The 72,089-nt window shown below is 34.9% G+C and overlaps 1 protein-coding gene across 1 annotated transcript; it reads right to left on the reverse strand.

Moving 5' to 3' along the window:
* Positions 1 to 8,370: 8,370 nt before the first annotated feature.
* LOC114330104 (uncharacterized) lies at positions 8,371 to 35,136 on the reverse strand. Its single transcript, XM_028279422.2, has 3 exons — positions 34,977 to 35,136; positions 19,298 to 19,546; positions 8,371 to 8,557 (listed from the first exon to the last, which is right to left on the reverse strand). The coding sequence occupies exons 1-3, from the start codon at positions 35,028 to 35,030 to the stop codon at positions 8,459 to 8,461; spliced, it is 402 nt and encodes a 133-aa protein (XP_028135223.1). The 5' UTR covers positions 35,031 to 35,136; the 3' UTR covers positions 8,371 to 8,458.
* Between the last annotated feature and the right edge of the window lie 36,953 nt (positions 35,137 to 72,089).

Raw genomic sequence — 72,089 nt, forward strand, 5'->3', positions numbered from 1 at the left:
TCTTTCAAACCACAAAACTGTCAAAACTTTTGTTGTAATTCATTGCTCACATATTATCACCATGACAACGCGAAAGTTAAGGATATTTGTAAAAAGTAAATCCCATTTAAAATACATTGTTACTTCACGCACACTTTAAATCATTCGCGCACTGCTATCTATAATGACAGTTTTCACAAACTAAAAACTTATACATACAATATGAGATAGAGTAGATAAAAATATTTCTCATTTGAAAGCTGTATAATTATTTAAACAAAATCTGCAAAATAGGAAAAATATTATGTGGTTTTATTTTTTTGTTATAAACAAATTAATTTATTATGACAAAACTAAAACATCTTTGGGACATAATAATGAATTGTTCAGGTGCCTTTACATGGTGTAACAAAAATTCAGGTCATAAATTAAATCACATACTCTGGGACCAAAAATAATATGATTAAACCCCACTTACCTTAGTACAAATGTGCACATAAAAAAAGTTAGAGCCTTTTGAAGTTATAAGATGAAAATAGTTTTTTTTTTCAATATATCGAAAACTATTAGAGATTTTTTATTGAAAATAGACACGTGGCATTTTTATGGCAGGAACATCTTAAAAAAAGTAAAGTCAAATTTGTAGACTCCATAAAAATTTTATGGGATTTTGTTCCCTTAAACCCCCCCCCCAAACTTTTGTGTACGTTCCAATTAAATTATTATTGCCGTACCGTTAGTTAAACACAATGTTTTCGACAAGCCAGTTTTTATCGAGATGCGGCTTCTTTGTTAATATGATTACATAAAAAAATTATGCGGGTTTTGTTACTTTAAACCCCCCAAATTCGTGTGTACGTTCTAATTAAACTATTATTGAGGTACAGTGGAACCTCGTTATCTCGGAATAATCGGGACCACGGCTGATCCGGGTTATCTAAAATCCAGGTTAGCCGGAGAAAATGGTAAAAATTAATAAAATACGGTATACTTGACAAAGATCTAAATAAAATATAAAATACAGATAGTTGGCGTAATCCATGACGTTTTTTCCACCTGAAGCGTCTAATGTCTTCTGATTGATGAGTAATGGTCGCTGGGTTTAATTAGTTAGGTAGTAGAGACAATGGACTGTTTAGATTTGTAGAGATAAGATATATATGGGCATTTAGTATAGCAAAAATGAATAAATGTGTGTGTTTGTACGCAAATGTGAAAAAGTTGACCTGGCTATATGTTCATAAATTTTATCAATGTTAGAGAAAATATCGCACCTACCTTTAAAATGGGTGTAATTGGCCGGTATCTCCAGGATTGGGCAGCATCTCCATGACGGAACGGCCACCCGGGTGGTAAACTAGGCAAATGTGTCTCGTTCGACGTAGAATTTCGTACTGACTTGAGTTTTGTCTTCCTTGTTCCTTGGTAAGGTTCAGGTACCGCCCTTTCGGGGTAAAGAAAACACATGTGGTTCCTTGAAACACTTTCTAGCCTGATACATGTGCCAAGCAAACTTTGATCCCCTTTTGTCAAAGTGAGTGCGTTCTCTCTTTCAACAAGAAAATATTTATGAACAGCCAGTGGTGTAACAAAGAAGGATTTAACTATGAAATCTATTATATAAAATGGAGTTAAACTATGTATATATTTATTATAAGAAAACTAAGAGGGTATTTGCTATTACATAATTAAGTAGTCATATGCCTAACTATAAAAAACTAATAAACTAAAATACTAAAATACGTTGCATACTTTCCCAAACATTCTCCCCCTCCAAAAACGAATGTTTTTAAGAACGATTGGAAGTATAAGTATAAAGATGAACATGAAGAGATAGAATATAACGCAGTAAAGAGATAGAATACAAAAATGGTAAAAGATATAGAATAGTAAAAATAGTAAAAGAGTTAGAATAGTAAAAGTAATAAAATAATAGTAATAAAAGAAAAGTAATGAAAGAGGTAGTATAGTATAGGAATGCACTGAACACGAAATATGACTCCGTAAGCATACCTTGACCACCGAACGTCTGAGGTTGCCATGCATGGATGAACAAGCGCGTCGGACGCCGTTAACCGAAAAAGATATCTGATCCAATCGATTGTCAGGATAATACCGTAAGGACGAAATATTGATTGCCAGATAAGCTGTGGGCGTATTTTGACCACCGAACGTCTGAGCTTGCCATACATGGATGAACAAGCGCGTCGGACGCCGTTAACCGAAAAAGATATCTGATCCAATCGATTGTCAAAATAAGACCATTTTTTCCTATATAAATTTCTATTGATTGACAGATAACCGTGGGATGCGAAAGAAAGAAGAAGAACCGCGTCGAAAGCTCTACGAGGGGTCGTAGGAATTAGAAAGAAAGTGTTCGACGATAGCCGATAAGTAATAATAAAGTGATATTTCGACGTGGACCACGGTAGAAAACTGCCAATTGTAGGGAAAACCTGTAACAGTTGTGCCGGTGACCAACCACGACTAACACAATCTGCGAGGTTTTGATGAGATGGCATTTAATGCCGAGAAAAACATGAGATCAGTCCTTGTATGTGGCTTATGATTGACAAGAAAATAATTAAGCTAAATAAACAATTGTGAAATTTGACCAAACGTGAAGATTGGACGAAAAACTCGTTGACAAAATGTGACATGGACATTATGAGTGCCAAGAGCTCCAACCCTGCTATTGGTGATCATGTAAAAGAAGACACTAGAAATTTGGCACATACAAGTACAATCTGACATGTTAATCTAGATAATATTGTTGTAGCAGACATTTGGCCAGTAAAAGACACTGAGAAATAAGCCAAGAGGATAAAAAAAGAAAAGACGTCAGTCGTAAGGCTCCATTCCAGGAAAGTACCTTGATAATGGACGAATTCCTCCTTGGCAAACGAAAAGAGAAAAGTGTCAAATTATCTGAACCAAAGTCGCTGAGTACCCCGGGGTAGATTTAGATGGTTGCTTGCTGCGAATCATCGAGCTTTAGAAGCTGAATAAGCTCTAACTGTAGAGAGCGAGTAGATGAAAGAGAATCACTTCCTAGCAAACCGTCATGAATGTAGAAAGTAGCGATAGTGTTAGTGACGGCGTAGGAGAATGTGATCCTGTAGTAAACGAAAACTCTTTGAGTTTTGTAAAGTAAGAAAATATGAAGACGTGACTTGATGCAGACACGTGGAGAATATTCTCTGTAGTAAACGAAAACTCTTGGAGTTTGGTAAAGTAAGAAGATATGAAGACGTGACTTGATGCAGACACGTGGAGAATATTCTTGGAGCGGTTTACAAGGAGCCGATCTCCAGAGAACTTTCGAATAGTTCCAAAATTCCTTGTTAACGTTAATTTATCGATACCTTTGATTTATGTTGTAGATGAAGAAGTAATGAAAATATCGAAAATTAAGTAACAGAGGAAATGCCCTTTGAGGACTAGTATAAAAGTGGTATGAAGAGACACACCTCGAACGTCATATTACGTAGATGAACGTCGAAGCGAGAACGAATTTTGGATGTAAGTAACGAATTTAATAATTTGTTGTATAAAAAGCTGCGCAAGGAGCTGTGTAAATAAGTAATTAAGTAACTAAGTAAGTGGACACCTTAAAATCATATTCAGGAAACGGTGTCATATGCAGGGAAGAACTAAAATGATTCTTAGACCCGACATGTTTCTCTATGAGATTTCCTGAAAGGGTTTCCTAGCATACAAAACGAATGCCGGAAAGTAAGTGAGTATGTATCGAAAAGAAAATAAGGAGAATTATGTTGTCGAAATTATAGAGTACCATAAAAACCTTCGTGTTGTCTATTGTAAATAAAGTAAATAAATAGCTTAGAGAATATCCTCATAAACTTGATTGTGCTGGGACAAAACTGCAGATTTAGATATGTTTTCGACTTTCTGAAACCTTTGTAGAAGAAAAGTGAAAAAGCAAGTGTAAATTGAAGTAAAAAAAAAATTGAAAGAGCCGTAGAGACTGGCTCCTATAGAACATTACCGAAAATTGTTTCTAAGGCCACAAGTTGATTTGGTTCGCAAAGAATTCGATCAACAACAGAAGAAGAACCAATTCAGCACCTATAAGATTGCTTATAGGATGTGGTTGTATGAAGAAGAAGAGTTTATTAGAAAAGTCTGAGCTAACTGAACTGAGCGGTTTGAGACATATCTAATACAAAGTTGTGGTTCTCACTTGATATAACGTTTGAAGAAGCGGTTAACTAAGAAGCAAAATTCATTTGCAGGTTGGTTAAAACGAAGAGAAGTGTGAGACGATGATTTGCAACCCTTACTGTGAAATGAATGAATGCATGAATGAATGAGTAAGGTGAAATCAAGCAGTCTACATAGAAATTATGTTGTTTAACCAACGCGAAATGATCTTAAGGCCTTTTAGTCAAACAAAAGACGAACCTGTATATAAAATTGTGAAAACCAAAACAAAAGAAACATTATTTAACACCTTGTATAGTAACCCTAGGGTGCTATGTGGCACCAAAGGCTAGAGTTAACGAGATTACGAAGAACGTAGAAAGTAGAAGTAATGAGAAAAAGGATTGAGTACGAATAGAATGAGTGGAACAAAACTGAACGAATTAAATTGAGATGAAGCGGTGCGATGTGTGAAAATTTCAATAAAAATGGTTTCGAATTTATCTGCCCGTCTACGAATAATAGTTCAAAAATATTGACTTGCTGCTTGAATGTGAGTGTCTGTTTCAATCTAGGGTGTGCTGCTTGGAGCGAACAATTGGAGGTGTTTATTCTGCTCAACATTGCGAGATAAGAAGTAAGAACGTACGTAAAGCGACAATGCAGTCAAAATTAAACAACGCAAACCAACGAAAAATGAATAAATGCTCTAGAATTGAATGAGACAAATTAAACTATTTGATGTGAGACACAAATAATCGCAAATTAGTAATAATATTATTGCCAATAATACAAGACAGCAGAAATAGCAACAAATAGATAAGTACAGTAAGGATAACGAAACAGGTACAGATAGAATCCAAATAATTTAAGAAGAAGAACGTGTAAGAAAAAGTATGCCTATAATACCAGATTGAATAAAAAATAATCACTTAAAATCATATAGCACAATAAATAATAACCAATGTTGTATTATTAAACAATGAATGATAAATATAATAATAGAAAAATCAAAATGCTTATATAATCAAATAATTATATTATGTAATGTAATCAAATAAAATTGTTAAACAGTATGAACACACTTAATTATGTAAATTAATTAGATGAAATTGAAATATGAATAGATTTTTCGAAGGACCGTTTAATTGATATTAAGATATTGATGAAGTAAAACAAAGGATGAAATAACTATATTAATTAATTAAAAATGAAAATCCGGCTCGAAGGACCAAAATGAAGCGTCTAATGTCTTCTGATTGATGAGTAATGGTCGCTGGGTTTAATTAGTTAGGTAGTAGAGACAATGGACTGTTTAGATTTGTAGAGATAAGATATATATGGGCATTTAGTATAGCAAAAATGAATAAATGTGTGTGTTTGTACGCAAATGTGAAAAAGTTGACCTGGCTATATGTTCATAAATTGTATCAATGTTAGAGAAAATATCGCACCTACCTTTAAAATGGGTGTAATTGGCCGATATCTCCAGGATTGGGCAGCATCTCCATGACGGAACGGCCACCCGGGTGGTAAACTAGGCAAATGTGTCTCGTTCGACGTAGAATTTCGTACTGACTTGAGTTTTGTCTTCCTTGTTCCTTGGTAAGGTTCAGGTACCGCCCTTTCGGGGTAAAGAAAACACATGTGGTTCCTTGAAACACTTTCTAGCCTGATACATGTGCCAAGCAAACTTTGATCCCCTTTTGTCAAAGTGAGTGCGTTCTCTCTTTCAACAAGAAAATATTTATGAACAGCCAGTGGTGTAACAAAGAAGGATTTAACTATGAAATCTATTATATAAAATGGAGTTAAACTATGTATATATTTATTATAAGAAAACTAAGAGGGTATTTGCTATTACATAATTAAGTAGTCATATGCCTAACTATAAAAAACTAATAAACTAAAATACTAAAATACGTTGCATACTTTCCCAAACACCACCTATGCAGCCAACCTTGACTCGCAGTGAAATTTGGTTCACAATCAGGCAACATTTTATTCAGCATGAGTGCTGATTCTTGAATAATTAGTCCAGACAACGGTAAACCAAGTTCGCGTTCCGCACAAAACCACAGATACAAAGCGTCGTCGCGAGTCTCATTTTTAGCTTTATTAGCTTTGCACCGATTGTCCAAACTGTCTTTTGTTATCATTTTGAAACAAAATTCTTGGATTTTAGTTCTATTTTTCTTCCAATCCGATACTGAGGATGTACCGACACCATATGATGCTGCAATAGTTTTTAAAGATTCGCTTTTATCAATTCTACCTAATGCTTCTAGTTCCTTTTCTATTGTCACTACAACATTTTTACGTTTTGTTGCCATTACTTAGACAAAAAACCACGCAAACACAAAGTCTGAATATATTTACGAACGATTACAGAACGGAAGCGAACAATACGACTGTACTACACACAATACGGTCTCAATCAATCGCAACGATGTTATGTTATTTAATAACAATGAAGACTAAGACCATTGTTTAAAAAAGAACTTTTTAATAGTTAGTCTTTTAGTCTTTTTTAAACAATGCTAAGACAGTTTGAAATAGATAAAGGAATACTACAGGTGTCTGTTGTTTCTGATAACACGAAAATGAACGTCGTGTGCCATGAGCCATTTTTACTATCGTATATGTAGTTCAAATTACACAAATACCCATTATCTCTCAAATATTATATTACATTCATTTTTATTGTTGAAATGTTTTTTCTGATAAAAATCGGTCCGGGTTATCAAGGGCCGACTTATCGGGGTTCCACTGTACCATTAGTTAAACAAAGTGTTTCTAAAACTTTTTTGCCTCCTAGTATTTTTTCGATACGCCACCTTTTATCGAGATGTGGCTTATTTTTTAATATGTTTTAAAATATACCCAAATATGTAAATTATAAACAAATTTTCAGATTATTAAAAGGTCTGTATAATCTTACTTAACCATATACATACAAATATGTGGTGGATTCGACAAAATTTATTCAAAATACCTCGATGAACACTGGCTCATCGAAAAAGTACTAGAAGGCAAAAAGTTTTAAAAATATTTTGTTTAACTAACGGTACCACAATAATAATTTAATTGGAACGTGCACAAAAGTTTGGGGGAGTTTAAGGGAACAAAATCCCCATAAAATTTTTATGGGGTGCATACATTTCACTATAATTTTTTTCAAAGATGTTCCTGCCATAAAAATGCCACATGTCTATTTTCAATAAAATATCTTTAATAGTTTTCGGTATATTCGAAAAAATTGATTTTATTTTGTAATTTCAAAGGGCTAAGTATAACTTTTTTTATCTGCATATCTGTACTAAGGTAAGTTAGGTTTAATCAAACTATTTTTGGTCCCAGAATATGTGACTTAATTTATGACCTGCATTTTTGTTAAGTGTATTTGATTTAGGTCTTTAAATAAAATTAAGGAAATTGCTCTATTAGAAGCCGAAAAAATACATTTTTTACTTATATGTATGTACTGAGTTTGAACTTTGATATTCAATTTTCTTCAGTCTAGTTTTTATTTATTTTTATTCTTTTTTGCTCTGATTACAACAATATGCCTGGATCCCGCGTACCAAAAAGAAGTTGATTAATAGCATGCTGAAAATTAGTTAATGGCTTAACGGTGTCTAGTCGGACAAACTTAGATGTATGGGAATACTGGAGCAGGGGTAGTTTTAATTGTGGAACAGTTTAAAAATTTGGAACGTCAGATTACAAAAACGTCCCATGTATTTTGTCGGACCAAACATCCAATTGATTTGTTACCCTTTCATTAAACTCTCATGCAAAAATCAGACTGCTATTACTAACCAACATGATTCCTGTCATTTGACATGTTCTTCGTGTTCCACTCATTAAAATGCCCAGTTGGTGATAAACACCAGTCTGATTTTTGCATGAGAGTTTAATGAAATGGTAAGAAATCAATTAAAAGTTCTGTCCGACAAAATACATGGAACGTTTTCATAGTCTGACGTTCCAAATATTTAACCTGTTCCATAATTAAAACTTCCCCTGTTCCAGTGTTACCATACATCAAAGTTTGTCCGACTAGACACCGTTAAGCTATTAACAAATTTTCAGCTTGCTATTAATCAACTTTTTTTTGGTACGCGGGATCTAGGTCTACAAGATGTTTTCGTAGATTGCTCAGTAGTGATTATAATCTTTTACGTGTATTTTTTTATACTTCTAGTCCGTAATAAAACAAAAGTATAACTATTTTTACTTTAAATTTATTATTTTTCAAAAAAATGTAACAGAAACAATATAAAAGCAAACACCACAGTTTTTCAGGTTACAGTTATCCTAAAGCTCCACCTGCTTGGTTGTATAAACAACGATCCATATCAAGGGCTGTAGCTCCTGGGCTACCTTTTTGAACTGCGCAAACATTGATGACCTGCAAAAAAAAACAAAAATATGTTACAGATATATTTGTAATACGTATATGTTGCATTAAAAATTCTTTACAAATTTAAATGTCTTAAGCCGGATCCACATCAATACAAATTTACGTTGTACGTTGTATTTGACACAAATTTGCTCGTGTGCGTTGAACTTTTTGTTAATGTGCACTGTGCGCCGCATGGCTTTCTGCAAAAATATTTTCGTGACATACAACGCACGCTATATGTCGTGCCGTCGGTCTTTCCGTCGACTTCAAAGAAATTTTCGCCGCACGTTAGTGTTAACCTTTAACTACCCGCGCATCAAGTTATAACATAACTACACGCGTGGCGTACTTTATACGCCATAAGAAAATACACTTAAAAACAGCGGATTTGTTTATTTTTTTTTTTTGAAAAAATACATTTAGTTGTTTGTTATAAACGTTATTCGGCCTCAGTGAATACTTGGAGTTCCTTCTCAGTAAGCCAATTGGGATTTATAACTGGAATCATGGAATAACTGGATTCCATGATAAATAAAATTACTAATAAAAAATTTTTTGAAATGTGATTTTTTAAAAGAGAAAAATTATTGTTTATAAAGAAAAATATATTTTGTGCCATAATGACTAAAAAACAATTGAAATATGTACTTATATTACTACTTATATTAATATAATCGTTGCGTCTATTTTCCACCACCGGAAACAACAAATAATAAACTGCAAACTATGATCTTCCCAGAACGCCGATTATAACGAAACTAAAACCAAATTGTAAAGCACATTCAAGTGATAAGTAAGAGAGATAAACAAGGTCAAAAATTAAATTTTTGAATATATTTGCAGTAGAATTCTTATATCTGGCGTACAAAATACGCCAGCGCGTGTAGTTAAAGGTGTGGACAGGGTAATAAGGTTTTTTCCATGACACTTGAACAGCCAGGGTACTGAAGCGTTTTTTCGACAGGTAATACCTATAAGAGCAAATTGTAACTATTTCCTGCGTAGGATCTGGCGGCCATTTTTATTTATAAACAATTAACTGTCAAAAAATGGCATTTTTCACTTTTTTTCAAATCAATGGAAAACAGGGAAACTTACGGTTTTTTTAGTACAAATATCTTCGAGACTATGGGAAAAGCTTTAAAATGACGTATTACAAAGTTTGATATACTCATTTATTGTTAATATAATTGCGGAAAAAGATCGGAATTGCAAAAATAATTTCGCAATAACTGTTGTAAAAATTAGTGTACAGCTTTAAAATTTTTGTCAAATAAGGGTTCTTTGGTGATTAATATGTGATAAAAATGTCAAAGCGATTCATTCAATTGTTTAAATTTTATTCAAATTGTTTATCCCAGAGAGCATTTTTTTTGCAATAATATAAGTCAGAAGAAAATGACGTTAGAACCATTCCGCAGATGTCAAATGAAAGAGCATGAGCCATACTTTCGACTTGGTTTAAAAAAAGTGAACAAAAAATGCATTTATTAGTAGGTAATAAATAATTATGCAAGAGTATCGTAAATCTTTCCTTATAAACTTGTTATTTTGTTATATAAGAAATTATACATATTTATTACAATTTTTTATCAATTATTATATAGATAACATTACTTGGTAGTTGTGCACTTAAAACAGGGTAAAAAAATTAATTTTTTTGGAAAAAGTTATTCAAAAAGTTTATAAAGAAAAATGACGATTCTTTTGAATAATTATTTATTACTAATAAATGCATTTTTTATTCACTTTTTTAAACCATGTTGAAAATGTAGCTCATGCTCTTTCATTTGACACCGGTGGAATGGTTCTAAGGTCATTTTTTTTCTGACTTATGTTATTGCAAAAAAATGCTCTCTATGATAAACAATTGAATGAATCGCTTTACAATTTTTATCGCATATTAAGCACCAAAGAACCCTTATTTGACAAAAAAATCAAATCTGTACACTAGTTTTTACAACAGTTATTGAGAAATAATTTTTTTTGCAATTCCGACCTTTTTTCGCAATTACATTAACAATGGATGAGTATATCAAACATTGTAATACGTCATTTTAAAGCTTTTTCCATAATCTCGAAGATATTTGTACTAAAAAAATCATAAGTTTCACTGTATTCCGTTGATTTGAAAAAAATGGGGAAAGTGCCATTTTTTGATAGTTATTGTTTATAAATAAAAATGGCCGCCAGATCCTACGTAGGAAATAGTTATAATTTGTTCCTATAGATATTACCTGTCAAAAAACGCTTCAGTACCCTGGCTGCTCAAGTGTCACGAACAGGGTATATTTTTGTCTTATTACCCTGGCCTATATTCACTTGTTGCTAAGTGGATTCGGCGGTACAAGACACAAAATAAATACGTACGTCGTAAAAATATTTGACCAGATTTAAATTTGTGCCGCAAATATTTTTTCTGTATTTTAAAATACAACACACACAAATTGATATTGATCTGGATCCGGTAGAGTGCTTAGAATTTTACAACATACCTATACGAAAACTGATAAATGCAGTTGAGAACATAGAGATGGGTTTATTTGATATTTTTTATTGCCGAAAATGTATAGTTTCTGCAATGTCGACGAATAAAATTAGTGAAATAGCAAACGGCTCATCATCATTATCTTGGCCTTTATCCCTATGCAAAGTCAGTTGCCCTAATTACATTTATTGATAAGATTCTCTCTTGAGTCATCAAAAGTTATCATTTTATTGGTAATAATTCCATCTTTAAATGAGCATTCCAAATATTCTGTTTTTAACCTACTAAGCTTTAAACTTTTTTGTAAGAGCTTGTCTTCACTGTTCCAGTATTTGATCTGTATCCACTGTTTCAGTCTTTGAACTTCCTTCATACATTTAGCACCAGAAAATATTATCATGTAGTTTCGCTGTTACATGATTTACACCATTGATTATTATAAATAAGGACTAAATACTGAGTCCTGGTGCAATCCACCTTTCACATGAAATTTTTCCGTCTCTCACTCCAGTCCTAAAACTAGTTATTACTCACACATGTCTCTCCCAATCTTCACATATTGAAGGTAAGCTCCTTTCTTATTGAGTAACCACTACGAAACTCTCGTGTAACTCTATCATAATATACTTTCTCATGATCAATAAATGCTTTATAATTAAAATTGTTATTGATCTGAAGTAACTAAATAGTTTCATGGCCCTGTAGTTTGTGCGTTGTTGTATATCTCCTTTGTGTTTGTAAACAGTAGTGGTAGTGCCATGGCCAGTTAACTTGGCGAGACGCACAAACCCAAAATTGCAGAGTGGCTTAGGGGATGGTCATCAGTCTCTGTGACGTTGTGCGTATTCTGTCGCCAAGTTAACTGGCGATGTTGCTCTCCCGCAAAATAGAATTATATTTTGCTGACGTCACAAAACGAATTTAACAATGCGAGAATCTACGGTTGCTGGGCAACGTGACGTCACTAAAATAGAATCCTATTTTGCGTGTTCCCACTATAGTTACTAATATATTGCTTCTCCATTCGTCTGGCGTTTGTTCCGCCTATATTAAACAAACTTGCTAGCCAACCTTTTTAATGTTTCTCCTATGTAGCTGTCTACACTTTCTCAGAAATATCATCTGGTCCAACTAATTTACCTTTCTTAATTTTTTGAAGCGCTTGAAGACCTTCCTGGTTTGTTATTTTGGTGGCCGTAGCTGCCACTATCTCATTTAGTAAACTATCAAGTACATTTTTTACATCCTTTTTGACATCCTTTTCGTGAATTAGTATTTTACTATTTTTTTTTCTCGGATACACGTAATCTGATTAAAATCTTTTGCAATCTTTGCTCTGTATAAATCATCCCACTAGATGGAACTCCTGGTGAGAGTATATATCTTGGAATAATTTTGAAACTCGATTTGTTAAATTTACATGAAGCACAAGCAGAGAGAGAAGGCTCCCCATTTTATTGATAAGGAACAATCTAGCGATGAATCTGATTCATTGGTAAATGATAAAATTATACTGGCAGTTAGTTGGCCGGACACTAAAGGAGTTCTATTTTTATCGAACTGCCACTCACTATCTATATCACAGAGATACAATATATATTTTAATTGCCCTGAAGTTTTAATAAGCTAATAAGATGTTTCTGTTGTTCTCAAAAGAAAAAGGAAAGCTGTGCAAAAACTTCATAAGTATGTTGGATGCAATTTAGCTTTAGGCAAAAAGTATTTTTAAGATTCAACTCATATTGTAATTATGCCTTATTTTTTAATAAATATTTACTTTACAAGTGTTCTTTTTGAAGTTATACTTCTTTAGGCGCGATTGGGAGTGAATTTTTTATTATGCCACGCGCATGCGCACACATATAGTATGGAATTATTAGTTGCTAAATCTCTCAAGTTATGTATGTATCAGTTCAAAAAAGGTGTGAAAAGAATATATTAGTAAATATATTTATTTTAATGTTTGTGTCTTTGGATTTGTTTTCCTCGGGAGTTAGATAATAAGTATTATTAAAACATTTTAATATTTATACGTCAGTTCGTCTATGTGTTACCGTGATTTGTCATTATGTCCGAGAAATCATGTAAATAGAGCGATTGTGGGTCATTGGTAGAGCATTCGACTACAGATCGAGGGGCCCCCGGATCAAATCCGGACGATTCCTATTCTTTTTTATTTAAATAAAATAAAAATAAACTGTTTAAAGTATATTTTCATCGTTAAAATCATATAATAGAAGTATAACTTCTTACGTGCGTACAAAGTACAGACACATTCTTTTATTATTGATGGGACGTTAGTCAATGGTCTCCAATATACGCTGCACGCAGCCTACGGCGTTTATTGGAGATAACCGGCTAAGTCGGTGGTCACTTGAATTCACCTCGTAATTTGAATTTGTTTTAGAATTACCCTGTTTTAACTATTTTCGGTTGTAAGATAGTTGTTTTCCTTTAATAGTTATTTATGATATAAGTGCTAAAAGTACACGTTTAAGGCACGCATGTGAAAGTTTGCAGAATGAGCGATAGCGAGTTCTGCAATTCACATGAGTGCCTTAAAAATGTAGTTTTTAACACGCATATCATACAATATTTTTTCTACAAACGTAACTACAGGACAATATCTACAAAAACTTTTACTTGAACTTGACTGACATTCCATTTTTATATTTTTTTGTCATTACATCGAAATTGCCTATACGGTCAATACAAACTGCAGTGCCTTAAAATTTTTAAAGCACTAGTGCCTTAAAGTAGCATTTTTAACCCTCGTATGGAGTGCTAAAAATTGCATTTTTAACACGGCTGTAGAAAAAGTTTATTAAAAGTAACGAAACTGTAGGCAGCATACAGCGTCTATTGGAGACCACCGCTTTAGAATCCCAGTAAAGTATACAGTTGTAGCCAAAAGTTCCCACCTCCTTATAATGGATAAAGGAGAATTTTACAACTTATTACATACATAATGTGTCTAAATCAATTATTTTGATTACAAAATTAAACAGTTTCAGTCTTTAGTGAATATACCGTGTGGTGAATTGTCAAACGGGCCCTACGAAACTCAATGGAAAATTCCAAATTGTTGAATTCCTGCTACCCTAATTATATACATCAAAAGTCATGAGACACTATGTAAAAAGGACTGAAGCTTAAAATTGTTTTACGAACTAAACACATTCCCAAATTTGGCAACAATATACATAATACATTTGCCAGAGTATTGTTAGTTCAGTCACAGAATAAATATTCACACAGAAGCGAAACTCCTGCCGAAAACGGTAACACAATTTTCCTGCTCATGTGTCAACGCAACTGGTGCAGCCTCACTTTTGCAACTGATGTGACAGTTGTTTATAGTTAAATTTTATATTTATATATGTTTTGTTTTGTATTTTATTTATATTTTATAGTTAAATTTTATATGAAGTAAAAGTCAGACTTACTCTCAATCTTTATTATAACTTCCGACGACCGGTTTCGCTCTTTAAAATTTGTAGAGCATCTTCAGGTCAAAGGTAACAAGTTACAAAATGCTACAAATAAAAACCAGAATTAACACATTGTCTGGTTGTAAAAGATGCTAAAGATCCATATGATCAAGCCAATGTTGAATAACATACATAAAAGTAGCGAAATAGCATACCAATGCACATGCAAGCATTCATGGGGGTGGTGGTACAAAACTTCCCTCAAACGCAACAACATGCGCAGAAGTATGCTATATATAATCATGCAATCATAACGTGTCGTACTTACATTCGGAATTCGGATTCCGAATGTAAGTACGACACGTTATGATTGCATGATTATATATAGCATACTTCTGCGCATGTTGTTGCGTTTGAGGGAAGTTTTGTACCACCACCCCCATGAATGCTTGCATGTGCATTGGTATGCTATTTCGCTACTTTTATGTATGTTATTCAACATTGGCTTGATCATATGGATCTTTAGCATCTTTTACAACCAGACAATGTGCTAGTTCTGGTTTTTATTTGTAGCATTTTGTAACTTGTTACCTTTGACCTGAAGATGCTCTACAAATTTTAAAGAGCGAAACCGGTCGTCGGAAGTTATAATAAAGATTGAGAGTAAGTCTGACTTTTACTTCATTTAAAATGAACTCTCACATGCAACCCATTCAAGATTTAAATTTTATATTTCATATTTAATTAATAACTATTTGTCAAAAATATTACATCATTTGGAATGGCCTATTCCTTAGAACATCAAGTTCTATTCTGTAACTGGTAACTGGTGCACAAGGTCAAATATTTCAGTCCCTAAAAAATCAATGGAAACGACAGTCAGATTCGCTTCTGTATTGTTATTTATTCTGTGGTTCAGTTGATCTATAAAAGTCAGATTTGACCTTATACGAATAAGCTGAATTTTGCTGAGAAAATATCAATTTTGGGATCTCAAAAAGAGTGCAAATAGTATGCCACCCCTACCCCTGGGCGACGTCCCTGTAACCACTTAAATGTCGACTTATCACTAACAAAAATCAACATGCTTTTGTTTTAATGGTGAAGAATGCAGCTTTCCTGTCCAATTTTTGCATTTTGTCACAAATGAAGTCAGTATTTATAAAGCTGTTAAATAAATTGACGTTACGCGATTTGCTATTTTTTACGATCATGATGTGAATAAAAACTATTATTTTCATTCACTGGTCACTGGTCACTATGTAGATTCCATTATTAGATCATGTACTTCAAAACCTATCACATTTTTCGATTTTAAGTTTTGGCAATAAATATGAGCCATTTGAAATATGCCTAAAAACTCTGAATTTAAACTTTCATCCTACAAATTCTTGTAGAATAAAACTAAAATAAATAACAAAGTAAATATAAAAAAATGAAAACAGGTACTTGTGTTTCTATTCCAGTGTTTCCCAAACTTATCTAGAGCGCGACCCCTTTTTGTTAAAAAAATTGTTCACGACCCCCTACTCATCACCCAAACCAAAATAGCGACAAAAATAGCGTGTATCTATATTACTTTTCTCCAACGCTCATTATGCTGTTAGTTTCTATTGTATCAAATGTTTTGCGAAAGTCTATGAAAGCCAGGACCAAGGGTCGGTTGTATTCGATGGATCTTTCTATAATCCCTTTTACGCATTGGAGGTGGTCGTTAGTGCCAAAGTTTTTCCTAAACCCTACCTGTTCTCTAGGATGGTAAAAATCAATTTTTTTAGTCTATTTGTTGTTATTCTTATGAATAACTTGTAGAGGTGGTTTAATAGGCTTATGGGTCGGTAATTATTGAGGTCTGTTGGAGAGCCCTTTTTGTGTAATAAGATGGTAAGTGCACTGTGCCATCTTGTAGGTCAGTGTTTCCCAAACTTATCTAAAGCGCGACCCCTTTTTGTTAAAAAAATTGTTTAAAAACGACCCCCTACTCATCACCCAAACCAAAATAGCGACAAAAATAGCGTGCCTAATTTACAACTGATGGTTCCTCAAAATTTTATTTTACTTTACTGTTTAAATTCAAACTAAATACATTTAAAAAATTCAACAATTATTTTAATAATTGCGATCTGTCCCACCAGTACACTAGTAGTACTTCTACCAGACTAGCATTTACAATAAAAATAAATAATAAAAAGTCGACTGCACATTGTACACCGCGACATCTTTGTGTCTACATCGCAATACTTTTCCATGATATTCGCGAATGCTCTACTCCTTACTTCGCTACTAGATGGCACTGTGGAACGTTCTCGTAGCCTCGTTTTGGCTTTATATAAGCGGCGATGTGCAATGAGACCTCAGTTCGAAACAGCACGTTGTGGCGAATGCAGCGGTATTAAGTAATGAGTAAATATTTTGCGACTTACGTATTCCCGTTTACGTATTTACGTCTACGATAAATTACAAATTATGGATAAGTTTTTAAAAAGAAGTGCAGAACCATCTACGTCTGAAAGTGGCAGTAATAAAAAGAAAAACAGATTTTACAGTGATGAATATCTTAAATATGGTTTTACCATTATTTCCAATAAACCACAATGTGTTATTTGTGGAGAAGTATTGTCAAACGAAAGCATGAAGCCATCAAAGTTACTTCGACGTTTAAATAGCAAACATCCAGATAAAAAAGACAAACCCGTAGAATTCTTTGAAAGAAAGCTGAACGTCCTTCACAAACAGCAAGATACTTTTCAATTGGCAACCACTACTAACGAGAAAGCATTATTAGCAAGTTATAAAGTTGCTTATCGCGTTGCCAAAACTAGTAATCCGCACACAATTGCTGAAAATCTGATTTTGCCAGCAGCTGTTGAAATGGTACATATAATGATTGGTGAAAAAGAGTCTTTAAAGTTAAAAACAATACCTCTGTCAAATAATACTATCCAAAGAAGAATTAGTGATATGACAGAAGATATTCAAGCGCAAGTTGTGGAAAATCTTAATAAATGCACGTACTTCTCTCTTCAAATGGACGAATCCACGGATATATCTAACTGTGCCCAATTTATTACGTTTGTAAGATATGATACAAATAATGGCATTCAAGAAGATATTTTATTTTGTTTCCCATTGGAGACCAATACCACTGGAAAATGTTGATTCGACAGTTTTGTGAAACGCACAAGTAAATATGTTATTGACTGGGGAAAATGTATTGCTATATACACAGATAGCGCTAAAGCTATGACAGGACATCAATCTGGTCTTGTCGTCAGATTACAAGAAATAATGCCTAATGCCACATGGAGACATTGTTTTTTACATCGAGAAGCTCTGGCGTCAAAAGCTTTACCTCCTGAAATGGACTGTGTTATGAAATCCATCATTAAAGTTGTAAATTCCATTAAAGGAAAAGCTTTACAGACCCGTATTTTTCGAAAAATCTGCGAAGACATGGGTGCTATATTTCAAAATCTTCTTTATCACACCGAAGTAAGGTGGCTTTCAAGGGGCAACGTCTTAAAAAGAGTATTTGACTTAAGAGCAGAGCTTTTAATGTATTTGAAAGATGAGAAGTCCCCATATGAAAATCAATTTTCCGATCCTATTTGGCTTTTGAAACTAGGTTTCCTTGCTGATATATTCGAACAATTAAATATTTTGAACAGTAATTTGCAAGGTCGCGACATTAATATAATTACAGCCACAGATAAAATTAAGGGGTTTATAAGAAAAATCGATTTATGGTCAACTTCGCTTGGCAAAAAGCAGCTCGATTCATTCCAGTGCGTTCAGGAAATTATAGAAAATGTATGTTACAGTGCTACAAATTCTGAACAAGTTTATGCAGGCATGCAAGTTACTTTGCTTAATTTAAAACAACAGCTCTGTGATTATTTCCCCGAAGAAATTCAAAACAGTTACGACAGTTGCAGATGGATACTGAATCCGTTTTTAGCCGATTCCTTTCAACATGCTGAAATACCAATAAACATGAAAGAACAACTTATTGAAATATCAAGTGATGGAATGTTGAAGCTCCAATTTTTTTCCCAGAACCCGGACGAATTTTGGACCAAAAAGATGTAGGAATACCCTCAGTTGGCGAATGAAGCTGTAAAATGTTTGGTTCCATTTGTAACATCATATTTATGTGAGTTAAGTTTCTCGTCTATGACTGCCATTAAAACAAAAGTGAGAAATCGTCTCGTACTTGAAAACGATATAATTGTGTGTGTCTCAAATACACAGCCTAGATTTGAAAGACTAGTTTCAAAAAAACAGGCGCATGGGTCTCATTAACATTGTAATATTTGACTTTATTTTTTTCTTTTACTTTTAAGGACTTTTAATATTTAGTTTTATGTTTCGCTTGATAATTAATTGTTAATTTTTATTTACGGCTTTATTAAAATAAAAATACATGATTTAACAAAGTAGTGTTTTTGTCTTATTTTGGAAATTTCCGGCGACCCCCCTAGTACCTCATTGCGACCCACACTTTGGGAAACACTGATATATAGGATCTTATAATTCGATTCCAGCAATAAAATTGCTGGTAAATAACTTTTCCATGAATTTGGCTAATTAGCCCAGAGTATAAGGCTATAACATTCTAAAACAGGTTTAGGAAATTCGAGACATTTAGCATGTCCCATTTTAAGGTATTTCGTTAATTTTGCAGCTTAGTGTATTTTCTCTTGACTTTTGATGTAAAATATTTAGGGAAGCAGGAATTCAACAGTTTAGAATTTCTCTTTAAGTTTCCAGTGGTCCGTTTGACGATACCCGGTATACAAAATTTGTATTTAAAAATACTTATTATACCTCTTGGATCCTTTCTGGTGATGCATTTGGAGCGATTATTCCTGCCAGTTGTCCAATTCGGTTTGTATTTATTGATCCATCAGAGTCTTGGATCCCAAGTCGTTTATGTATACAAAACAAATGGTCTGCTAAAGCCGGATTATTCGGAAATCTCCCTTGTAACATTCCACTGACTAAGTCGGGTTGTATCCCGGTCCTTGATGCACATGCTTGATGGGCAGCTATGAGTGGAGTAAACTGAGCGATATTCTAAACAGAAAGTAATAAAGGTATAGAACATGAAAAAAATATATATTATGCAGGATGTGGCAATAATGTTATGAAGTACGATATTATGTCTGATATTGGAGATATCAAGAAAGTTAATTATGCAAATCATAGGTTAGGTAATATTAATTTTAAATTAATACATACATTAATATTAAGGAAAAATCCAAGGACGAAGAAATCCAGGCCGTAGAAGAATGTCCTGGATGAGAAATTTGAGAGAGTGGTTTGGCTGTACCACTAACGAATTGTTCAAAACAGCAGTAAATAAAATTAGAATCGCCCTAATAATATCCAATCTCCGATAGGAGAGGCACTCAAAGAAGAAGAAGAAGAATTTTAAATTCAAGAATTAATTTCAGTCATTATTTCCATTTTCACACATTGCCCGGTTGAACCAAAGATACGTTTTTATACGAGGTAAGCTACACATTATCCCAATTCTAGATTCTGCCTATTTTCTTCATATTATATGGGGTACTTTATACTATTTAGGTTATGCTTAATTATACAGGGTGTAACAAAACGTCAGTTCATAATTTAAATCACATATTCTGGGACCAAAAATAGTTCGATTGAACCTAACTTAACTTATTACAAATGGTACATCAAAAGGTTTCGAATCCAATATATCGAAAACTATTAAGATTTTTTATTGAAAATGAACATGTGGCATTCTTATGGCAGGAACATCTTATAAAAATCAGTGAAATTTGTGCACCCCATAAAAATTTTATGGAGGTTTTGTTTGCTTAAAGCCCCCAAATCTTTGCGTACGTTCCAATTAATTATTATTGTGGTACTATTAGTGAAACATAATGGTTTTAAAACTTTTTGCCTTTTAGTACTTTTTCGATAAGCAAGTTTCTATCGAGATATTTTGAACGTTTGTAAAATCCACCTTGTAAACGGTTGTACTAAATTTACAATCAAGATTCAGTAGAAACAAACAAACCAAGACACGTTAAATACTACTAGGAGCACTCCCGAATCAAAATTTACAATGTATGTACATTGTAAATACCAAATCATGATTTCCAAAGTTAATACATTGTAAGTTATGATTCGGGAGTGCTCCTAGTAGCATTTAACGTGTCTTGTTTTGTTAATTACTACTACATCTTGAATGTAAATTTAGTATAGGTAAGATTATAGAATATACCATGTCTCTCTAATCTTACTTAACCACATATTTAGTTATAAGAAAGAGAAAGATATTGAGAAGAACGTTGGGACCCATCTGCGACAACAGTATGGGGAGAATAAGGTTTAACCACGAGTTGTATTAATATTACAAAGAACCCTTAATAGCAAATTATGCAAAAGTACAAATATTGCGCTCGGAAGGTCACCTGAGAGGGAAAGAGAGAGAGAGAGAGAGAGAGAGAGAGAGAGAGAGAGAGAGAGAGAGAGAGAGAGAGAGATGCTGCTTCTCAAAGGCTTTTTTCAGTGCGTCACAAGTGACAGAGAAAAAGGTACGTTCGTAGATATAGACATTGATTCGAGTTGTGGATAAATGGAGCTATAGTCGGAAAAAATGATTAGTTCTTCTCAGTCTTTCAGTGTTTCATTAATTTTGACGTCATATATGATTTTGAGTAGGTTGAGTGATTTTGAGAATCATTGCATGCCATTTTTATTAAATTGGACAATTGTCACAATCGTAATCAGCCAAATACAAAAAGGTTATTGCAGTCTGACTCTTTTATTTGAAATTTGGTACAAAAACAAATTAATCGCATTTATTTAGTTTATAAAAAGGTGTGGAATAGGGAAAAACAGGAGAGGCCGACCAAGGAAAACGTGGAATACAAGTGTGATGGAAATATTGCAGAATAGAGGAAAATCGTGGCAGGAAGCCAAAGAATTAGCTAGGGACCGAAAAAAGTGGCGTAAGTTCGCAGAGAATAACGAGTAAAGAAGACAACTCGACACCTTACGGTGTAAGAGGATCATCGATTATGTATGTATGTATGTAAAAAGGTGTCTTTAATTTTTATAGTCGTATAAATTGTACGGATGAATATAATATAGATAATACGTAAATCATTTTTTTTATTATAGCGCCATCAATTAGCAACTAGAATAAATGTTATGGATCAGTATAATCATGGACGTACCTTTTTTTCTGTCACTTCCAACTTAATGCTTTAGAAAGAAATCGAAAAACTCTGACGCATGAAAGAAGCCTCTGAAAAAAAGTATACTTCATGAGAAAGGTAAATAGATAATAACGTTAGAAAGCAGGGCAAAATAAATTTGGTTTGTATGAGAGTCCAAAACAGAATAAAATAAACATATTCATAGAATTTTGTAAAACTAGATAGTACTGAGACTCATCACCAATACGGTGAGCAACCCTTATAATCTAAGATCAGAATCTAGGTCGACCTTCACGCATCTGTTTACCGGATGAAACATTTTTTTATTAAATTTCTTACATAGACACATTCGACTTGCATGAGTTGCCTATCAAAATATGGTCATAGCTATCATTAAGAGGGGGGGCGTAGAGTTTGAAATCAACATTTCAAGTACAGTTTTGGGAACTTTTTTAGAAAGTATGGTAGAATCATTTTATTTTTAAATGAAATAAGCATATTCAGTACAATTCAAAGAACATAAAAAAATTCAACGTAAAATATTGAAAAATAAGCCAACGGTAGCAAATTATTAAAGACACCTCAAAAAAGAAAGGATTTTACGGTCGACACCAGAATTCATCATTCGATCATGTGAAACTAACAATTCAAGATTTTATTAGCTTATGAGTTTTTCGCGGTAACGCTGTCGAGTTTTTTTTAATTTTGCTGATTTTTAACTTTTTGGTATCACTCCGGAATCAATACAACGATTTTTTTTGCAAAAAAGATTAAATACAACATATTTATTATTGTTAAACAAAAAATAAGCATAAAATAAAATAATATCTCGTCAGCGTTACCTCACGAAATGTCAAAAGAAAATATTTGCAAAATTTTAGGTGGATCGGTGCAGTAGGTTTTGAGTTAAAATTTCCATCACCTTTGAAATAAGCAGTTTTAGGAAAACCGCTTTTAAAGTATTGTCAACTTTTATTTTCAATTTATTTTTTGTCTGTGAAATCCTAAATTGATGCACACTGGAATATGCTTCTGAATCTCGGAGTTATTTACAAAAGGGAATGGAAACAGCCGTTGCTCACTACGCTAAAGCGCGCTGGCTCGAAGCTGTTGGAAAGCGAGTCGAAGGTAGGAATATTCAATATACTGTTAGTCCAGAGAAATAAGATTTTTCTCGTGACACATCCCCCTCCAGGCCGAAACCAAATTTTTGAGTAGTATGGACTAGGGTGGGCCGAAAAAACTAAAATTATTTTTTTTAAGTCGTAATACTGCGGAAAAGTTGCGAATGTATGAGACTAAAAAGGGGTAACAATTTAAAAGATATCGGTTTATATCTTCCGTTCGCGCATGAGCCATAAAGTTTGCCGAAATTGGTAAAAAACTCATTTTTTGCGATAATTTTTAACAGATTAAATTTAGCGTGGATACGTTTGTAACAGCTCATTTTCTCATTCTTAATAACCATACTAACTAAATTTAACCGTGTTATTAAAATCTCTTAACATTTTCCGTTCGCGCATAAGGCATAAAAATACCCAAAATGTGACAAAATTGCATATTTCATACACGTTTAATTTTTCGTAATTAAGAGTTTAGTTGAATGAAAATAATACTCACATATACATTTTGTTGAACTTGTATTGAGAACACTTAAAATAAACACACTTTAAACACATCATTTTTAGAACTTTAGTAGGCTATTATTTAAAAATATTGTTTGTGAATATAGAAAAAACCAAATTTTTTACAAGGTACAAGTTTTCAATTCGACAATATGGTCCAATGTCCACCAGTCCATTGTCCGTCCAGTCCATCTTGTATTATTTTAACAACTTTTTGCTATACCATACTAGAAGGCACTTTGAGCTCTGATTTCTGTGTAAAGTCCGGCATTGCAGACCTTGATAACAATGTTGTTCTTATGAAGTCGTCGCGATTCTCAGCTCCGCAAACTTTTCCAGCGGCTTCTGTTACGAGTTTTACACATCGTTCTACTGCCTGTGTATGAACAGGAAATGACTTTAATATTACATCCCAGTTAGGGGCTGAATCACTCTGAATAATTAATGTTATTTCATCATCATTTATATCTTTTAATAATGGAGGAGAAGATAACTCACAGTCTAATCAATGAATTATTTCTGAATAGTCTCGACATTCAAAATTTAGTTTTGGCAGTTTGAATATTCTAATGTTAGATCTTGTTTTATCTAGCTGTCTAGCTTTCAGAATTCTGCGAAGTCCAAGCTCTCTTATATGTTTTCTGTTATCTTGTGTCATGGCCAACATCAAATGTTCTGGATGGGCGAAAAAAGCATTGCGCTCAATAACAGGGTCAACATCCCTGTTGACGAAATAACATTAACAACATCCCGAAATAACATCAATTATTCAGCGTGATTCAGCCCCTAACTGGGATGTAATATTAAAGTCATTTCCTGTTCATACACAGGCAGTAGAACGATGTGTAAAACTCGTAACAGAACCCCCTGGAAAAGTTTGCGGAGCTGAGAATCGCGACGGCTTCATAAGAACAACATTGTTATCAAAGTCTGCAATGCCGGATTTTACACAGAAATCACAGTTCAAAGTGCCTTCTACTACGTAATAGCAAAAAGGTGTTAAAATAATGCAAGATTGACTGGACGGACAATGGACTAATGGACATTGGACCATTATTGTCGAATTGAAAACTTGCATCTCGTAAAAAATTTGGTTTTTTCTATATTCACAAATAATATTTTTAAATAATAGCCTACTAAAGTTCTGAAAATGATGTGTTTAACCTTTAACTACCCGCGCATCAAGTTATAACATAACTACACGCGTGGCGTACTCTGTACGCCACAAGAAAATACACTTAAAAACAGCGGATTTGTTTAATTTTTTTTTGAAAAAATACACTTAGTTGTTTGTTATAAACCTTATTCGGCATCAGTGAATACTTGGAGTTCCTTTTCAGTAAGTCAATTGGGATTTATAACTGGAATCATGGAATAACTGGATTCCATGATAAATAAAATTACTAATAAAAAATTTTTTTAAATGTGATTTTTTACAGAAGAAAAAGTATTGTTTACAAAGAAAAATATATTTTTTGCCATAATGACTAAAAAACAATTAAAATATGTACTTATATTACGACTTATAGAAATATAATTATGGGGTATATTGTCCACCACCGGAAACAACAAATAATAAAATGTAAATTACGATCTTTCCAGAACGCCGATTATAACGAAAGTAAAACCAAATTGTAAAGCACATTCCAGTGATAGGTTAGAAAAATAAGAAAGGTCAAAAATTAAATTTTTAAATACATTTCCAGTAGAATTCTTATATCTGGCGTACAAAGTACGCCAGCGCGTGTAGTTAAAGGTTAAAGTGTGTTTGCAATTTTGCAATTTTGTCATATTTTGGCTATTTTTATGCCTTTTGCGCAAACGGACAATGTTAAGAGATTTTAATAACACGGTTAAATTTAGTTAGTACGGTTATTAAGAATGAGAAAATGAGCTATTACAAACGTACCCACGCTAAATTTAATCTGTTAAAAATTATCGCAAAAAATCAGTATTTTACCAATTTCGGCAAACTTTATGGCTCATGCGCGAACGGAAGATATAAACCGATATTTTTTAAATTCTTACCCATTTTTAGTCTCATACATTCGCAACTTTTCCGCGGTATTACGACTTGAAAAAAATAATATTAGTTTTTTCGGCCCACCCTAGTATGGACATCTTTATTAATAACCTTTATGTTTCCTGCAGCCGATTTTGATGATATACATAGTTATAAACAAATGAAGACCAAGAAACGGTAAAAATTTCAATATGGCGTTCGCTGAATATGTCCATCCTTATTGGTTGCTTAGAAAATTGCAAAACAAATCATAAATTTTGAGTTTTTATAAATATTCATCTTATGTAAAAATTAACTTAGAACCTTCTTATTACACGAATTTCTGAGACTTCCGGTGCTTAAATTATATTTTAAATTTCAAAGCAATAGGTCAAATAGTTTAAAAGTTATTAAATTTGTTTATCCCAAATTCATTTTTTTTGCAACACTATAAGTCAGAAAATTATAAGGTTACAGCAAGACTTCTGACAGTTTATGGAAGAAGAACATTTATAGTAGTGACTTAATTAAAAAAAAATGACAAAAGTAATTTTAAACAGTGTAAAATTATTTTGCAAAAACACGTCGATTTTTTGCTTAATTATAAACAAATAGAATAACTTTTTAACCGTTACCCGTAGAAAAATTTTTTTTTCATATTTGGAAAGACTGAATTTTTATACACATTTTTAAAGAAAAACAATTGTCACAGGAAATTTAGGGACGAAGTTAGCCCCCTTTTTTTTAATACACATGTTCTCGCAAAAAAATTTTGCAGTATTTAGAATTATTTTTTGTCATTTTTTTTTAATTAAATTAATAGTATAAATCTTCTTCATTCATAAACTATTCAAAGTATTACTGTCACTTCATTATTTTCTGACTTATAATATTGCAAAAAAAATTAATTTGGTAAAAACAAATTAAATAAATTTTAAACTGTTTTACTAATTGCTTTGAAATTTAGGCTATGATTTAAGCACCAAAATTCTCAGCATTCCGTGTAACAAGAACGTTTTAAGTTAATTTTTACATAAGTTATGAATATTTATATAAACTCAAAATTTATGATTTATTTTGCAGTTTTCTAAGCATCCAATAAGAATAGACATATTCAGCGAACGCTATATTGAAGTTTTTTATACAATTTTTGAGATTCTCACTCTCAAATTTGTTTAAAATACTTAACTTTTTGGTTATAGACGAAAAAAGCAAAAATTAAACGTTTTTTGATCTTCATTTGTTTATAACTATGTATATTATCATAATCGGCTGCAGGCTGCAAAAGCATATAGGTTATTAATATAGATGTCCATACTACTTAAAAAATTTGGTTTCGGCCTGAAGGGGGTTGTGTCACCTACAGGATATTTTTTTCCTTATTTCTCTTAACTATGTATTTCTGCTAATTTTGCTCCAATAAATCTGGAATTTTTAGAGAGTAATCTTGGTGTTTTGTACTTTTACTTAAAATAAAAGAAAATCAAAACATTTTTACTATACCCCACCCCCCTTCATTAAAAAAACTTTAGTATAATTTTTTAAAACTAAAAAATTGTTATTATACTATTTTACATAGATTGATTCAAAGGTACTGTCTATGTGTTAACGTTCACTGCTACCGGACAAGCAGTGTAAACAGGTAAGCAAATGTAGGTAACTGCACCGATCTGTTCACCAATCAAAATATATAACAAAATAAAGATTATTAAACAATCTTAAATAATATAATTCTAATAATAAACGCGATTATACAGGCTGTCCCGAAAAGATTGGTCATAAATTATACGACAGATTCTGGGGTCAAAAATAGATTGATTGAACCTCACTTACCTATATACAATAGTGCACACAAAAAAAGTTACAGCCCTTTGAAGTTACAAAATGAAAATCGATTGTTTTTCATATATCGAAAACTCTTAGAGATTTTTTATTGAAAATAGACATGTGGCATTTTTATGGCAGCAACATCTTAAAAAAAAATTAAAGTGAAATTTGTGCACCCCATAAAAATTTTATGGGGTTTTGTTCCCTTAAACCCCCCCAAACTTTTGTGTACGTTCCAATTGAATTATTAGTGTGGCACCATTAGTTAAACACAATGTTTCTAAAACTTTTTTACCTCCTAGTACTTTTTCGATAAGTCAGTGGTTATCGAGATATTTTGAATATTTGTCGAATCCGCCACATATTTGTATATGGTTAAGTACGGTTATAGAGACCTGTTAATAATCTGAAAATTGATTTATAACTTACATTTTTAGGTATATTTTGAAAAAGAAGCTACATCTCGAAAAAAGGTGACTTATAAAAAAAAGACTAAGAGGCAAAAGTCTTAAAAACACTGTGTTTAACTAATGGTACCACAATAATAGTTTAATTGGAAGATACACAAACATTTGGGGGTTAAAAGCAACAAAACCCCCATAAAAATTTTACGTAAATATATTGAAAAAGAAGCCGCATCTCGATAAAAACTGGTTTATCGAAAAAATACTAGGAGGCAAAAAAGTTTTAAAAACGTTGTATTTAACTAATGGTACCACAATAATGAGTTAATTGGAGCGTACACAAAAGTTTGGGGGGGTTTAAGGGAACAAAATCCCCATAAATGTCTTATGGGGTGGACAAATTTCACTATAATTTTGTTTTAAGATGTTCCTGCCATAAGAATGATACATGTCCATTTTCAATAAAAAATCTCTAATAGTTTTCGATATATTGAAAACAATCGATTTTCATTTTGTAACTTCAAAGGGCTGTAACTTTTTTTATGAGCACATTTGTACTAAGGTAAGTTAGGTTCAATCGAACTATTTTTGACCCCAGAATGTGTGGTGTAATTTATGACCAATCTTTTCGGGACACCCTGTATATAATGCACAATACCCCTATATTCGACTCGCTGTGCAGCAGCTGTGATGGTACCCAACCTCCAATAGGAGGCGGTACTGCAAGAAGAAGAAGGACATAGTAGCTCAAAAACTACTTGACCGATTCACCTAAAATTTTGTATATATATATTTTCTTTAGTAGACAAGGCGGAAACGGCGGGTTCGTTGGGAAAAATATTCCCATGAGATATTTTTGCATAATCACATTCGTGAGACATTCCAGAATAAGGTTCAAGAAGTCGCCCAAGAGAAAATTGGGCCAATTTTTTTTTAACAATTTTTTTTTAATCAAATTGCAAAAATCAATATTTTGGCCCGGACTAATTTTTTTTTAGGTTTTCTGGACAATTCTGGACAAAAAAGGTCTCTTATAATTTTTCTTTAAAGTTGATCTTTTTCGAGTTATAAGCAAGTTAAAATTTGAAAAACGCGAAAATGGCCATTTTTAAGGCTTAATAACTCGGTCAAAAATTATTATTTTGAAAGTCAGAAAGTGACGAAATCAAAGCTTAAAGTCGCCGTTACATGATCCTGAAGAAATCTGTGTCATTAATTTACTACTAAGCTGTTATTTTTAATTAATAAAAATGAGTGGTTGTATCGTATTGACGCTGCTGTAAATGTGAGTGCGAGTAAGATGCACAATTGGACTGCTGGAATAGCTTCTCTCTCGCACTCAGCATTTACAGCCCCGCACACGTGCATGGCGCTTATTATTATTACTTAAAAATAACAGCTTAGTAATAAAATAATGACAAAAATTTCTTCAGGATCTTGTAGGGGGGCTTCAAACTTTGATTTAGTCATATATTGACTTTCATAATAATAACTTTTAACCGAGTTATTAAGCCTTGAAAATCGCCATTTTTCGTTTTTTTCAATTTTAAATTGCTTATAAGTCGAAAACGATCAACTTGAGAGAAAATTTATAAGAGACCTTTTTTGTCCAGATTAGTCCAAATAATTACAGAAAAAATTGTTCGGGACAAAAATATTGATTCTTGCAATTTGAATAAAAAAAAATTGTTAAAAAAAATTGGCCCACTTTTCACTTGGGCGACTTCTTGAACCTTATTCTGGGATGTCTCACGAATGTGATTATGCAAAAAAATCTCATGGGAATATTTTTCCCTTCGAACCCGCCGTTTTCGCCTTGTCTATAGATATTTCATGAGTTAACGTTGTCGACATATTTTTTATGCTTATTTTTTATTTAACAATATTAAATAATATTTAATTCGACATATTAATCGACATATTATGTCGATTTTCACCCTTTTTGCATAAAATCTTTGTTTTGACTTCTGAGTGATACCAAAAAGTCAAAAAATATTAAAAACATATTGAGAAACTCATAAGCTAATAAAATATTTTTGAATTTTTTGTTTGACATAACACAATGGTGAATTCTGATGTCCACCGCAAAATTCATTGTTTTTTGGGGTGTTTTTAAAAATTTAACACCGTTGGCTTATTTTTTAATATTATTCCTTGATTTTTTTTTAAATATTTTATAAATTATATTGAATATGCTTATTAAGTTTAAAAATAAAGTAATTCTCCCATACTTTCAAATAAAAATTCATAAAATTGTGCTTGAAATGTTTACTTCAATCAAACCCTACGCCCCCCTTTAAGGATAGCTATGAGTCATACATAGCCTATGACCATATTTTGATAGGCAAACCGTGCAAGTTGTATGTGTCTATGTATGAAATTTAATAAAACAAAATGTTTTATCCGGTAAACAGATGGGTGAAGGTTGACCTAGATTCGGATGCCGATGCCGTACTATTAGACTTACTAAAAACCATTGGCGTTACTGTTTGGAAAATACTGAAAATTCAACATGCCTATTTAGTAAAATTAAAAAGAACTAGGAAATAATACAGAAATTACGGAAAAAGTTGGAAGAGAAGAACAAATGAAGAAATAGTTGCAGGAATGTCAAAAATGATCGTACCAAGAAAACCTGTACACGTTTATACTGTAAATGAAATAATAGTAGAAAAGAGCTATGAAAATAATAATATAGAATACAATAAAATAAAATAAGTTTGTTAGTTATAGTTTTATTATTTATTCATTTAGCTTTAGAAAATCTGTATTGTAAAGCAAGTCGATCTTTATTTGCTAAAGGTGACGATAATGAACTATTAACACCTGAAGTGACGACAGATGAAGAAAGAAACGTTGAGCAGTGAGAGGTAAAGGAACAATTAAGGAAATTAGAAAATAGAAAATCCTCAGAAGAATACAGAATATCCTAATATCTTTCTTAAAAAGAGAGACATGTCAGAGAATTACAGAAGAATTAATTTATTAAACACATTAAAATTAACAACCAAAGTTTTAACAAAAGAATCGAATGAAATTATAACAGTAGCGGAAGAACAACAAGGTTTTAGATCGAGAAAATCATGCACCGGCGCTATATTTATAATGATATAAGTTCAAGAAAAGTAATCAGAATTAAACAAATAGGCATATTTATGTTTCGTGGACGTTAGGAGAGCATAATATGACAGGGTCAACTTAAAGTACGTTAGCCATTTATTGTACAAATAATAGATACCTCGAGGAATAATTAAAACGATACACATAGGTATCTACCAGAACAACACAATATAAGTAATATGAAAAAACTATACTGCACAACATTTGTCCCCCACGCATCGTTCCGCGCCTGGAAATTTTACTTAGTTGTGTCATGACCTAATTATTCCCAAACTTTGGTGCACTATCTCGATCATGAGCTTCATAAAAAAAATAATAAATACCGCGACTTTGACCCCTGATAACTACCCTCGGCCCCCACTCTGGTTTCCGGCCGTTGGTGAAAGTCATGTACACAACTAATTCAACATATCCACGTATAGTTTTTCCATATTACTTATCACGCACAAAATCTGCTCCCAGCTCTTAGACTATTGTGTTTGGGGCGTTAAAATGTACGCGTGTTGTAAGTTTTAAAAGAAAACGAACGTTGGTTTGGCTAGATAAATAAGTTCGAAAAATCACTGTGAACAAATCGCGAAAATTCTTAAAACGGCGGTAAAAATAAAATGTAAAGACCATACCAAGTCGTATCTAAAGACAACAGCGAAGTGTACATCAAAATTCGGAGTGACACAAACATTTTTAAGTGAATAAAACTTGCAGAGCAAGTGCAAGTCAAAAAACAAGGTTAGCTATAAATAAACAAAACAATTAATTATTTAATTCCATAAGAAGGTAACCGCTAAACAATTTTTGGCGGTGTTGCCAAATCTGAAAAAAGCACTGAGAAATAGGGAAGGAAGAAATAAATACCCTTTTAAATAGGCCAGTCTAAGAAGGGCAAAAATCTCCGCGAAGTCGATTCGGATTTTTGCACTTACCGCAGACAGCCAAATTATTCGCGTGTAAAAATATACTTTAGTATCTAATTGACTACGATTGAATACCCAGAGTCGGTTCTAAGAGGATACGAAAAAATAAAAGAAAAAGAGAGAACGAAGCAAGTCAAGCTAGCTCCCGTAAGGGCTGAGGGCTGAATTGCAGCAGGTTTTCGGCGGTAACAGTGCGGGGGACGCAAACTTTGTGGAAATTCTCCCTAAACCCACAGTCAAATAGTAACAACATGGAAGAATTCATAAACGATTTGCGAGAAAAATTGGACAGAATGGAAGCAAGGGATACGAGGATAGAGCAAAAATTGGATGAAATCCAAGAAGACCTTAAAGAATTAAGAAATTAAATCCAGGAGCTCAAAAGAGAAAATATTCTACTAAACCAAGAAATAAACCAACAGAAAAATAGAATGGAGAAAATCGAGAGAGAGATGAAGAGAAAAAACTTAATTATATACGGTCTTGAAGAAACAGAAAATGAAGATACCCAAATGTTGTCAAACAAAGTACATGAAGTCATGAACAAAATGGAAGTACATTGCAGAGCAGACCAAGAGACAACAGAGATTAGAAGATTAGGCGGTAAAACTAACACCTCGGAAAGACCGGTCCTTGTTGAGCTAACAAATGGAAGTAAAAAAATGGAAATCTTAAAGGCAAGCGTGAAATTAAAAGGAACAAAATGGTTCGTGAATGAGGATTACCCAAAAACCATCTTGGAACAAAGAAAAATACTTTTAAAACACATGAAAGAAGCAAGAACAAAAGGATATAATGCGAAGATTGCAAAACAAAATCACCAGATTGAACAACATAGCAAAAACAACCGGCTTAAAAATAAATACGGAAATGATAGGACACACCTTACGAAAACCAGCAACAAATATTGCTAGACAAGCTCTACATTACAATGCTCAAGGCAAAAGAAGAATGGGTAGACCATCTTATACGTGGAAAAGAACAATAGAGAAAGAACTCAAAGAAAATAATTTAACATGGAACGATGCAAAAATGTTAGCAAAAAACAGAAGAGAATGGAGAAAACTAGTAAACAAAATTGGACGGAACTCAACAGATGATGCGTGGGACTAGCAACCTCACCATCATTCCTCATGCTACTTGAAACACCGCAAGGTGCCCTTGCGGCACCTTATAGTTTTATTAAAAAACCCCTTATAGTTTTATATTCACCCCTGCCCACCACCCCTTTGTACCACAAGCAGCGTTCCGCCACTGGAGATTTTACTTAGTTACGTCATGGCATACTTATTTCCAAATTTTGGTGCACCTCGATCATGAGCGTCACAAAAAAATAACACAAACCGCGACTGTGACCCCTTATAACTACCCTCGTCCCCCACTCTGGTTTCCGCCTCTGGGGATTTTACTTAGTTATGGCATGGTCTACTTATTCCCAAATTTTGGTGAACTCTCGATCTCGATCAGGAACGTCACAAAAAACCCCTTATAATTTTTATATTCACCCCTGCCCCCACTCCTTTGTCAGCCACACAGCGTTCCGCCCCTGGAGATTTTACTTAGTTACGTCATGACCTACTTATTTCCAAATTCTGGTACACTATCTCGATCATGAGCGTCACAAAAAAAAACCGCCACTTTGACCCCTTATACTTATAACTACCCTCGTCCCTCACTCTGGTTTCCGCCCGTTGGGGAAAGTCATGTACACAACTAATTCAACATATCGTATAGTTGTTCCATATTACTTATCACGAGCAAAATCCGCTCCCAGCTCTTGGACCAATATAATGGACATAATATATAAATGGACACTAAATAGAAAAAAAGAATGGAACAACCACATAACCAGAAATAACCATAAATCACTAATCGGTAGAAGAAGTATCGGCCGACCGTGCAAAAGATGGAGTGACAACCTTCCATAGAGGTATCAATCCGCCAATGAACAAGCAGAAATGCTTATAAAGAGAAAGAAGAAGAAGAACAACACAATAAAAGCAAAAGCAGAAGAATAAATATCTGGCCAAATTGAAGCTGACAATGGGACAAGACAAAGCGAAGAGTTCTCTATTGGTCAAACTGATGATAAATCTTCTTTCTCTTCTTCTTTTTATATAGACATGACTGTCTGTTTTTTCAATGTGCCTCTAGTAAGTTGTCGTTACATCGTTTATGCGGTCTTCCCACTGATCGTCTGGGGAACCCACTCTCGCTGTCCTTACTACCCTATTTGTTGTCATTCGGCTTATGTGGTCATTCCATTCTCTGTTTCATTCTTCTGTTTCTTACCCAGTTATTAATGTTATCCACCTTGCATCTCCGTCGTATATCTGTACTTCTTGCTCTGTCCCATAGAGTTTTACCATCGATTTTTCGAAGGATTTCTCCGCTGTTTAGATGTGGAGGGTGATTGGTAAGAATGGTAAGGTTAGCAGCCTACCAATCGGAAAAACGAATACTGCTCAAAGAAACAATGTGATCATAGATGAAATAATAATAAAGAAAAAACTACAAAGTATAACAAATGGGTGAAAAAGAACTTACAATAATCTGCTATGCAGAAAATGCAATTGTAATCTCTCAAAGTGAAGATGATTTGCAACGTATGTTGCACCAGTTTAATACAACCGCCAGAAATCTTAACTCGTTAATTTCCCCAAAAAGACAATGTTAATATCAACAAATCTACTGGAGTCTCAGATAATAGAAAAAGTTGTTGAGTTTAAATAGCTAGACATCACACTATCATCACACACCACACTAAATGAGTAAAGCAAATAGAGCCGCAGATTGCCTAAATGAAACAATATGGAGAAATAAAAATATCGGGAGAGAAATGAAAGGCAGAATTTACAAAATAGTCATTAGAACAATAATAACATATGCGGCAGAAACACGACCTGATCCAAAGAAAACCAACCGAACGCTAGAAACAGTAGAGATGAAAACCCTTCGAAAAATCGATGGTAAGACACTATGGCACAGAGCTAGAATTACAGATATACCATGGAGATGCAAGGTGGAGAACGTTAACAATTGGGAAAAAACAGAAGGGTAGAATGGAACTATCACATAAGCCGTACCATAACAAATAGAGTAGCAAAGAAAGCGAAAGTTGGTTCCCGACAGGCAAGCGATCAGTGGGAAGACCACGAAAATGATGGAACGAGAATTTACTGGAGACACATTGAAAAAACACACAGAGTCGTGTCTACGCAAAAAGAAGAAGAAGAAGGGGAAGTGTTGTAAGGCTTAAAATTGCAATTTTTAAAGCCTAAACCTCAAAAAGTTCTTGAGATAAATGAATAATGTACAAAAAACTTAAGCTTAACAAAAGGTAAAGGTTAAGGTAAGACAAATTATAGATATGGCAATGCTATAGAATATAAACAGTAACAAGAGCATTGATACATACCTGAGAAATTACGTAAGGTACGAACAGCACAAAAGTCAATGTTAGCACCTTCATTTTTAAAATAATAACGTTGTTCTATAAACTGAACTGTTTTTATTAGACACTAGTTTAATAAACGAAATAATATAAGTAATTAAAGAATTTTAATTACTATTTTCAAAGTGACTCTGCAATATAATTTAAAAACTCACTCATTGCAACATTCAAGGAATGATCATATTCATTATGTTTTCTAACGTTTTAAACAATAAGGCTTGAGAAAACTTTCAATATAACGTAACGTAATTAAAAATATTGCAATACTGGAAAGTTTTATTAGCTTTTTTATAATTTATGAAAGAAAAACAAAAGCATTTTGACATTTTGACAAAAAAAAACTGTACGGAATTCGGGGTATGTCTTTGAATCAGTTTCAATCTTACTTGGATAATAGGAAACAACTGGTTATAGCAAATTATACAGATTCTAGTCTTAAAAACATTATATGTGGGGCACCACAAGGTTCAGTACTAGATCCTATACTCTTCCTCATCTTTATGGATGAAATCACTAATTTAAAAACCGAGAGAAAAATTTTTCTTTTTGCTGACGATACCAGTATCACTTTGAGCTACTCAAATATTGCAACTCTTTATGCAACAATAAGTTTTTGCTACTCACAATAAAATCCCGACCCGATTATAATTTACTCTCTTTTAACTTACATAAAACAGTAGCATAAAAAAACTCCTATAAAGGAGTTCTTCAACCGTTTTTTCTTAATAACGGCCAGGCCAGTATGTTGATTCTGAAATATTTCTTGGTATATTTTTAGACAGCTACCTTAAAATGGTGCCTTCAGATATGTTAAGTAAGAAACTAGCCGCAGCTTCCTATGCAATAAGATATCGTTCATTTGGAAGAAAAGGGTTATAACTAAGAATTTTCACTTTTTCAGTAGAAAGGTTTTAAGATTCATATTCGTTTATTTCATTTATTTTGTGCAGTGTTTATTGATATTATAGGATTTAATGAGTGAGTATGATAGATTTCTGATCTTTTTATCGCCCTGAGGAGAATTTTATTTTTGAAGATATCAGGTTTAGAAAAAAACTTAGATATAACCTTTTTAAATAAAGAATTATTATCTTTTTAATACATTATGTTTGCTTATAAAGTTACATTTTAGGAATTATATTAAAAAAGTATTATAAAAAATGCCATTATATCAATTATGATTTAATAAAACTGATTAATAAAACATTAAAAAAAAACTAATTAAATAGTTCGTACAACACAAAATGAAATATAAAGCAATAATAGTACCTAATAATTGTTTTTCTTTACAAATTTTTGTGAAAACAAATTAGTACTCAGGAAAACATTGCGTTTCTTTATTAAAGACAACAATAATTTGTTGTTAAATTAAATAAATCCTTAAATAACACTACAGTTTAATTTATAATAATTTACCCAATGCAAAAAAGATAATTCACATACCTATAACAAAATAACTATGAAGAATAAGGTTACACTTTACAAAACCACTTTTTACGCACATTATATTGCTTCTTTTTTATAATAAATTATCCAAAATAGTTACAACTAAGAAAGTATCCTTCTATCAGAACATACTGTTCACTTTATGTGTTATAACTTTTAAGAAAAATGGTTATATCTTTACTTATAACTCTATATCCCAAAAATAAATCACCCTTTTAATTAAATTAACTTATTTTTGTCTATTATATTCCAAGATATAACTGTTTTCGTTAAAGCAAATAACGTTCTGTAAAGAAAGTTAGGGGAAAACCAAAGAGTTACATCTGCCATCTCTTGGATACTACTGTATTTACACATGTAACTATATTTTCCATAGTAGAAGTCATTATTTAGAAGGTATTGATGCAATAAAAAAACTTTAACATTTTGAGATGTAACCCTCTTCTTCCAAATGAACGATATGCTTTATATGCGAAATAACATATTTTTCTTTGTTCGAGCCTCATCTCCGATATGGTCTTCCTTTTTGGGCTTCTGGTACACCTGCCCAATCCGATGTTATTTTTAAAGTGCAAAAAGAGCAATAATGTATCTGTTTGACCTCGGAAGAACAACATATTGGCGAAGATACTTCAAAGATCATGGGAATTTAACACTTCCTTCTTTATACAGGGTGTTAGTAAATAAGTATGAAAAATGTTAAGCGCTAATTCTACATGAAAAATTAATACCAGTTTGCTGTAAAAACATATGTCCGCAAATGCTTAGTTTCGGAGATACGGGGTGTTGAAATTTTTATTTCAAACTGCCAATTTATTTATTGCTCTAAGACCAGTTGAGCTATGAAAATGAAATTTGGTGAGTTTTAGGAGGTAGTTACTACAAAATTTTTGACATACAATTTAGAATTTTATATTCATCATTGGCGCGCCTACGGGCAATGGTGTGAAGGTTTTTAAAGAAAAAAATAGTACGCCACTGAGATATTTCGAATTAAAAATTATTTTTAAATTTCACGTCTAATTTATGATAAAAAACCTTTCTTGCCTTTTTTTCATATGTACCTTTGTCACCTTTTTTATGCAGAAAAATAAAACATCTTGGCGCGTATTTTTCATTTCTTAATACATCATGAAGAACTATCCAATATAATAATACTAAACTAGAACAATAACAGAAAATATTACTAATAAGATTTCAACTAGGTGCAAAGTTGGAAGAAATGTTTAAAATGATCTCCTTTACAGATAACAGAAGAATTTTATATTCATCATTGACGCGCGTACGGGTAATGGTCTGAATTTTTTGAAGAAATAAATAGTAAGCCACTGAGATATGTCAAACTAAAAATTATTTTTGAATTCCTCGTTCAATTTACGACAAAAATCTCTCTTTCCTTTTTTTCATACGAGGCGCCGTTGTTTTTATACAAAAAAATTAAACATCTTAACGCTTACCAAGTATTTGAGGTAGTTTCCATATGCATGGAAACTTAGTTCAAATACTTTATAAACGTTAAGATGTTTAATTTTTTGCATAAAAACGGCGCCGCATATGAAAAAACTGCGAGAAAGATTTTTTGTCGTCAATTAAACGAGGAATTCAAAAATTATTTTTAGTTTGACATATCTCAGTGGTGTACTATTTTTTTCTTCAAAAAATTCAGACCATTACCCGTACGCGCAACAATGATGAATATAAAATTCTTCTGTTACCTGTAAAGGAGATAATTTTAAACATTTCTTGCAGCCTTGCACCTAGTTGAAATGGTATTAGTAATATTTTCTGTTATTGTTCTAGTTTAGTATTATTATATTGGATAGTTCTTGATGATGTATTAAGAAATGAAAAATACGCGCCAAGATGTTTTATTTTTCTGCATAAAAACGGTGCATCATATGAAAAAAGGCAAGAAAGGTTTTTTATCATAAATTAAACGTGAAATTTAAAAATAATTTCTAATTCGAAATATATCAGTGGCGTACTATTTTTTTCTTTAAAATAATTCAGACCATTGCCCGTAGGCGCATATTAATTATTGTTAATTGTATGTCATAAAATTCGTAATGACTACCTCCTAAAACTCACCAAATTTCATTTTCATGGCTCAACTGGTCTTAGAGCAATAAATAAATTGGCAGTTTGAAATAAAAATTTCAACACCCCGTATCTCCGAAACTAAGCATTTTCGGACATATGTTTATAGAGCAAACTGGCATTAATTTTTCATGTAGAATTAGCCCTTAAAATTTTTCATAAATATTTACTAACACCCTGTATATTTTAGAAATTGTTTGCTTAATTCATAGACTCATACCTAAATGTTTTTCCAGAAACTCAATTTAACGGTCCCGTCCACTGAGTTGGAAAAGAGATCTATATTAGGTACATTCTGCTAAAAACTATACAACCATCTCCCTTTACAACTTAAAAATCTGAAACATGTTAACCCAAGTTCCTAAAATGACAAAAGCCTGTAAGTATATTATCTGAAAGACCATATTTATCATTCAGTAGAAAACTTTCTTAATTAATATCTAAGAAATTACAGTACCCTTGTCTACAAGTAATATTTTTACCTTTATTTTGGATATCATAATTCACAGCTTATTATTTCCTAAGGTTGATTATGCAATTTGAAATTTATTTAAATTTTGCAATGGATTGATTTGTTTTAGTTCATTATCTTTTATTTTGTAATATTGACGAATGATATAATTTCAGAAAATTATGATAATAATGAAAAGACCGACCTTCTCCAATGCTATAAAAACTTAAACTAAAATGATGTCATCTCCTGAGGTAAAATATTCCGGAAGTAAAATGAGCCTCCGTTCGGATTTCCAGGGGAGGACTATCTCAGGGGGAACACCATTATAGGTTAGAAAAATTAGGATATGGTCATGAAATCTTGGTAGTCTTACAGATAAGGGTCTGGAGTTAGTGTATGCACTCAAAGCGCTTTCAGAAGGAGAATATAAATGAGTCAGTATATATAAATAATAAATATCTGAATGGCCAATATAAATGAGTCAGATTAAATAAATTATTAGAAGAATTTTTTTACTTAGCAACAACATTTTTGTTTATTTTAGTAGTATTTTGTATTTTGACAACGAAACCCGATTTGAGCTTCGAAACGTTAATAAAATCATTTTTTGGTAAAATTGTGGCTTATTCCCATTAAAAATAGTTGATTTTAGAAGGAGAGTTCAAATTGCTTGCATTCAAGAAATTATATGAAAAGGACAAAGGACGAAAGGACTAGGTGAAGTATACAAATTGTGGTATTTAGAGAGTAGTAACACTAGAAATGGAGTTGGCATAATTGTTGATAGTGAAATGAAAGATAACGTAGTAGAAGTTATAAGAACGAGTGACAGAATGATGTCAGGGAAATCTGTAATTGATAAAAAGATATTGAATGTTGTGTGTGTGTGTGTGTGTGTATGCTCCTCAAACAGGTCTGGGTGACAATGAAAGAAGAGCTTTCTATGACCAATTAGGAGACGTACTGAGTGATATTCCATCAGAGGAGAAAATTATAATAGGAGGTGATTTCAATGCACATGTAGGCCAAGCCAAGACATGATATGAAACAGTACATGGAGGATTAGGCTTTGAAACTAGAAATGAAGCTGAAGATGACGTGCTTGAATTAGCAACAGCATTAAATATATGGCGATTGTTAACACATTCTTTAAAAAGAGAGAAACTCAACTTATTACCTACAAAAGTGGTCAATATCACTCCCAAATAGACTAGTTCATGATAAGGAAAAAATACATACGTGAATGCAAGGACTGCAAGGTAATAGTTAGCGAGACAGTAAGCCAAAAAAGCGAAACTAAACAAAATTATCGGAGAGGACCACAAAAAATTAAGTGGTGGATGCTAAAAGATGATATAGAAGGTCTATTCAATATTCAAGGAAAAAGTAGTAGAAAAAATATATTGGGACATGAAAGGAAGCCCTAATACAATTTGGAGAAAAATGGCGAGTATTATTAGAGAGACGGCTATTGAAATACTTGGGAAAACGCCAGGAAAGAAGTTTGAGGATAAAGAGACTTGGTGGTGGTCAAACGAAGTACAAGGAAAAATGAAAGAGAAGGGAAAATTATATAAAAAGTGGCGAGAAACCAGATCCGACACATATCTTCAAAACTATATGGTCGCCAAAAAGGAAGCCAAAGTAGCAGTAGCAAAAGCTACAGCAGAAGCGTATTCAAACCTATACGATCAACTTGATACCAGGGAAGGTGAAACAAAGATATTATATAAAATAGCCAAACAGAGAGCAAAGAAAACAAAAGATTTTAATCGGATTAGATGTGTCCGAGATGAAAATAATAAAATAATTCACAAAAAGGATGTCAAAAAGAGATGGAGAAAGTAGTTTGACAGTTTATTAAATGAAGAATTTGACAGACAGCCTGTGGAGTTAACGTGAGACAGTAACAGCAGTGGTCACCAAAATAACAAACGTGGAAGTGGCTCAAGAGCTTCAAAAAATAAAGAAAGGAAAGGCAGTCGGCCAGATGATATCCCTGGGGAAGTATGGAAAGCATTGGGAAATACGGGAATAAGTTGGCTAGAAGATCTATTTAACAGAATTATGGAAGTTGGACAAATGGCAGACGACTGGAGCAGTGTATTAGTACCTGTTTACAAAAACAACGGAGACATACAACAGTGTACAAACTACAGGGCTATAAAACTACTTAGCCGAACCATGAAAATATGGGAGAGACTAATTATTGATAAACGGATAAGTGAATAAACCGAAATACTTGATAATCAATTTGGCTTTATGCAGGGTAGATCAACAACAGATTCAATTTTCATTATAAGGCAACTGATGGAAAATACAGGAATAAAGAAACCAACCCTCATATGGTATTCATTGATCTTGAGAAAGCATATGATAGAGTACCTTTAAAATAGTCCCTGGTGAATATGTAAAGATTGTGAGAGATTTGTATGAGGGAGTAACGACTTGTGTTAGGACAGGTATAGGAGAGACTGATAAATTTCATGTAGAAAGTAGGATTGTGCCAAGGCTCGGTGCTTAGTCCTTATTTATTTTCATTAGTTTTGGACCAGATAACAGCGAAACTACAGGGTAACATTCCATGGGGCTTAATGTATGCTGATGATGTTGTGTTAATAGGAAATAGTGAAAGAGACTTAGAACAAAAACTGGAACAATCGAGACAAGCTCTGGAGGAAACAGGGTTTGAAACTTAGTAGGACAAAAACAGAGTATTTGGAATGTTCATTTAAAGATGGAGTTACTACAAATAAAATGGTATCTGTGGATGGTGAAATTATTGTGAAAAGCAATTTAAGTACCTAGCATCGGTATTACAAAGTAATGAAGAAATAGATGGAGATGCATGCAGCAGAATTAGAGCTGGATGGATGAAGTGGAAGGAAGCAAGTGGTGTGTTGTGTGACAGAAAAATTCCAATAAAGCTGAATGGAATATTCTATAATAAGTCCGGCTATGATGTACGGAACTGAATGTTGGACAGTGAAAAAGAAAGAGGAACAACGAATGCATGTGGCGGAAATGAGAATGCCTAGATGAATGAATGAAGTGACAAAAAAGGATACAATTAGAAATGAGTATATTAGGGGAAGTCTAGGTGTGGCACCAATTTATGCCAAAATGAGAGAGCATAATATGTTAAGATGGGTTGGTCATGTTCAACGTCGAGACGTTAATCACCCAATACGAAGAATAGCTGTGCAGATTCCTGAAAGGAGTAGGAGAGAAATACCAAAAAGGCCTGGGGAGAGACGATAAGGCAGGACATGTTGGGAAATGATGATGATATAATTTCAGAAATATTTAGTAAATTGCATTTGTTATTTTTTTTCTTTGGCTCTTTGTAAGCTTTGTCCATAAAATTGTAAAATTTTCAATGACAATAAAGCATCTTTCTAAAACATCCACAAAAGAAACAGTCATACTAAGCTCTGGCCTTATAACTATCTGCTTATCTGACAAATTTGATACCAAAATATTTGTAATGATAATCTGCACAACCTTTATAACTAATAATTTTACCTCTCACTTATCAACCCTTGCAACTAAAGAAAAAAAGAAAAATTTATATTTTATATTTTTAAATGTTATATTTATAATATAGGATTAGCCACAACAGTTGTTTGGAATAATAGTACGTTCTTTAACGGTAAAATATTGCAATACCTCTAAATTTTAAAGAACCGCTTGGATTGACATGAAATTTGGCATACACATAGTTAACAAGTTAAGAAAAAAGTGATATTGTGCATGTGTGCTTATCCTCTGGGGGTGAGTTTCACACCCTCTCTGGAGTGAAAAAATATATGTCCAAAATAAGTTCGGAAATAGATAGACTAATTCGAAGAAATTTTTGTTCTAACGAGTTTTTTCACCAAGTCAATACATTTCGAGTTATTTGCGAGTGAATATGTTCATTTTTCAACAGAATAAGACGTTTTTAAACAGTATTTCGCAAATAACTCAAAAAGTAAATATTTTGTTGAAAAAAAAACGTTCTAAGCAAAAATGTAGCCTGTCAAAAAGTAAAAAAAGGTGTATATATTAGGTATCTCTACTTAGTAGAAGCAGAGTTGTAGCTAGTGAAAAATAGGTTCATATTCGTCAAATTCCAAATCAATCATTTTAACGTCAAATAACCAAAAACTGAAGCACTTTTCGGGGAAAACTCATTTCAACTTTTTTAAATTGTTAAAAAAAGTTTAATTATTGTGTTATAAAAAAAATCTAGCTTTAAAGTAAACAAGTTACGCTCAAAATACTGTTGGTACATTTGTCTTTGGTAAAAAAATCGGGAAAATCACCCCGAAATTAGCATCTCAAATTTTGAGAAGATAATTGCGGGGTTCATTGAATGAACTTAATCCCTACCAGTTCACAAGTTTCCTTACTCGTGTACCTACGTACTGTTTACATCATGTGTAAATTTCATCGGTTCAAAGTCCTTATTTTTGAAAGGGTTTGAACGAGTCACTAATTACGATTGTATGCAAAATTAAAAACACCAAATCTTAACCAATATTTGTCTTACAGAAAAACAAAAAAAAAATAAAAAATATTCAGAAAAGTAAAGCCTACTTTTTATTATTTTAGAATTTTGGTATCTCCAAAAATTTCTTAGTTATTTTGAAAAAAATGCATTTTTTTCAAAATTAAAAATTTTAAATATTTTAATTTAAAATCAAATTTTTTCAAAAATGAGCACTTTGAATCGGTGAAACTTACAAATCATATTACAAACACAACACAAGAAAAGTAATTTGTGAAGCGATAACGATTAATTTCATTAAATTTCTAATTAGGGAATGATCTTCCAGATTTTTTTTTGTCAAAACAAAAGAGACCAACTTTATTTTAAGTGTAACTTGTTTATATATTTGGCTATATTGCTAAAAATGTTTTTAGATAAAATACGTACTTTATGAGTTATTTGCGAAAAACCGTCTAAAAACGTGGATATTTTGTTGAAAAATGAACATATTCATTCGCAACTCGCAAATAATTCGAAAAGTGTTGACTTGGCGAAAAAACTCTGTTAAACACAAGTTGCTTAAAATTGGTCAGTTTATCCATTTCTGGACTTATTTTGGACATATATTTTTCACCCCTTGAAGGGGGTGAAACGCACCCCTAGGGCAAAAGCACACATCGGCATACTATCACTATTTTTTGACATGTTAGCCATGCGTATGCCAAATTTCATGTCAATCCAAGCGGTTCTTAAAAATTTGGAGCTAAGGCCATGAATTAATGGACTATAACAATTACAGTTTTACATAAATAAATTTGACTTTGGGATTTCTACACATATCGTTTTCAAAAAGATTATTAGGAAAAACTGTGTTTAAATAGTGTATAAACGCCAAGTTGTTCAGGAGGTTATGTGTTGTCACATTGAGATTGATATATTTAACCATGATGTTGCAGGCAACGTCCATACTTTTACTGAAAAGATCTGGGGGTGGATGTTTTATGCCCTATTTTACATCAAATGACTATTCAGTATGTTTCTGCATTATTTCTGTGCTACTACGGGATTATGTGTATATGAGTATTGTATATTATGTGTTGCATATTGTATTGTCTATGATTGAAGACGTGTTGGTTCTACTCTTTTCCTAACCTTTTTAATTTATCTGCTAAGCCCTCTTTACAAAGATAGGAAAGAAGTACAACATCACAACAGTATTTAAAACAACCATCACACTCAGATCTATCCTGTCTAGTGTTATGAAAAACCTACCAGTTTTAACCTAAAACCGGTTTTTTTACTCCGCAATAATTGGTTTTTTCCGGTTGTTTTTTTGTCTCGGTTATAACCGGTTTTTTCTCTTTAAAGTAATAACCGGTGAAAACCGGATAAGTGGAAAACATAGTGGATTCAGAGAAAATTTTTCGCTCCTCGCACGCAAACGATAAAGTTTAAGCTGACCGAAACTGATTTGACATCACTGATGATTGATATCGATTTGAATAGAGTATTGCAAACTAAAGAGCAATGTAATTGTAACCTACTGGGTATTGGCTATTGACTAAAAAAACCGAACACCGGTTTTTGGAATAACCGGTTTCTTTGACCGGTTATAACCGCCAGGTTAAACTGTAGGTAAAAAACCGATTTAACCGAAAACCGGTGTTTTGTCAACAACCGCCAACCCTATTCGCTCGATCACCTAACCGGAACGATAGAACGATAAATAGAAACGTCTATTTTCATGCGCCATCTCCTCTAAGAAGGTCGGCAATTATCATGGCAACTCGCACTTTCCTTACCTTCTTCTTCTTCTTTTTCTAAAGAGATCAGCAGAAGTGCAGTTAAACCAAGGTCTCAAATTGTTTAACCAGGAGATGCGTCTTCTTCGACGGCTCCTTCTACCCTATATCCCTCTTTGTATTATTAACTGCAACAAGTTATAATGTTCGCCCATCATGGCATGTCCCAGATATTGCAGTTTTCTAACTTTAATTTTATTTAAAACCTTTTTCCTGTTATTATTTATCCCAACTTATTCTTAATATCCTTCCGTAGGTCCTTAACTCGAAAGCTTCTAATATCTCCAAAACATCTTTCATTAATATCTAAACCTCCAAACCATAAAATAATACGGAGAACACGTAGGATCTCAGAAGTCTTATGTTTAAAGGAATTGTATCTAATATCCCTGCTACAGAACACTTTTTTCATTTTTGTTGGTATGTGTCCATTGAACTGGCAAGAACCACACGTTTTTATCGAGAAGTGAATCATGTTGCCCTTTGAACACTCTTAGCAGATTAATGACGAGCTAATTTTCATAACTCCACATGTCCAAAAATATTTTTTTTTAGAGGAGAGATGTTTCTAATTCCTTATTTTAAAACGCATTGCCTGTCATGTGTATTGCTGATCAAAAACCCATATTTCCAGTTGTAATATTAATTTAAAAGTAGGTGTTTAAAGCAATACCCCACATCTGATATGTGACGGTTATAGCAAAACCCCACATTTTCTATTCATCCATAGAGAAGTAAGTATTCCAATCACGTGACTTAAATACATGGTTTTGACTTGATTGTTATTGTTAACAGTACACAATCTTAGGTTAGTTTCAGAGGAAGGTTATAATTTAATGTTGGTTTGTGCTTAATTGAAAAAAAAATAATGAGTTTAAATGAAGGTAATTTAGATAGTGAATTAGTATTAGTTGGAAGAGCAAGTTCTGGATCACGAAAAAGACAAAAGACAGTTCCAAAGCGTCAACTTCTTAAGGAAAAGAGATAGGCTGCTCCTGCTGGTGGTTGTGTGTTCATAGGTTGCTTACATAAAGATAAAGCTTTTAAATGTTGTGTAGTTCGGCCTAGTGATGCCCGTGCATTTCGGAAGACCCTTTATTCGAAACCCGAAAAACTTTTCAGGACCAATTAGTTGGTAGGTTCATAATAACAAAAAACGTTCAACGTCGGAGGTCCCGTTATGCTAAAACTATAGTAAATTGATTTAATCAAAACACCACATATCCAAACCTGTTATGCTCATAACCCCACATGTGATATGTGTTTCATGCATAACCCCACATCTAACAAATTTTATATCAAATTTTTAATTTGTTATACCACTTTCTACACAAGTAAGTAGTTTTCTTAACTCATAAACCAATACTGAATTATAACTATATTACATAAATATGTTGTGGTGAAATAATATAGGTGAATCGTTTTTTTTTACTCTCCTGAAAAAATAGCCAATGTGGACATGTCGGGTTATGAAAATTAGTCGCTACTAAGATCAGATTATTAACATGTAAAACATATTTCTCGATGTCACCTATTTTATAAGGTTGCTAGTATTATCTACTAAGCAGAGCGCACTGAAGATGATCTGTTCTAGATCGAAAACGTTTTTGAATCCTTTTGGATGACTTTTTAATAGTTTTTTTAATAAACTTTTTATACCACTGTACAAAGGAAGTTTTTACTTCTGTATGATTTTTAATTATGGTAAGTATACAGCCATGGGATTTTCCAATTGATTTTGTTTTTTTATTTTGTTGAAAGCATTTCTTGCCTGTCCTATTTTTGCTTGAATCTCTTCTATTCATTATTTTCATTAATTATTGTCCCCAGATATTTATATTCCTCAATTTGTTTAATTTGTTCTCCATGTATAGTTATGTTTTCTTGGTGCTGTTGTGCTTTTGTTATTAATATAAATTCTGTCTTTTTTGTTTTTAGATTCAGTCCGTTTTCTTCACTGATTTCTACCACTTTGTCAACCATTTGTTGTAAATCTTCAAAACATTCCGCTAACAAATAATGTCGTCGGCAAACCGTATATTATTGTTTGGTCGACCATTTATTTTTAACAAGGTAGGAGACAGGACATAGCCCTGCCTGGCACCCCTCTCAATCTGTTTTTCATTTGAAAAGACGTTGTTCTCTTTTACCACAACGATCTGATTATAATAGATAGTGCCTAATGATCCTGATGTTTCTCATGTCTAAGTTTTACGTTTCGAGTAATTCGATAAGTTGGTTATGTCATGTCTGACCTTATCGAAGGCTTTGTTGTAATCCAAGAAACATATATATACTGGCTGATTAATATCCATGCACGTTTGAACAAGTACATTTACAGCGAACCGGGCTTCCCTCATACCCAGTGCATTTCTAAATCAAAATTGTGTGTCACTACTGTCTTGCTTAAGTTTGTTGTTAGACGAGGCAACGAAGCATTAAACCTAGGAATTTTGTGCAGTAAGATGAATCGTCATGCAACTTCTTGCATTCGATTCGAGAGAGTGTCAGGCAATTTTGTGAACTAAATTGATCTCCGGCAAAAACTTTTGTGCATGAGAAAATGCATCTTTAAAGTGCATCTCGAAGTGATGGAAAATAAAAAATTTAGAACTCAGGAAATATTGACGGAAATGAGTTCACTTTTTATAATTGTGGGTTTTGGAGGTCACTGAAGACGAATTTTATGACGGCGATGGTCTCCGAGGTATCTGGTGCGCAGGGTGGAACTCGTCGCCTGGGACTACCAAATAATTCGCGGGACGATCAAATAATTCGCGAAATCAAGATTGGATCGAAAAACTGAAAAATACATGTTCAATATTTATTAAAAATCTATCGAATGACACTGGTCACGACCCCTCCACTCCACTCCCTAGAGGTGGGGTGGGGGTAACTTTAAAATCTTAAATAGAAACCCCATTTGTTATTGCAGATTTGGATTAGTTACGTAAAAGTAAGCAACTTTTATTCGAAACATTTTTTAGAATTGTGGATGGATGGCGCTATAATCGGAAAAAACAATTTTTTCGTGATAACATAGGTAAATTATAGAAACGGTCTAATATCTCAAGAAATACACTTCCAAATAAAAAACCAAAAAAATACGTGTTTAATATTTTTTAAGAACCTATCGAATAACATAAAACACAACCCTCCACTTCACCCCCTGGAAGTGGGGTGGAATGTAACTTTAAAATCTTCAATAAGAGCCCACATTTTTTATTGCAGATTTGGTTTCCTTACGTAAAAATAAGTAACTTTTATTCCAAACATTTTTTCGAATTATGGACAAATGGCGCTATAATCGGAATAGCACTATTTATTAGCGCCATCTATCTACCATTCTAAAACTGTTTCGAATAAATGTTACTTATTTTTTCATGAGTAATCCAAATCTGAAATAAAATATGGGGATTTCTATTTAATATTTTAAAGTAACCCCCAGTCCCACCTCCAGGGGGTAGAGTGAAAGGTCATGTTTGACGTTATTCGATAGGTTCTTGAAAAATATTAAAGAGTATTTTTTGGTCTTTCATTTGGAAGTGTATTTCTCGGGATATTAGACCGTTTCTATAATTTACTTATACAGGGTGTCCCAAAAGTAGTGGAACGGTCGAATATTTCGCGAACTAAACATCGGATCGAAAAACTGAAAAATAAGTGTTCAATCATTTTCAAAAATCTATCCAATGACACCAAACACCAACCCCTACTATACCCCCTGGAGGTGGGGTAGAGGGTATCTTTAAAATCTCAAATGGAAACCCCTAGTTTTTCTGGCATATTTGGATTCGTTACGTAAAAGCAAGAAACTTTTATTCAAAATATTTTTTCGAACTGTTAATAGATGGCGCTATAATTATTGAGAAAAACGATTTATCCTGATACCATAGGTAAATTATAGAAACGGTCTAATATCTCGAGAAATACACTTCCAAATGAGAAACCAAAAAAAAGGATTTTAATACTTTTCAAAAACCTATCGAATAACACTGAACATGACCCTCCAACCCACCCCCTGGAGGTGGGGTGGGGGGTAACTTTAAAATCTTAAATAGCAACCCCCACTTTTTATTACAAATTCGGATTCGTCATGAAAAATTAAGCAACATTTATTCGAAAACATTTTTTAGAATTGTTGATAGATGGCGCTTTAATTGAAAAATACGATTTATTAGCGCCATCTGTCAGCAATTTTAAAAAATGTTTCAAATAAATGTTGCTTAGTTTTTCATGACGAATTCGAATCTGTAATAAAAAGTGGGGGTTGCTATTTAAGATTTTAAATTTACCCCCCACCCCGTCTCCAGGGGGTGGGTTGGAGGGTCATTTTTGGTGTTTGTCGATAGGTTTTCGAAAAATATTAAAAACTTGTTTTTTGGTTTCTCAGTTGAAAGTGTATTTCTCGAGATATTAGACCGTTTATATAATTTACCTATGGTATCAGGATAAATCGTTTTTTCCAATTATAGCGCCATCTATCCACAGTTCGAAAAAATGTCTTGAATAAAAGTTGCTTACTTTTACGTAACGAATCCAAATCTGCAAGAAAAACTAGGAGTTTCCATTTGAGATTTTAAAGTTACCCCCCACCCCACCTCCAGGGGATGTAGTGGGGGTTGGAGTTTGGTGTCATTGGATAGATTTTTGAAAATGATTGAACACTTATTTTTCAGTTTTTTGATCCGATGTTTAGTTCGCGAAATATTCGACCGTTCTACTACTTTTGGGACACCCTATATAATATCACGATAAATCGTTTTTTCCGATTATAGCGCCATCTATCCACAATTCAAGAAAATATATTCAATAAAAGTTGGTGATTTTTATGTAAGCAGTCCTAATCTGTAATAACAAGTGGGCAAGCAAGCAATTTGATTCAACCCGATCTGTAGGAGATGTCCACCCTATCGAAAAAGTACATTCGGGTGTAACAATTCATTGGGGCGAGGTGTTTTGACCCGAGTTTAAAACAGGGTTCACCCCACCTCGCTCCAATGCCCCAGGCCATGCCTTTCCCCCCCCCCCATAGCACGCTGATGCGCGATGGGGGCACAACTATCGTAGCCAAATGCTCTTCACAATGGAATCCTGGGTAATAAGATTCCAATGTGGTGCCCTAATCGAATTTCAAAACTAGGCCAGCGTGAAGCGCTCTATGCCTTTATCTTCTATTTACTTATCCGCGGTACTAAAATTGCTTGCTTGGGCCCGAAGTCATTGTACCAAGCCCCACTGAGCTCGGTCCAATGACTTGGTGCTTAAGAATTTTATGATTTTTTTGTTTTTTATGATTTTTTTGGTGGCTTACGCCTTTTTTGTTTTTTGTGTTTTTTTTGTTTGGCTTGCGCCTTTTCCTCTATTTTCTTACATGGTCGTGATGTTGGACCTACGCTTGGGTTGTGTGTTTCTTCGGCACTTGGTGTTTCGAGCTACGAACTGACTACTACTTTCACTTTTACTTTTTCTTTTACTTTGTCACTCTTTGTTGGCTTTATTCGATTCACTTTATTCCACTATTTGCTGTTTAGGACGTTTGTGCTTCCATCGGTGGAACGCGTCATACCCTAGCATCTCTCGCAGTATGTGACTTGGGTGGTGCTCCAGCTCCGCGAATTTGACCCTTGCCTTACCTGTCATCATTTCGGTGACTCTCACCTGTTGAAGTTCTCTAAATAGGAATCTTTCTGCGACGTATCTTGGAACTCTGTCTGCTTCTCTTAAGCTGCTGTTGTGGACCGCTTGTGTCTTCTTTTTGTGGGTGTTGCATACTTGTCCCCATGCGAGAGATGCGTATGACTTATGCTATTTATTAGTCTTAACCTCGTTTTTAGTCTTAGTTTACTTTTTCTTCCTGTGAGTCCTCTTAAAGTTGATCTCGCCATGTTGGCCTTCTGGACTGTGGCTTCTACGTGTTTTTGGAAGGTTAATCCTTTGTCCATGACGACTCCCAGGTATTTAGCTTCATTGTTCCACTCGATGGGGTTGTTCAGCACTGTCAGCTGTTCTTCTGGCTGTTCTCTTCCTTTCTTATATAGTACCGCTTGCGTCTTTTCGGAGTTGATGGCTATCTTCCATTTTATACACCATTCCTCGATGTCTTTTAACGCTGTTTGCAGGTTGGTCACTGCGATATCTACGTTTCTGTGTTTGGCCGCTATCGCTGTATCGTCGGCGTAGAGGCTCATTAGGGTACCTGGTGTTCTAGGTACGTCAGCGGTGTATATTGTGTACAACAGAGGTGACAGGACCGCTCCCTGTGGCACTCCAGCCTCCGGGTTTCCGAGCTCGGACAGGACGGACTTGTCCTATCCGAACCCTGAAACTCCGGCCACCTAAGTACGAGGAGATCAGCCTCGTCATTGCTCCGCTGTACCCATAACCTCGCATTTTGTATATGAGCCCTTTGTGCCATACTCTGTCCAAAGCTTTGCTTACGTCCAGAAATGCTGCTCCAGTGTACTGCTTGTCGTTGAATCCAGCTGATATGTACTCATTTAATCTGAGTACTTGTAGCTCGCTGGAGTGCTCTGGTCTGAATCCGAATTGAGCTTCTGGGATTATCTATAATCTGTTTGTTTCCGCTTGCAGTCTGCTGAGGATAATTCTTTCCACTATCTTGCTGATCGCTAGGAGTAAGCTGATTGGCCTGTAGTTCTGCGGGAATGTGTGGTTCTTGCCAGATTTTGGGATCATGATGACACGGGCCTCTTTCCATCTGTTCGGGAATATTTTGTATCTTAATGTCGCGTTCACTATGTTTGTAAAGTACACTATAGCTTTTATGGGCAAATACTTTAGGGCTCTATTTGTTATTTTGTCTAGACCAGGCGCTTTTCTCGGTGAACTATTTCTTATATGTTCGTTGATTTCTTCCGGTGATGTTGGAGAAATGATGTCTTCTGGGTCCTCTGGTCTTTCTTCTTACTCTTCGACTTCTTCCATGAAGTCTACGTCCTCGTCTTGGTGGAAGTTTAACCTGCATTCTCTTTCGAGTGTGGAGCTCATCACCTCTGCTTTCTCTTCTATGGTATACACCATGCCGTTTTCTCCATGTAATGGGGGATAGGTTTTCTGTCGCTTCTCATCATTTTCTGTAGCTTCCAAACATTTTTCATGTTTGAGTCTAGTTCTTCCATCTCTTGTACAAAGTTGTCCCATTTTTCGCTGCGGTGTAGTTGTAGAGCCGTTTTGACCACTCTGTTTAGTGTATTTGCCCAGGTTTTGTCTACTCGGTTTCTTGTTCTTCTGGCTATTTGCTTCGCTCTATTTTTTTCCCTTATCAAGTCTTCTACTTCTTATGGTATGTCTTTGAACCTTCCCGTGTGGATCTCGACTTCTTCCTCTGTTGTGCTGTTTCTAATTGCTTCTTGGTTGATGTTTTCTAGCTCTAGAACTTTTTCTTCTATTTGTTGAGGGTTATTTATAACTGGCACTATGTTTATTCCTTCACTCACTAGTCTTTTGTAATTCGTCTACTTTATTTCCTTTTTTATTCTTTTTGGCGGGTTTGTTTCTTCCCATGTTCCTAGTTCTAGTAGAATGGGGTTGTGATCTGTTGTTCCTTCGTTCAAGGTAATTAGTTCAGCTTGTAGTCCTAGGTTTTTAGCCACAACGATGTCGATGTGGGTGGGAAGTCCATTTCCTGGGAAATGTGTTGGTTCCTCGGGGCCCATTGCCGCTATGTCTTCGTTATTTTCTATATAGCTATTTAGTAGTCGTTCGTTTCTGTTCGTAGCTCTATCGTTCCAGTTGGGGGATCTTGCATTCAAGTCTCCTATTATTATCGATGTTTCAGCGATGGTTAGGAACGCATCTAGGTCATCGTCCATTAATGGGTCTCGCGGTCTTACGTAGGCTGATGTTATTCTGACTACGCCTTGCCACTTCTATTGTTGTTGCCTTCATGTTTACAAGTGGTGGGGTCGTGAATCTTGTGTGTTTAATTCCCTTCTTGACTAGGATGGCCGTTCCTCCTGATATTCTTGTGAGGTCGTTCCTATGTACATCGTACCCAGGAAACTTTAGGTTAAAGTTGTTTGTAAGCTTGGTTTCCTGTATCGCTACGATGTCCATCTCGTATCTGTTGGCGAGTTCGTCCATGATATTCTGATTTGTTGATATGCCGCCCGGATTCCAGGAGCCTATCCTCAAGTATCCCCTCTCTGCCTGCATTACTTCTGTGTCTGCCTGGTGCCTAGGATAACTTCTTGGGCTACCTTAGTCACTATGTTGGTGACCATTCTGACTTCGTCTTCCGATTCTGACTTCATTCTCCGTCTTCGTCTTGGGGATCGCTGTGTTGTTCTGTGTTTGTTGTTGTTGTTTTTTTGTTTGTGTGGCTTGGGCGTAGGATACCCCGGTTGCCTGCTGTCGTCTGTTCGTTTGTTGTGGCCTCTGTGGTGGAGGTCTTCCCCAGGTTGGGCACCTAGGGCATCCTCTGTAGTTGGCTGGATGGCTTCCATTGCAGTTAGCACATGTCGCCTTCACTTCTCTGGCTCGTTTGCACAGCTTTGAGGGGTAATCTTCTCCGCATTTCACACATTGTGAAACATTGTCCTTGTGACACGCGTTCTGGGCATGGTGGTAGCCTTGGCAGTTGAAACACTGCGGTCGCTTTGCGTAGGTCCTCTATCACGACCTTCATGTGGCACAGATTTGTGATACGCTTTGCCTTTTCGACGTCCTCATGGTCCAGAGTCAGGATGAACATGGGTAGTTGTCTTTTTAAGCCTACTCTGGTTGACATATTCCTCGCGGAGTGACAGGGTATTTGGTACTGTGTTGCCATCTCTTCTTGGATTGCCTGTTCTGTGGTGTTCGTGGGCAATCCTCTTAAAACCACTCTGGGTTTTACGTCTTCATCTAACGGGAAGGCTATCCATTGTAGCCTCTTGACTTTCTCTTTAGCGTTGTAAGTCTTCGCGTACTCTTCCACTATCCTCACCATTTTTCTATAATCTTCCGGGATTTTCGCCTGGATGAGGGTTTCCCTACCACTCTTGGAAATCCTGTTGGCCGTGTATACTTTTTGTGCTTGAGCTATGGTGAGGAAAGCCCCTGTCTCGCTGACGCTCTGTAATTTGATTACAGGCGGTTTTCGATGTGGTGTTGCCTGTTGTTCGGGCAACACGGTGGTTTCTTCACTTTGGTTCGTCTCCATCTCTGTCTCCGAACCATTGGGATGCCGCAAGGCAGGCGCATCCTCAACTGTGTTAGTCGCTGGGTGGATTGCATCTACTGGTCCTTTTGGAAGGATGAGAGGGGGTGACATAGCCCTCATAGCTTTGTTGGCTTTTCTTTCCCATGACTTCGCCTCGTCTCCAGGGAGTGGTGGGAAAGCTTCTTTTTTCTTATTCTGTTGTTCTGTCGGCGGAGATTTTTCATTTGTTTTTTGTTTCGGCAGTTTTGAAGTTGAGGGCTTGGCCTGTTGGTGGCTCTTGTTGTCCGCTGGCTTTTTGTCTTCCATCAGTTCGTCGAACCGGGCATCTATTCGGTCTGTCAGCTTTAGGAGCGTGTCATTCAGCTTGGGCATTTCCTTCTTTAGTTCCCTTATTTCGGTCCTCTGTCGGGCTATCACTTCTTCATTTGCCTTCAGCTGATCTTCGTAATCAGCCTCTCTGCTTTTCACCGCTCCGTGGTGCTTTCCCATTATCTCCTTCGGCATGCTTATTTCTTCCCTCGCTTTCGCGAGTTCGTCGTCGCTCTCGCTGTCTTCGGTCCTAGCTGTCCTAGCCTTTTTCGTTGTTCCTCTGGCTGTCTCATCTGCCTCGTTCTCGTCCATGACTTCTGCTATAGGGTTTTCCTCGCTTTTTTCTTCGGATTTTTGTCTTGACGTTTTGCCTTTCTTCCTCCCTCGTGTTTGGAATTTAAATTCCTCGTCTCTCGCTTTTTCTTCTTTTGGCTGCTCATCCTCAGTTGAAGCGTCGGTTTCTTCACTGCTTAGTTCCTGAAACAGGTTATGACCCACTTTACGTGAATCATCATAAATTGGCGGAGTGGTCATAGGGGGGAATACCTAATATTGTCGAGTCTTTTTTTCATCCGTCTGGCCCGATGCCAGCACGGTGTCAGGGTCGGCTTCCCCTGGACCTATATCGCGGCTGGTCACTAACTCAGACAGAACTGAGTTAGGGTTCCTCTTTATTTTCTCGTTCTACTCGCCCAGGGGCCGGGGCTGCCCTATGTAGGTTTCTAAAAAACTACACCTTGCAGTGTCGATACCCTAACGGAGGCACAGTAGAAATCCCGTAACGGGCTCACGTCGAGCCCGTTTTACTTCTTCTGCTAACCAATCTCTAGTTGTAGCGTCTCAGATAATCCAATAAAAATCAAATTCCCTAAGTTCACCACATCCAAAAGATTGGCCTTTGCCTCTCCTTCTCGCCTAAGGAGTTAGATGTACTCGTCTCGCACCACGCTTACATTCGTGGTTGGAATGAAAATTCCAGCTTATCGAGACACTCCCTTCTCCGTTCGGCTGCTCTCTGCTGCTGCTGTTCCGCTCCGTTCGTACGCGCACGACTTCCTCCGGTGGCTGGCACCGGACGACTAAGTAATAACAAATGGGGGTTTCCATTCAAGATTTTAAAGTTACCCCCACCCCACCTCCAGGGGGTGGAGTAAGGGTTGTCTTTAGTGTTATTCGATAGATTTTGAAAAAATATTGAACCCCTACTTTTTAGTTTTTCGATCCAATCTTTATTTCGCGAATTACTCGATCGTCCCGCGAATTATCCGATCGTCCCAGGCGACGAGCACCACCCTGGGCACCACGTTCCTCGGAGACCATCGCAAATTTGTGTTCAGTGACCTCAAAAACCACCAAATATAAAAATTTAACTCATTTCCGTCAATATTTCCTGAGTTCTAAATTTTTATTTTTCTATCTCTTCGAGATACACTTTGAAAATGCACTTTCTCATGCACAAATTTTTTTGCCGGAGATCAATTTAGTTCACAAAATTGCCTGACACTCTCTCGAAGCGAATGCAAAAAGTTTCATGACGATTCATCTTACTGCGCAAAATTCCTAGGTTTTGGGCTTTTTAGTGCTTCGTTGCTTCGCCTATGTGTTTTATCCGCTGTATAATTTTTAAAAATAATAAACTTATTTATTATCCGGTGGTCTTGGCATTCTTGTGCATTTGGTTTTTTTGGTAGTGTTATGAACAATCTCTGGCAATGATTACTTTACTGTATACTGTATTAAATAATATAATAGAAACGTAAGAATATTAAATAATCATCTAGTGAACAACGAAAACACCAGGGCGGTTGGGCCCATCCAACCAACCCACTTTTTTCAGTAAATGCTCTGCCAACCCATTTGGATGTAGTATCAACACCTAGGTCTACAAACAGAGATCTGAATCTTAGACGATGGATTAGGAAACCACAACCACATACTAGTGGAATTAGGCAGGTACATGGGAAAACGATAAAATAATAAAAACAAAAGGAAAAAGTGATTATCTTTTGAGAATAGCAATTGGAAACGTCCCTTTGTTCTCTCAAAAACCTTGTCAGAGCTTCTAAGAGATCTAAGACAAGAGTCTATTTTAGAAAGGACTCAAGACATTCTACATAATTTTGGTGAAAAAAAAACGAAAAATAAATGTGTTAGTTATGGAGAGCATATTCGCTATGTGCACGATGGTCAATCTGTGAGTTGAAGTGCAGACAGTCCATGGAGAATTGAAATGGAAAAATATTTCAGGTTGCGAGTAATTAAATTTTAAATTATTTAGATAGTGGTTTCTATTATAAAATTATTACTCTTTTATGTACGGGTATTTTGGAATCAAGAACTAAGTTTAGTTTTAATCTCATATAAACATTGACAACTATAAATAATTTACATAAAATTGTCCGCAAATTGATGATGAATTAAAAAAAATGAAAAAGCAAATTTTTATTATTTGAAATTAATACTTGTTAAATTTATTTGAAATTATTAGAAATTATAGATAATTAAGTTGTATTAAAAGAATATAAAACACGTCAAGTGCAAATGTTCATCAGTGGACCGAGTGTGTGTGAATAATTTGTTTATTCGCCAACGTTAATTGGTAGATTTAACTATAGTAGGTCTGGATCCCGCGTATGAAAAAAAAGTTGATTAATAGCAAGCTGAAAATTTGTTAATAGCTTAAGGGAGTCTAGTCGGACAAACTTTGATATATGGGAACACCGGAACAGGGGAAGTTTTAATGGTGGAACAGGTTAAAAATTTGGAACGGCCAGACCACGAAAACGTCACATGTATTTTGTCCGACAGAACTTCCAATTGATTTGTTACCCTTTCATTAAACTCTCATGCAAAAATCAGACTTGTGTTTATCACCAACTGGGCATTTTAATGGGTGAAACACGAAGAACATGTCAAATGGTAGGAATCATGTTGGTTAGTAATAGCAGTCTCATTTTTTCATGAGAGTTTAATGAAAGGGTAACAAATCAATTGGAAGTTCTGTCCGACAAAATACATCTGACGTTTTCGTAGTTTGACGTTCCAAATTTTTAACCTGTTCTACAATTAAAACTTCCCCTTTTTCAATGTTCCCATATCTCAAAGTTTGTCCGACCAGACACTAGACACCATTGAGCTATTAACAAATTTTCAGCTTGCTATTAATCAACTTTTTTTTCATACGCGGGATCCAGACCTATACTCTTTTGCGAAAGAAAGATTTTATTAAATTTGTGATATTAAAAAGCGAAGAACTTTATTTTGAACGTTATTTTTCTGCTTTGTTAAAATAGCAAATGGAGGCACACGTCAATTTACTGACATGATATGTCAGTAATGTACAGTTTATCCCAAACCCTTCTTTTAGTGCGTCATAGTTTGTCGATAGTTTGAGTTACGGGATCCAACTTTGGGGTACTGCATCAAACTCCAATATCGAAATCTTGGAGAGGTTCAAGTCGAACGTTCTTCGAATAATCACAAATGCCCCGTAGTATGTTGGAAATAATATTATTAGACGCGATCTAGAAATTGCAACAGTAAAAGGAGAAATTACTAACTTCGCACAGAAATACGAAGACAGACTGACACAACATCCAAATGTACTAGCCAGAAACCTGATGAGAGAACCAGTCAGACGAATTCTTAGACGAAATACACCTAGTGATTTACCATCGCGATTTTAGTTATATGTGCCGTAATTCCCAGAGACAAACAATTTTATATCTCTGTAAAATATTTGGGATGCAAGGGATAGTGATGCGCAACGTATAGCCTCTCCTATCCAAATGTCAACCTCAACTACCAGCGTGATGATCTTGATTATGGTCATCCGGTACATCCTGCTAGATAACAAATGAGACTCTGACGTCCGAGTGATTGCCGGTATAAGCAATCCCCCACTTACTGGCCAACGGTTTAGGGCGGATGAGTTGGTGAGTGGTAGGGCACTCTTGTGTCCTGGGGTTGAGAAATCGGACCCGAAGGCGGATGAATCAACAAATAATAGTCAACGACATAAGAATGCAGAAGGCAAAGGGGAACCACTGCATTAACGGCTCATAGAGCACCCCCAGGAAAATCATCATAGAATTGACACTTCAATTGCAAACCGTTACTAATCATGGAAAGCGGAGGCCAAGATTCGGCAGGAGAGGAGAAACATATTTATACCACGAGGCCTCTCAGGTCGTAAACATGCGAAAACCTCGTGAAGAAATCCTAAAAATAAAGAAATCTAATTTTAGAATGTGCACATGGAATGTTAGAAGTCTATTTGCGGCTGGGAAACTTGACAACACAATTTAAGCAATGAAAAGAATGAAAATAGACCTACTGTGAAATGCGAAATGGGATGGCCAGAGTCAGGAACTTGTAAAAAGGACGGAAGTGTATTATATTATTCCGGTAACAACACAGAAGACCCGCATCACAAAACTGGTGTAGGTATATTAGTAACATCAGAACTGAGTAAATATGTGACCAATTTCGTACCAGTCTCGGATAGAATAATATTACTCCAAATAAATACTCAACTATTTAAAACTAACATACTTCAAATCTATGCCCCGACTGCAGATAGAAAATATGACGATGAAGTCGAGAAGTTGTGTGATCAGATCCAAGACATCTTGTAGTTTAAGAGCTAGTGAACCGTCCGACTAACGGTCGTCCTGTAAGGCTAGAAATTTTTCTAATGATAATTCATAGCACACCAAGGCTAAAAACCATGACCTGGCAGACATCAGCGGTGCACGTGTATCTACCAGGTGAATCGAAAAGTGCAAATTTAGGGGGTAAAATAAACCTTCTCCTGTTAGGTTTAAATTTAAGTATGTGTTTGAGTAAGTCATTTAGAAGAAATGTGTACAATGACAGGCGATTCTGAAGAGCATAAGACCTTGCCAGGCGAGGGGAAAGATTAGGGGTTTTTCCTAAAATTATTCTTTTTACATCGAACAAATTTTTTTTAGATTTTTTGAATCATTCCAAACAGAAAAGGTTTTAGTGATTTTTCTCTTAAGTTAATAGTTTTTGTTATATATGCGATTGAAAATTTTGAAAATTGCGAAATCGGCCATTTTTAACTTTAAATCGGACAGTTATCTAAAACTTTTAATGTTGCCAAGGTACGTAGATATTCTTTAAACATTGATTGATGAAATCCCGAAGAGGTTTTTGCAATAAAATATCGAAAACCCCTTTGTTTTTTAATTGCTAATCAAGCGGGCGCGACACTGTAGTGTAAGTGAGGACGTTTGAGTTGGCATAAATTCATTATCTTGAGAATAGGCAAATTCCAAGAGAAATCCTCAGACAGGTCGATTTTTATTTTTGAATTAGGACTTTTTGGCATATATATAATATTAGTGACGTCATCCATCTGGACGTGATGACGTCATCGATGATTTATTTTAAATAAGAGTAGGGGTTGCGTGATAGCTCATTTGAAAGGTTATTTAATTCTCTATTCAGTAATATAAACATTAACATAATAATTTATACAGAGTGTACAAAAAAAATGTTTCTTTTATTTGTCAAATTTAATCAAAGTTAATTTAATTAAAAAAAATTTTTGTTCACCCTGTATAAATAATTATGTTAATGTTTATATTAGTGAATAGAGAATTAAATAACTTTTCAAATGAGCTATCACACAACCCCTACTCTTATTTAAAAAAATCATCGATTACGTCATCACGCTCAGATGGATCACGTCACTAGTATTATATATATGCCAAAAAGTCTTAATTTAAAAATAAAAATCGACCTGCCTGAGGATTTCTCTTGAAATTTGCTCATTCTCGAGATAATGAATTTATGCCAACTCAAACGTCCTCACTTATACTACAGTGTCGCGCCCGCTTGATTAGCAATTAAAAACAAAGGCGTTTCCGATATTGTATTGCAAAAAACTCTTTGGGATTTCATCAATCAATGTATAAAGAATATCTACCTACCTTGGCAACTTTGAAATTTTTAGATAAATGTCCGATTTAAAGTTAAAAATGGCCGATTTCGCAATTTTCAAAATTCTCAATCGCTTATATAACAAAAACTATTAACTTAAGAGAGAAATCACTAAAGACCTTTTCTGTTTGGAATGATTCAAAAAACCTAAAAAAAAATTGTTCGATGCAAAAAGAATAATTTTAGGAAAAAACCCTATTTTTTCCCCTCGCCTGGCAAGGTCTTATGCTCTTCAGAATCGCCTGTCATTGTACACATTTCTTCTAAATGACTTACTCAAACACATACTTAAATTTAAACCTTACAGGAGAAAGTTTATTTTACCCCCTAAATTTGCACTTTTGGATTCACCTGGTAGATACACGTGCACCGCTGATGCCTGCCAGGTCATGGTTTTTAGCCTTGGTGTGCTATGAATTAGCACTAGAAAAATTTCTAGCCTTACAGGACGACCTTTAGTCGGAGGGTTCACTAGCTCTTAGACTATTGCACAAACTTAATAAACACGAAATTTTATATATTATAGGTGACTTCAATGCAAAAATTGGGGAAGGTCGACGAGGTCAGACTGTAGGTCCTTATGGTCTTGGACAACCTAACGATCGAGGACAGAGATTTTATGAATTTTGTAAAGAAATCGATATGATCATTGCAAACACCTGGTATAAACTACCCAAACGACGACTATACACTTGGAAAGCCCCATTTGATGATGGCAGTAACCCTGAGTCTTCAAGAAATCAAATAGACTACATACTTGTAAATGAGCGTTTCCGAAATGCCGTCAAAAAAGTCACTATATTTCCTGAGGCAGATATTGGATCTGATCATCAACCACTTGTAGCAGATATTAAACTAAGGTTAAAACGAATTCAGCGACAAAAACCAAAAATCAATGTACTTAACTTTGACGATATAAACATAAAACATAACATTAAAACAGAAATTAACAATTGAATAAAAAACATCGGAGAACAACTAGAAGATCCAGAAGAACTATGGAGTGAATTTAAAAATCAAGTTAACGAAATCTCCACAAACAATCATTATAGAAAAAACTTAATCAAGAAAAATAAATGGATGACAGACGACATCTTGAAATTGATGGAACAACGACGACTGATCAAATCTAATGAAACAGAATATAGACACCTGCAGAGAAGAATAAAAAAGGAGATCAAATTAGCCAACGAAAAATGGATGAGAGAAAGGTGCGACGAAATGGAGGATGTGATATCGACTTATTTAATGTGCACAAAAAACTAAAAGAAATAGGTAACATATTTAAAAACCGAGTTCCCTCTGTGCTCGTTGACAATAATAACAAAATTGTTGTAAATGAGCACGAAATAAGAAAAGAATTGCAACTGTATATCAGAGTTCTTTGAAGATGACAGGGAATAATATTGCCGAATTCTACCAAAACTGTACTGACGGCCCAGAAATTATGAAATGCGAAGTAGAACACGCTATAAATAGTGCTAAAATTAGAAAAGCTTGTGGTCCAGATGATACACCAACTGAGTTGCTGAAACTAATAGAGGATGATAACATAAAAGTAGTAGTAAGACTTTTTAATTCAATATATAACACCGGAGTGATTGCCACAGATTGGCTCAAATCCATCTTTGTCGCAATACCTAAAAAACACAATGCGAGAAAATGCTCCAAATATCGATTAATTAGCCTAATGAGCCACACTCTTAAGATTTTCCTAAGAATACTTCACAACAGAATTAGACGCAAATGCGAAGAAGATTTTGAAGATACCCAATTTGGTTTTAGAAATGCTATGGGTACCAGGGAGGCACTTTTTGCGCTTAACATCCTATTACAAAATGCCGTGATCAAAGAAAAGATGTATTTGCATGTTTCGTGGACTTCGAAAAGCCATTCGGTAAAGCACAGCATGTAAAATTAATGCAAATACTGAAAAATATCGGAATAGATGACAAAGATATTCGTGTCATTAAAAATTTGTACTGGAATCAAACTGCTACGGTCAAAATTGGAGAAAACTACACCGATGAAATCTCCATACAACGAGGAGTCAGACAAGGTTGCATTTTGTTACCAACATTGTTTAATGTTTACTCGGACCAGTTATTTAAAAAGACACTTGAGAGACAGCTATATGGAATAAAAATCAACGGAAACTACTTAATGTGATAAGATATGCAGACGATACAGTAATTCTGTCAGATAATATTGAAGGTCTCCAATTTCTGCTTGATCGTATTCACGAGGTAGGAGAGGAAATGGGCATTAAAATAAACTCAAACAAAACCAAATTTTTAGTGTTTAGTCGTGACCCACATCCCGATGCCTAGCTTCAATTAAACGGAGTCCAAGTTGAGAAAGTCCACAAAATGACCTATTTGGGAACTGTGATAACGGACCAACTAGATCCAGACATAAAAAGAAAACGTAGAATAGCAATGACTAAAACTAGATCGATGTGTCTCTTATTTTGGTCAGTCGTTACACTATTACCACCTAATCAACTGATTTATTCAAACTAAAAAAAATTCAGGTCCGGATTTAAAAAATTAGTTCGTTTGGGTCTTAGAAAAAATTTCACACTGTATACACTTTTTGAAAACTCTAATATGAATTTTACAAATTGGACAAATAGGCAATTAAAATGGCATATTTATTTTTCCCCACTTCTTCTTTAAATGCAAATCCACTAATGGATGTTGGCGATCACATTTTCCATTAACTCTCTGTTTCTTGCAATGTGTATCAGAGATTGTATGTCGGTAATCCCTGTAAATTGCCTTATGTTTCGGAGCCAGGACATTTTCTTGCGTCCTATTCCTCTCTTGCATTCAATTTAACCCTGGATTATAAGTTGAAGGAACTGGTATTTTTCGTTTCGCATGATGTGAACCAAATACGCCGTTTTTCTTTTCTTGATGTTTTCGAAAAGCTGACGTTCTTGGTTGATTCTTTTAAGGACATCCACATTTGTGACTTTCGCCGTCCATGGTATCTTTAGGATACGGCGATAAAGTCACATTTCGAAGGCTTCTAATCTGTTTATATCCCTCGTTTTGAGTGTCCAGCTCTCTATACCATATAGCTACACCGACCACATGTAGCATTTAAAAAACCTTAGTCTCAGTGTAAGGTGGAACTCTGAGCAGGTCAGTACCCTCCTGAATTTTACGAAAGCTTGTCGAGCTTGCTCAATGCGACATTTTACTTCCCTGTCCGATGCCCAGTCTTCAAAAAGCCACGTTCCTAGGTATTTGAATTTGTTCACTCTCTCAATGGACTGAGTATTCAGTGTTATGGTGGAGTTTTCAAATGCATCCAAGTTTCTGTAGATGATCATGAATTGGGTCTTTTTGGTATTAATCTCTAATCCCATTCGCTTACTGTATTCTCCGATTATAGTGACAAGTTGTTGAAGATCTGCTATGCTACGTAAATTAAGACAGCATCATCAGCATATCGTATGTTGTTGATCAATACCCCATTCACTTTGATTCCCATCTCTGCATCTTCCAAAAACTCTTAAAATATGGCTTCCGAATAAATGTTAAATAAAAGAGGAAAAAGCACACATCCCTGCCGAACACCCCTTCTTATATGTATTAATTTGAATATAGAATTGTCTATTTTTAATTGTGCTGCCTGATACCAGTACAAGTTTTCAATGCATCTTATGTCTTTTTGGTCTATATCAAGCTTCTTGAGGATTTGCATTAACTTGTGATGTTGGACACGATCAAACGCTTTCTCGTAGTCTTAAAAGCACAGGAATACGCCCTTTCTCTGATCGTAACAATTTTGAACCAACGCCTGTGTTGCTACTATTTTTCCCCACACGATTACTTCATTTTTTATAAAAAAATCAAATTTGACTATGAATTAAAAGTTTGGTAAAGTAAACCATAGATTTAAAAAAATTAACTTTTATTACAAAAATTAATTTTTTTTAACTAATATTTGATTTATGTTACCACCCAATCAACTGATTTATTCAAACTAAAAAAAAATCAGGTCCGGCTTTAAAAAATTAGTTCGTTTGGGTCTTAGAAAAAATTTCACCCTGTATACGCTTTTTGAAAACTCTAATATGAATTTTACAAATTAGACAAATAGGCAATTAAAATGGCAAATTTATTTCTTTCCTCACATGGTCACTTAATTTTTTATAAAAAAATCAAATTTGACTATGAATAATAATTAAAAGTTTGGTAAAGTGAACCATAGATTTAAAAAAATTTACTTTTATTACAAAAATTAATTTTTTTTGAACAAATATTTAATTTACGTTACCACCCAATCAACTGATTTATTCAAACTAGAAAAAAATCAGGCCCGGAGTTAGAAAAATATTTCGTTTTGGTCTTAGAAAAAATTTCACCCTGTATACGCTTTTTGAAAACTCTAATATGAATTTTACAAATTAGACAAATAGGCAATTAAAATGGTATATTTATTTTTCCCCACACGATTACTTAATTTTTTATTAAAAAATCAAATTTGTCAAAATCGGAATTTTAACCTAAAAATAAAAAAAAAAGATGAAATCACGGTTTAACTCGCTACAACGTTCCATTAAAATTTTTTTTTCTGAAATTTTTACAGCACATATCTCCTATCATTGTGAAGACTATGACAATTGTTGTAGACTTTCAGTCTTCTTCTCGTAAAAGTTATGAATTTTTAAAAATAAAAGGTGCAGTTTCGTGAATTGCAAAGTTAAATCGCAAAAATTAAGTGAAAAAGAGAGAAGCTTAAGCCAAAGAGAAGTGTTATTAGGAGTTTTAGATCTAGACGTGTTATAGAAAAAAAATGGTGAAACTTTTTTTTTAAGAAAAACATTGTTTATTTTTTTTATTTTTATGGTAAAATTGCGATTTTGACAAATTTGATTTTTTAATAAAAAATTAAGTAATTGTGTGGGAAAAAAATAAATATGCAATTTTAATTGCCTATTTGTCTAATTTGTAAAATTCATATTAGAGTTTTCAAAAAGCGTGTACGGGGTGAAATTTTTTCTAAGACCCAAACGAACTAATTTTTTTAAGCCGGACTTGATTTTTTTCTAGTTTGAATAAATCAGTCGATTGGGTGGTAACATAAATCAAATATTTGTTTAAAAAAATTAATTTTTGTAATAAAAGTTAATTTTGGTTAATCTATGGTTCACTTTACCAAATTTTTAATTCATAGTCAAATTTGATTAAAAAAAATTAAGTAATCGTGTGGGGAAAAATAAATATGTCATTTTAATTGCCTATTTGTCTAATTTGTAAAATTAATATTAGAGTTTTCAAAAAGCGTACCTACACAGGGTGAAATTTTTTCTAAGTCCCAAACGAACTTATTTTTTAAAGCCGGACCTGATTTTTTTCTAGTTTGAATAAATCAGCTGATTAGGTGGTAATAGTGTAACGATTGACCAAAATAAAAGACACATCGATCTGACCGTTGAAAAATTATGACGAATATAAATTTCTGTCAAAATGCGAAACTCGCCCTGTATATTATTAAGCAATGGGAGCAGACACTTTTTAATGGTCATTTGTTATTCCCATAGGGGCCTCTATACGAGGTAGGAGTATGTACAGTTCCTCATGACTCACCCTTTATATGGGGAGACGCATACAAAATAACAATGAAGTCTCCCAAAATGATACATACAGACTATACGCTCCATACAGACTAGACGAAGACCAGCGGCGTGAATCTGCGGAACTTCTCTTTCCTGCCAAGGAGAAGCAAGCTTTCCTGAAGATCTTCCCCACGGTAGTGGAGGAGTTTACGAAGGAAGAAATAAAAGCCGCTGGTCAGGAAATTAAATCAGGCAAAGCTCCCGGCCCTGATGATCTGCCACCTGAGGCACTGAAGATAATAGCAAGAGAGAAACCAGGTTTGATCAGAAGAGTATTTAACAATCTACTGCGGAACCAAGAGTTTCCCAGGGAATTAAAGGAAGCAAATCTGGTATTGCTACTCAAGCCTGGGAAACCCATCGACTTAGCATCCTCTTGCAGGCCGATATGCCTTCTAGACTGTCTTGGCAAGTTTTACGAAATTCTTGTGAAGAAGAGGCTGGAGGGGGTATTGGCAAGTGAGAGAGCTCTATCCAGTCAACAATTCGGATTTCGAAAAGGTCGATCAGCAGTAGACGCAGCAATCTGGATTAGAGACGCGGCACAAACAAGTAGAAAGAGGTGGGTGGTACTTGTTCTATTGGACATTAAAAATGCCTTCAACTCGGCGAACTAGGGCCTCATCATCGACAGGATTGTCGAGCTGGGAGCCCCGGATTATATGTCCAATATAATAAAGGACTACCTATCGGAAAGAAGCGTATACATAACGAAGAAAAATAAGATGAATATGACTGCTGGAGTACCCCAAGGATCAGTCCTGGGACCCACTCTATGCAACATATTATACAATGGGGTACTAGAGGTAAATAGAACACAAGGAGTAAGGGCAATAGCATACGCAGACTACCTAGCCCTACTAATCGAGGACGACACGAATCGGGCATCATACATAAAGTAAACACTGCAATACTCCAGGCTGTGGGTGAAAAAACGTGATATACACTCACCGGCAGAGAAAACGGGCACCCCAAAAAATGGGTCATTTTTAATGTCTTGTATTTCCTAAACCTGATGTCCGATTTAAGTAATTTTTTTAATATGTTATAGCCTTAATCTTTATCAATATCGCTGTAATAATATTGTTGCTAAACAGGTACATTGTCATTGTATACAGGGTGTACTAATCAAACTGTGTTTTTTTCTCAAATTTTGGAACACCCTGTGGAATGTTCTAGCTTTTATAAAATACTGAAATTATAACCAAACTATAGCCTCAGGTTTTCTTAACATTCAGTTTTTTGATTCATTCGCTTATGTTGGATAATAAAAAAGTTAAGCACTTTAACAACTACCCCTGTTTTTCGTTAATACAGGGTGTTTTTAAATAAGTACGGCAAACTTTAAGGGGTAATTCTGCATGATAAAATAATGACAGTTTGCTTTATAAACGTATGCCCGCAAATGCTTCCTCCACCTCCACTTTTCACCCTCAGAGTTCGGTGCCGACCACCGAACTAGTAACACGCGTGCGAGCGGAGCGGAGCAGCAGCAGAGAAGAGAAGCCAACGAGAAGTGGGGATAGCTCGGCTGTGGACTTTTTAGTCCAATCTTGAATGTAAGCAAGATAGCAGTTGAGCGTTTTCACTCTCTCCGAGGCGAGAAGACGACGAGAAGCCAACGGTGGAAGAAGTTGTACGACTAGCAGGAATTTTCATTCCATCACGAATGTAAGCGTGATAGCAAAATCGTGCACTTCAAAGCCTTAGGCAAGAAGGAGAGGCAAAGGCCGATCGACTGGATGTGGTGAAACTTAGGGAATTTGATTTTATTGGATTCTCTGAGACGCCACAGCTAGAGATCGGTTAGCAGAAGAAGCAAAGCGGGCTCGACGGAAGCCTGCTACGGGATTTTTACTGTGCCTCCGTAAGGGTAGACACTGCAAGGTGTAGTTCTATGGAACCTACATCGGGCAACCCCGGCCCCTAGGTCAGTAAAAACGAGAACATCAAGAGGATCCCGTACCCAGTTCTATCTGGGTACGTGAACAACCGCGGTAGGGGTAGGGAAACCAACCCTGAAGCCGAGCTGGCGTCGGGCCAGTCGGCGGAAAAAAAGGTTCGCCAAGATTAAGGATTCTCCCCCCCAGACAATTGATCGAGCTAAGTCTCGATCACCCCTCCCTATGGCCACTCCGCCAACACATGAAGATCCACGCAAAGTGGATCTTAGCCTTTTACAGGAACAACAAACCGATGACAGCGAAGAGGAAACCAAAGAAGATACCGAGATGAAATCCGAGGAAGACTCAGAAGAGGACACGGAAAGCAAGACAGAGGAAAGAGGAGAAAAGATGACAGGCGACGTAGTACTAGAATGCGCAATGTATCGTCTAAATATGGAAAAAGCAGAGGCAGAACGACTAAGGGAAGACTTGAGAAGGATGCAAGACCAGCTCACGGAAAAATTGAAGGAAAAGGACGAAGAAATAGCCCGACAAAAGACCGAAAGAGCGGTACTACAAGAATCGATGATGGAGATGACGAGCCAGATGAACGAACTGACCAAAGAGCTGCGTGAAGCCCAGAAAAACCTGAAGCTAAACGCCAAAAACAGGCAAAGCCCATATCGAAGCTAAAAAACAACCCAGCGACCGAAAAGCCACAACCGAGGGCAAAAGAAGACTTCCCACCACTGTCACGAGGACCAAAAAATCAACCCCACCCAGAACAAAACACAGATGGTGAGACGCCTGCCTTGGAGCGATCTGGCGATTCGGAGACAGAGGACATGGTAACAAACGAAGAAACCACCGTGTTGCCTGAACAACAGGCAACACCTCACAGAAAGCCGCCTGTAATTAAATTACAGAGCGTGAACGAGACAGGGGCTATCCTCACCATAGCCCAAAGACTAAAAGTCTATACGACAAACAAAATCTCCAGGAGCGGTAAAGAAACACTCATCCAGGCGAAAAACCTGGAAGATTACAAGAAAATGGTGAGGGTAATAGAAGAATACGCAGAGGCGCACAAGGACAAAAGGCTACAATGGGTAGCCTTCCCAGTAGACGAGGATAAAAAACCCAAAGTGGTTTTAAGAGGATTGCCCTCAAATACCACCGAGGAGGAAATCCAAGAAGAGATGGAAGCAAGACACCAAATAGTCTGCCAAGCAGCCAAGAATATGACCACAAGAGTCGGTCCCAAAAGGCCGTTACCGATGTTCTTACTGACTCTGAATCGTGAGGACGTAGAAAAGGCTAAGCTGATCACCAATCTGTGTCACATGAAGATAGAGGTAGTAGACCTAAGAAAAGCGACAGAGCCAACGCAGTGCTTCAACTGCCAAGGCTTCCACCATGCGCAGAACGCGTGCCACAAACACCCCAAATGCGTGAAATGCGGAGAAGACCACCACACGAAGACGTGTAAAAGACCCAGGGAAACAAAGGCAACCTGCGCTAACTGCAAAGGAAGTCACCCCGCAAGCTACAGAGGATGCCCGAGAAGTCCAACCTGGTATAGACCACCACAACAGAGGCCACAACAACAGACCTACAGACGACAACAGGCAAACGGAGTCTCCTATGCCAAAGTCACGCAGGGCGAAAACCAACAAGCCACCACAGCGATCCTCCCAGACGAAGAATACCTGGTCAAACTAGTCACCAACATAGTGACCAAGGTAGTCCAGGAAGCCATCCAAGATACCAGACAGACGATCAGGTAAAACCACAATACAATTAAAAAAATCATAAAAAAAAGGCGTAAGCCACCAAAAAAATCACACAAAATAAAAAAAAACCAACATAAAATTAGAGCGTCAAGCCATTGGACGGAGCCCATTAGGACTCGGTACAATGGCTTGGAGCCCAAGCAAGCAATTTTAGTTCCCGCGGATAAGTAAATAAGAGGATAAAAGGCTTAGAGCGCTTAACGCTGGCCTAGTTTTGCATTCGATTAGGGTACCACATTGGAATCCTATTACCCAGGGTTCCATTGTGAAGAGCATTTGGCTGATAGTTGTGCCCCTATCGCGCATAAGCGTGCTATAGGGGGGAAAGGGATGGCCTGGGGCATTGGAGCGAGGTGGGGTGGTCCCTGTATTTATACTCAAGCCAAAACACCTCGCCCCAATGAATTGTTACACCCGAATGTCCTTTTTTTCGAAAGGGTGAACATCTCCCATAGGTCGGGTTGAATCAAATTGCTTGCTTGCTTGCACTTTTCACCCTCCGTAACTCTGGAACCGTTGATTTTATAACAATTATGTATAGAACCTTTTTTGTTTTAAATTTTATGTAGAATATTTTTCTATAATACATTCCTTACGCTAAAGCATAATATTAGAAATATTGACGAAAAACTTAAAAAAAACTACTAATTTACCGACTTCTCCCCCATCTCCCCCCCCCCCACACCGGACGCTCAAAATGGTGTAACTTTTTACTGAACAATATGTGGATCATATAGAACAATTTGGTGTTGAAGGAAAACTTTTACTTTGGATGTCTGGGTTAGTCCTTTTTTTTGGACCAATTATACTATACTACCTCCGTAACTTTGGAACCGTTCATTTTAGAAGGGTATTGCATAGGGCCTTTTTTATTTCAAATTTAATGTAGAACAATTTTGTGTAGAGGGTTGTTCATGCTAAACCGCTTAGTTTTAGAAATATTGACGAAAAACGTAAAAAACTACGAATTTGCAGATTTCTCCCCCCCAAACCCGACGCTCAAAATGGTGTGACTTTTTTCTGAACATTATGTGGACCATATAGAACAATTTGGTGTTGGAGGATAACTTTCACTTTGGATGTCTGGGTTTGGGTCTAACTATACCATACTAATAATGGTAATATTATTAAATTGTTTTCTGTCAAAATTTAATACAAGGTACGTAAAAATTTTCCGACGGCGCGGATTTGAAGCGAGCCGGGCTATTTGCAAAATTTGGCCGCTCGCAAAAGAACCGGTTTTAAAAATAATTTTTAATAATTAAATGTAATTATATTTTATAATAATTTTTATTTTAAGATAATATAAGTCTTTTTTTAGTCAATGACTATGTAAAATAATTTCTTAATTGTTATAATTGAAGGCATAACGACTAAAGAAAAAAAAACAATTATCTCGGCTTCAGTTGGTTGTAGAAAATTTTTATTTTTTTATAAATCTTCGATTTTTCTTCAGCAACAATAATTTGTAAGTTAGAAACTCATAGGATGACAGGGCCGCTTCAGCTCTAAATGTTTATAACGAAATTTGCCCCCTTATTTCAAACCCAAAAATTATCTCGGCTTCAGTTGCTCGTAGAAATTTTTTATTTTTTTATAAATCTTTGTTTCATCTTCAGCAACAATAATCTGTAAGGTAAAAACTCATAGGATGTACAGGGCCGCTTCAGCTCTAAATGTATATAACGAAATTTGCCCCCTTATTTTCAAACCCAACAATTAGAGGTTTAAAAATGTTTTACGCATTTATTTACATCAGAATATGAAAGTATAACTCTTTAGAATGAGATTAGATGTTTCACTAACTCTCTACGATTTTTTTTTTCAAAACATTATAGCCTTCCACATTTGACCTCTTTTTTTATGTTTGGAATTGAAAGATCTTCATTTTAAAGCTTTAAAAAATAAAAAAAATATTTGTACAATAAATAATGCAATTATAAAAAACGGCCATTTTGGACCTTTCGCAGGCTGTTTTTCAATAACCAATTACCCAAATTAAACTTACCGTACCACAAATTGTAGGTTTTTTAATTTACTACAACTTT

Source organism: Diabrotica virgifera, chromosome 7, assembly GCF_917563875.1.
Source record: "Diabrotica virgifera virgifera chromosome 7, PGI_DIABVI_V3a".
Classification (NCBI taxonomy): domain Eukaryota; kingdom Metazoa; phylum Arthropoda; class Insecta; order Coleoptera; family Chrysomelidae; genus Diabrotica; species Diabrotica virgifera.

What these genes read in the sequence shown, in the direction of transcription:
- LOC114330104 (XM_028279422.2), bottom strand. Translation starts at nt 35,030, where the DNA reads ATGAAGGTGCTAACATTGACTTTTGTGCTGTTCGTACCTTACGTAATT. An exon ending in TACCTTACGTAATTTCTCAG is followed by an intron (nt 19,547 to 34,976) that starts GTATGTATCAAT and finishes CTTTCTGTTTAG; the next exon opens with AATATCGCTCAGTTTACTCC. An exon ending in CACCAGAAAGGATCCAAGAG is followed by an intron (nt 8,558 to 19,297) that starts GTATAATAAGTA and finishes TTTTTTTTGCAG; the next exon opens with GTCATCAATGTTTGCGCAGT.